The sequence below is a fragment of the Dendrobates tinctorius genome, unplaced genomic scaffold, assembly GCF_039654945.1.
Source record: "Dendrobates tinctorius isolate UK_male_01 unplaced genomic scaffold, ASM3965494v1 ptg000040l, whole genome shotgun sequence".
Classification (NCBI taxonomy): domain Eukaryota; kingdom Metazoa; phylum Chordata; class Amphibia; order Anura; family Dendrobatidae; genus Dendrobates; species Dendrobates tinctorius.
The window spans coordinates 17,482,754-17,554,842 of record NW_027361708.1 but is presented as its reverse complement, the minus strand read 5'-3'; positions in this window follow the sequence as shown (position 1 = coordinate 17,554,842).

Below are 72,089 nucleotides of genomic sequence, written 5' to 3'. Positions count from 1 at the left end.
TATACTAAGATCGGCAGAAGTAAGATGGCGTTCGGCGTGCACGCCCTTTTATACCCCCTGTGACGCCCACCAAAGCAAGCCAATCACTTGCATGCCCTTCTGAAAGATGGTGGTGACCCGTGCCTATGTCATCACGTTGCCCACAGTGTCCGTGGATCCTGATTGGCTGAAAAAGAGCGCAAAACAAACTTTTGAAACGCGACTTTGGCGCGTAAGTCGCCGACCTCGTGGCCGACCTCATCCTAGGGTCGGGTTTCGTTTCATGAAACCCGACTTTGCCAAAAGTCGGCGACTTTTGAATTTTTTCGACCCGTTTCGCTCAACTCTAGTTTCCTGTCCTCCTCTCACTGCCGACTTTTATTCCCCATTGACTTACATTGGGTTTCGTGTTTCGGGACGACCCCGACTTTTCCCTATAATCGGACGATCTTGCTCGACCCGACTTTTGGAAAAGTCGGGTTTCACGAAACGACACGCGACCCTAAAAAACTAAAAGTCGCTCAACTCTACTTGTCTATATCTGCCCGCATTAGCATTACCAGTTCATTTAATTGTGTCGATCCCAAATCATTTCCTCCTGAGTGCACTAACAAAATAATGGGAGATGACACTATTCTCGATGTTTGAACCACTTCTAACAGAACCTGCGATCACATCAAACCCCGAATCCCTCTCCAATTTACCACCACGTTGTGCAAACCCAAAGACCTCCCACCAGGCCGCAATTCAGCTCTCTGCTCTGCCCAAAAGACGTAGGAGTGTCCCAGTATCCACACACATGGCCTGGCTCGACCTGAAAAGAAAAATTAATTAGTATTACATAACAATTACTTATCTATAAAGTTAACAGCTCAGGCCTAATATAACGGAAAAAACACGATGAGCTCCATCTGCGCCTATCCTGAACGAATGCGTGCCAAATTCGCCCGGTGGAAGACCCAAAAATACTATAATGCGCTGCAGCAATGACGAAAACTGAAATCTAGTTAAGGGGGACCCATCAGCATGCACAAAAAACAAAGCACTATTAGGCCTGATCTCCAAATACCTAGTCACCAACGCATTGGGGCATAACGAACCCGGGATGGAAACCAATGAAAACCATAATCCACTACTCATGGGATCCGTTTTTGAACGACGAATACGGATGCGTACTCCTCCTTTACACAATGATATGTCATTGTGTTGTAAACCACCCATTACCCAAGAAGACGGGGACACCAATTCGCTAACCTGCAAAGCCCCGAAAAAAGCAACGCCAAAAGCTGCTGAAAAAAGTATTGATTCAAATTCAGAACTGCAAATTACCTTCATGCCGTCAATAATTCTCACTAACAGGGAAAAAGAAATAGGACACCTACTAGGATTTGATATGTTCGATTTTTTCCAAACTTTTAAAGCTTGACGTAAAATAAAACACTTAGTAACGTCTTCCCATCCCCGCAGCTTAAAATGAAAAGACAAGCCTGACAACCTATTCCTGGCGACTGTTGCCGAAAAACCCTTGTCATGCAAATGTTGCATATAGGACAAAATTGACTCCAGCCTTGCTTCGCTATGAACGCCCACAGGGAGGTTTCCCACAAATTCCCATCACTCATGCCATGCTTTACCATAAGCATTCCAGGTTGATGGAGCTACCGACGCTCGAACCAATGGCATTAAGAGGTTTCCGGAATTTTCCAAAGGTGTGCTGGGCACTGCATTCCTGTCCGTTCGGCGAATGGAGCGAGCTCCCGAAACTTCTGAAAATCAAATAGTGACAAAGAATCAGCCATTGGATTCTCAATCCCTGGCACATGCCGGGATCGGAACCAGATATTCCAATGTAAACATTTTAATACTAGGAACCGAATTAGCTTAATGACCGGAATGTAAGATGACGACAAATGATTCACAGCATGAACCACACTTTCATTGTCCGTCCAGAAACAAATGCGAGCATTCCGAAGCTGTTCACCCCATAACTCCACTGCCACCACCAATGGAAAAAGCTCCAGCAAAGTGAGATTCTTTTGTCCACTCATTTTTTCTCCATCTTTTTGGCCATCTCTCCGCACACCACTGGCTACGAAATATAACCCCGAAACCTGCTGAACCGGCGGCATCAGAAAACATTGCTATCTCCTGACATGGCTTCTCATTTTCCTGGAAGCAGGTGAAACCATTATATTTCAATAAAAAACTCCTCCAAACATTTAAATCCTCTAAGAATGGAAGACCCAGCCTGACCCTATGATGAGGCAGCTTCACACCACGAGTAGCCATAGCCAAACGACGTGAAAAAATTCTGCCCATAGGCATTACCCTACAAGCGAACGCCAACAAACCCAAAAGCGATTACAATTGAACTAGAGTTCCCTTTTTTTGCGACAAGAATCCATCAATAAGGTTTAATAATTTCTTAATCTTTTCCATCGGCAAGCGAAAAACCATTTCCACCGTGTCAATCTCAATCCCTAAAAAACATAGTCGAGTAACCGGGCCTACCGTTTTTTCCTCACTTAGAGGAACTCCAAACTTGGCCAAAACTCTGCTGCTATCACCCGACTCTCCTGGACCTACGAACAAAAAGTCATCCAAATAATGTGTTATACATCTCGAACCAGATTCCAACTTTGTAACTCATTCCAAAAAACTGCTGAATAACTCAAAATATCTACATGAAATAGCACATCCCATGGGAAGACAAGCATCATAGTAATAAGCACCATCCACCACGCAACCCAACAAATGGTAGCAATCCGGATGAACAGGAAGCAAACGAAAAGCAGACGCAATATCCGACTTGACCAACAGGGCCCCTTGCCCTGCCTTACATATTAACCCTACTGCCTGATCAAATGATGCATAAACCACTGAAGACTCCTCAGTACTAATTCCATCATTTACGGATGAACCTTTTGGGTGAGATAAATGTTGAATAAGTCTAAATTCTCCAAGATCCTTTTTGGGAACAATTCCTAACGGGGAAACCCTCATATTTGGAAAAGGAGGGGAAACAAAAGGTCCCATCATCAGGCCTAATGACACCTCCTTAGCTATCTTACTTTCCAAAACCTTCGGAAGCTCCCTAGCTGATTTCAAATTAAACGAAAACGTTGAAGTTCTGAAAACCTAAATGGTATGAAAAAACCTTGTTTGAAACCCACTCTCAATTGTGCCGCGGCCCCTTCATTGGGGTACCTGCTTAACCATGCCTCCATTGCGGTGATTTTCACCGGTGTCTTTGCTATCTTGCTGAGATGTTGCTCTGATGAGAGCCCCTTTTGTGGAACCCCGAGTGCACTTTGTGGCTGCATGCGACCCCCCGCATGAGGAGCATTCGTGTTTATATTTGCATAATCCATAAAATCTGCAATGACCATCGTTGAACAGCCAACACGTCCCTGGCCCCCGACTGAAAGGGCTGACTACCTTTTTGAGACAACATGAGCCTCAACCAAGAATCAGTGGCCTTAACCCCCCAACCCAGTTGCGGGTTAATTGATAAACGACGCCGAAACTCTTCATCATACCTCCACCATGCCGAACCCCCATGTGTCTTATACGAGTTATAAATAGTATCCATATACAGAAACAACTCCGAGCAATGCTCAGGATGTTTCCTGCCTATAACACATCCCAATACAAAAAATGCTTGCAGACAGTTATTAATTGTTTTAGCTACCTTTGGTCTCCTGTCATAAGGCCTGTCTGCCTGCCGCCGCTCACGATCAACTGTACTCTGTTCCGGAGATAACAATAGCCAAATATCTACGTATTCATTAGCCCAAATTTTTTCAACCGTCTCTTGTTCTAAATGGGAACCTAATGGAGATACGCCACAGTAAAATACATCCTTATGGATATCTGCCCTTAAAGATGGAACATGCTGCTTGTTGAACTTGGTTTCTGATAAAACCTTCAGATTCAGAACCAACTTTTTTCCTTCCAAAATACTCCTGAGATTTTCCAAAGTTACAAACCTGTCCTCCGATCCCCCCAGGGTCCCGCATAAGCAAACTCACCACTTGCCATTTCCGGAACAGGATTCGATGATTGACCTGCTACTTCTTCCACTTCGTTCGCCCTCTGCTGCTCTTGACGACTTTGCTCCTATTGCCGTGTCGATGCCCTGCGTCCTCTAGAACTCGATGACGATGATGAACGTCACCGCCATGCTCTCGACCTATGACTGCACTTGGACCTGGATCTCCTCCTCCTAGCATGTCTGTGCCTGTCATAACTTTCAAGGGACCCTTTTTCAGAATCAGATGATGAGGGGGAAGACCTCCAATATTTTCTTCTCCGTGCACCCCTTTGGCTCCATCTTTCACCTGAAATTTCTCCAGCAGAAACACCTGCCGGTACCAAACCCAAGGAAGCTTTACCCATTACTCCCTGCTGCTGTGGAAATCCCCATGCTCCCATACCGCTGACAAAAGCTGCATTGACACCTATATCCCCAGCTGTTATTCCCAATTGTGACTGATTTTGAGACGAAGCTAAGTTCGCTCCAGCTGTTTGTGAATTACTGCCAGGACCTGCCACTATGGAAGGTGCCACCTTTGCTGGTTGGCAAGTGGCGGCCTATGGGGAAATATACATATTTGGTAAAGGCTGTGACTGCACATTTTGCAGCAGTTGTGGCTGAGCAGTCTGCGCAGTCACAGAGTCCAGCAAGGGCGACACAGGGACTAATTGCTGATTATTCACCCCTTGGTTTCCAATTCCCGCCTTTTCCCTTAACTCTTCTCCCATATTTTGCTGTACTGCCCTGCTCTCTGTCTCATTCCCCCTCATAATGCTACCTTCCTCTCCATTAGAGGAATGTCTACTTTGTCTGCCACCCATTTCCTCAGTTATTATTTCTCCTCCCCTTGCTGTGGCTTGCTTTAACACTGATTCTCTTCCTTCACTATAAGCGCCCTCTACTGTGGGCTTATTTGCATCCACACGGCCCCTCAGACACCCGCCCCTAGATGCAGGGTGGCCGCGCTTTCTCCCTTTCCCGCCCTTTTTTCTTCCCTCGCAAACAGGGGGCAGGGCGACAAACAACCCTCCCATCTCCTCCCTTATCATTGAGCAGCCAGGCGCGGCTGTGCCGCGCTCACAGCTCTTCTTAGCGGGTGGCACCTCACCGCTGCCAGTGGCACATTCCGCTCTAGGAATCCTGGGTCAAAGAGGCTGAAAGACCTCCGACCCCACAATTTATAACCGCTCTGGGCCCGCCCACAGTACCGAACGGAGTTGCCAGCCAATGAAAACACCCGACCCTTTCAAGTAAGAACCTGTTAACCCTTTCTGTTTGCCCCAGGAAAAATTAGAAAGAAAAGACCCCAAGTTTCACCTAGTTGCCCAGTCAATGGCCCCCTGCATATAATGCCGGGTTCCTTCAGCAAATGAACAAGACAACAGATGGAAATTATTGGCAATTATCAATACACCCTCAATAAAGGAGTGGTTCTGCATGTGGGGACCACAGACCACATCTCAGTACCAATGCTTTCTGGCTGATGTTTTGGTTACTTTGAATGTTGGTCATGCTTTCATTCTCGTGGTAGCATGAGACAGACTCTACAACCCACACAAGTGGCTCAGGTAGTGCAGCTCATCCAGGATGGCACATCAATGCAAGCTGTGGCAAGAAGGTTTGCTGTGTCTGTCAGTGTAATGTCCAGAGGCTGGAGGCGCTACCAGGAAATAGGCCAGTACACCAGGAGACGTGGAGGGGCCGTAGGAGGGCAACAACCCAGCAGCAGGACTGCTACCTCAGCCTTTGTGCAAGGAGGAACAGGAGGAACACTGCCAGAGCCCTGAAAAATGACCTGCAGCAGGCCACAAATGTGCATGTGTCTGCACAAATAGTTAGAAACCGACTCCATGAGGATGGTCTGAGTGCCCGACATCCACAGATGGGGTTGTGCTTACAGCCCAACACTGTGCGGCCCTCCAAAGAAATGCCACCTCACACCATTACTGACCCACTGCCAAACCAGTCATGCTGAAGGACATTGCAGGCAGCAGATAGCTCTCCATGGCGTCTCCAGACTCTGTCACGGCTGTCACATGAGCTCAGTGTGAACCTGCTTTCATCTGTGAAGAGCACAGGGCGCCAGTTGCGAATTTGCCAATCCTGGTGTTCTGTGGCAAATGCCTGGCATTCTGCATGGTGTTGGGCTGTGAGCACAACCCCCTTCTGTGGACGTCGGGCCCTCAGACCATCCTCATTTAGTCAGTTTCTAACTGTTTGTGCAGATACATGCACATTTGTGGCCTGCTGGAGGTCATTTTGCAGGGCTCTGGCAGTGCTCCTCCTGTTCCTCCTTGCACAAAGGTGGAGGTAGCGGTCCTGCTGCTGGGTTGTTGCCCTCCTACGGCTGCCTCCACATCTCCTGGTGTACTGGTCTGTCTTCTGGTAGCACCTCCACCCTCTGGACACTAGGCTGACAGACACAGCAAACCTTCTTGCCACAGCTCACATTGATGTGCCATCCTGGATGAGCTGCACTACCTGAGCCACGTGTGTGGGTTGCTACCATGAGTGTGAATGCACGACCAATATTCAAAAGTGACCAAAACATCAGCCAGAAAGCATTGGTACTGAGATTATTATTATTATTATTATGCATTTATATAGCGCCATTTATTCCATGGCGCTTTACATGTGAAAAGGGGAAATATAGACAAGTACAATAAACATGTGTAAGACAAATGACACATAAGTACATAAGGAGAGGGGACCCTGCCCGCGAGGGCTCACAGTCTACAGGGATGGGTGAGGATACAGTAGGAGAGGGTAGAGCAGGTCATGCGGTGGTTCAGTAGACCGAGGATCATTGCAGGCTGTAGGCTTGTCGGAACAGGTGGGTCTTCAGGTTCTTCCTGAAGGTTTCTGTTGATGGTGAGAGTCTGATGTGTTGCGGCAGAGATTTCCAGAGTATGGGGGAAGCACGGGAGAAGTATTGTATGCGGTTGTGGGAAGAAGAGATAAGGGGGAGTAGAGAAGGAGATCTTGAGATGATCGAAGGTTGCGTGCGGGTAGGTACCTAGAGACCATGTCACAGATGTACGGAGGAGACAGGTTGTGGATGGCTTTGTATGCCATGGTTAGGGTTTTGAATTGTCTGCTGCAGGACCATTAGTATCCATACAACCTCGGGGACCGGACCCCGGCCTTGCGCTTAGAACTTGGTAAGGGATCTCCTCTAACCCTAATCCTTAGTTCTCTTCTTCTCCTCATGTTCCGTACTACTCCTCTCTTTCTTATGGAGAGTCAGGCTTTCTATCAATGTTCCTTCCCTGTGCCAGCGGACCCAGATCACTGAGGTCGGCTGCAGCACTTCCTTCATCCATCCCACTCCGGGGATCTTCTCTCTCCGACTCCCCCAATCCTACACTCTTCCCGCTCTTTTGGTGCAAAACTAAACTCCACCCACCTCCCAGCACGCTTCGTGTTCCAAGCAGGGAGCCATCAAAGGGTGCTTTGCTACACTACTATGTTGTGTGGGATGCAGATATTGGAGTGTGGTCAGGTGTCTCCACCTTACCTGGATGGTGGGGTACCACACCTCAGGAGGAGGTGCAGTACCTCTGTGGCGACTGAACCCACATACCCCCCCGTTAAACACAGCACGTCCGCGGGCTGCAAAAGAAGCAAAGATGGACAAATACCAAAACCTTTTCAACAGGGACTTCTTTCATTTCCCCATCGCAGTCAGCTTAGTGCTTTTGAATTGAGAGCACAGTCCTTCCATTTGTCCCATGTGGAGTTCGAGCATGCCGGCCGCAGTGCATGAGGACTCTGGGGCAACCTGTTGGCAGGGGTGGCGGTCATACCTGGAGCATCCCGGCACTGCATGACGTTTCTTCGGGTTACCTGGCTCAAGATCGGAGACAATGGCGGGGCAGATGGCGGCTCCGGGTCCGCAGGGGTCTCCGATGGGACCTGTGCAGCCGCGTCAAGTCCAGGTTGGGGCTCTACTTCCTCCGCTTCAGCTCCCCAGCCATCGGAGAACTCCTCTTGGCAGGCCGCTACCAGCGGGAATTGCAGCGTGGCTGTGGAAACAGGCGCTGCCGGTAACATTGCAGCAGCCATCGGTTCCACGGGTGCTGCCTGAGGGAAGTCCTGTACAGCGGCGGCAGGTACCGCAGGTGAAGGTACTGGTATGGCAGCAGGGACAGCGGGTACCAATGGGGAGGGTACCGGGAATGGAGGTGCCGATGGGGTAGGCCCCTCCCGGGCGTGCTGCCAGTTCATCATCCAGAGCGCCTCCTGCCTGGTTTGTCAGCTGGGTGATTTCGGCCTCCAGCTGCTGGCGGTCCATCTTGGAAGTCAGATCGGAGCCTTCAGCCAATGCGCCGGGGAGGTTCAGCTCAACCTCCTTGCACTCTTCGGGCCTCCCTCCTTCTTCCATCATGGTGTTCTCTCTTATTTCTTCCTGTCTGGACTCTTTTTCCACCACCGGCTCTCGCTCCTCCTTCTGAGGGCGGCGTCTTCTTCCTACTCCTCCATACCAAGCCAGTATACGAACCCCTCGGGGGGTGGGCCATGTTGCGGTTGCATAGAAGTTCAGGCAGTGGAGGCCCAGGACAGTTCGCAGTCATTTCTTAGGACCACCCATGTTGTCACACTCTTCTTCTCCTCGCCGGCGGCCATTTTTAGAGTCCATTTTACAGTCTATCAATTTGATTATTCTGCACATTGTCAGCAATCTTTATGTCCAATAAATCTTAGACACACAGAACCCGGTAGCACCGGGCTTCATCATCCTGTTCGTGATGCCAAGTTGGGTCACCCTCCCAGGGCTGTGGGGGTACTCTGTACTGGGCCCGATGAGCTTCAATGGGAGATGTCACGGCAGCTGGGACCCGGCCCGTGGCTCTGGGCGCCCATTGTAAAAGGGGGAAAAGTTCAGTGTGCTTATGTGGATTAAAGTTTATGAATTGATTCGTGACGCCACCTGTGGTGTTCAGCAATGATGATGTTAAGCCGACGCTGCAGACAGATCCTCTGGGACAGATGGTGTGGTGCAGCAATGATGTTATAGAACTCCACAGGCAGGGCTGTAGTCCTTGGGCAGTGTAGGTGAAGTGACACATAGATGGTGCTGTGTCAGGCGCAGGGGGGGTCTAGCAGTGCTGAGCAGGTTGACGCAGGAATAAGTGGAGGACACCAGGGCATGTAGTTCCAAAGCTTTACTCACAGTCTGTTGTGGTACAGGGGCCCGCATCCGTGCCGTGTCCTCCGGGTCAGGAGCTCAGCCAACCTCCAGGCAAGATGAAGTCCTCCTTTCCAACACTCTGCCAACATGTGCCTTTTCTGAACGTCTCCCTTATTGCGCCTTTAGTGAAGTACTCACAGTACTGAGTTACACTGGAGTTCCTCCTGTCAGATGTTCCTATGAACTCTACTTGTATGGCAGACAGTGGTAGCCTGCTTCGGGGACTCCTTACTACCTAGTCCCAGCTCACTCACGATGCTGTTGTGCCCCCAAGTCTGGTGTGGGAATAAAGTGGTGACAACTTCTATTCCTCCGGTGTCTGCTGCAGGACCATTAGTATCCATACAACCTCGGGGACCGGACCCCAGCCTTGTGCTTAGAACTTGGGAAGGGTTCTCCTCTAACCCTAATCCTTAGTACTCTTCTTCTCCTCACGTTCCGTACTACTCCTCTCTTTCTTATGGAGAGTCAGGCTTTCTATCAATGTTCCTTTCCTGTGCCAGCGGACCCAGATCACTGAGGTCGGCTGCAGCACTTCCTTCATCCATCCCACTCCGGGGATCTTCTCTCTCTGACTGACTTAGTCAGACTCCCCCAATACTACTCTCTTCCCGCTCTTTTGGTGCAAAACTAAACTCCACCCGCTTCCCAGCATGCTTCGTGCCTCTGGGCAATAGGAAGCCAGTGAAGGGCCTGGCATAGGGGGGAGGCTGGGGAATAGCGGGGAGACAGGTGGATTAATCGGGCAGCAGAGTGTAGGATGGACTGGAGCGAAGCCAGAGTGCTAGAGGAGAGGCCAGAGAGTAGGAGGTTGCAGTAGTCGAGGCGGGAGATGATAAGAGCATGCACTAGTGTTTTTGTGGTTTCATGGATGAGGAATGAGCGGATCCGGGAAATATTTTTGAGTTTGAGGCGGCAGGAGGAGGCGAGGGCTTGGATATGTGGTTTGAAAGAGAGCACAGAGTCGAGGATCACCCCAAGGCACCGAGCGTGCGGGACTGGGGAAAGAAAGCAGCCATTGACATTGATGGATAGGTCTGAAGGAGGGGTAGAGTGAGATGGGGGAAAGATGATGAATTCTGTTTTGTCCATGTTCAGTTTGAGAAAGCGAGCAGAGAAGAAGGCTGAGATAGCAGACAGACATTGAGGGATTTCAGTCAGTAAGGAGGCTAGGTTGGGTCCAGATAGGTAGATCTGCGTGTCATCGGCATAGAGGTGATACTGCAAACCATAGGATTCTATGAGCTGTCCCAAGCCAAAGGTGTAGATGGAGAATAGTAGGGGTCCTAGGACAGAGCCTTGAGGAACACCAACAGACAGGGGGCGAGGTGAGGAGGTGGTGTGTGAGAGGGAGACACTAAATGTTCGGTCTGTTAGGTATGATGAGATCCAGGATAGGGACAAGTCTGTGATGCCAAGAGATGAGAGAGTCTATAGCAGGAGGGAATGGTCTACAGTGTCGAAGGCAGAGGACAGGTCCAGGAGAAGGAGGACAGAGTAGTTTCGCTTGCTCTTGGCGGTTAGTAAGTCGTTAGTGATTTTAGTTAGGGCAGTTTCAGTTGAGTGATGCGGTCGGAAGCCAGATTGTAACCGATCAAAGAGGGAACAGGAGGAGAGGTGGGAGGACAGTTCAAGATATACATGCTGTTCCAGTAGTTTTGAGGCGTAAGGGAGAAGAGATATCGGGCGATAGTTAGACACAGAGGATGGATCAAGGGAGGGCTTTTTGAGGATGGGTGTGATTGAGGCATGTTTGAAGGATGAGGGAAAGACACCATTTGTAAGTGAAAGGTTGAAGTGTTCTATGTTCCCCACCTGCAGAACCACTCCGTTATTGAGGGTGTCTTGATAATTGCCAATAATTTCCATCTGTAGTCTTTTTCATTTGCACAACAGCATGTGAAATTGACTGCCAAACAATGTTGCTTCCTAAGTGGACAGTTTGATTTCACAGAAGTTTGATCTACTTGGAGTTATATTCTGTTGTTTGTGTTCCCTTTATTTTTTTGAGAAGTATATTTAATCCCACTTTGTAATCCCAAACTTAGACCGTGATTAAGATGCAAGTTGAAACGCGTTGCTTTTAATATTGCCACTATGTACTTGAGCTTACTATGTGTATATAAGCAAATGTAGTGGACAAAGTATTTGTATTTATTTTAAATGGCTCAATAAAAGCTACATTTTATTCTAAATAAGGTGCATAGCCTACATCGCTGGATCAATACCCATTCTCTTATTCAAGTAATGGCCCAGACTGTATGCCCCATAGAGGGATTAAGGGGGGGGCGCATGACTCAGGTGATCTGCTAGGCCATATTTTGTAGTGGAAAGGGGTTAAAGTGATGAATAGAGTTTGGGCATGAACTTATGGGGGAGGAGTATAGGGTCAAAGGGATAATGTGTGATTATTTGATTGGCAGGAGGCAGGAGGGTAAATCAGTCAGCTGGAGCTGACACAGAAGAGTGGCAGACGCAGCCATGCCGGGCCCATGCAGCAGCAGAGAGCAGGAAAGAAACCCTGTCAGCTGGAGCTGACCTGGATGAGTGGCTGGTGCATCCCCACAGAGTCCAGGCTTCAGGAGCAGCAGGACCTTGGCTGCAGAGATCTGGAAGACCAGTGCTAGGGGGCTAGGAGATGACCCACCCTGGATGTCGGCAGCAGCGAGGGTCAATGCGATGTCCACAGGAGAGGGTAGATTGCTGCCAGGGATGCGGGCTGCGGGCTGCAGGCATGCAGTTGAAGTCTCTCCTCCCACATAACGCGCTATTGTGGATAGGAGGTCCAGGTATAGCAGTGCTCTGACTCCGTTGCGTTTACCTGGCGATGTCCCCGAGCCTGACTTTTGCCTCTGAAGAAGAGGGCCAGATTTCATCTGGCAGTGGAGAAAGAGAGAGCGATCGCCGTGGAGGACACAAAACTGCTCTTACGAGGCTTCCTCATAGTTGACCTGGTAAGTTACATGGTTTACATGCACCTCGGGGGAATGTAAATGATGTGGATTTGAGGGAGTGGTATTTTCAGAGGGTATGATGGCTAATAATGCGGTGGGTAATGAACGTGTGAGTGATGTGGTGTTGGAATTTTTAAGTATGGTGCAGGGTTTTAGTCACCTGTGGCAGGTCCTAGCGGAGTTTGGCAGGGTGGCACCAGAGGTTCGGGGTCAGTGGCTGTTGTGGAGGGTTTCCCACACTGGTTGCAGTTACTCCAGTTGTGGCTAATGAGACGGTTGCATCATCAGTAGCTGATGCGACTCCAGTGGATACGGTACGGTTGGATGACAGAGCGAGGGGCAAAGTTTATGCTTGCTATGATGGCCACTCAGGGGCTCATTTGAAGCAGGAGGTGTGAGAAAAATTATGGAAGGATGAGTACGTGGAAATTTTTTCACTGTTACCATTAGAGAAGTTTAATCTGGACATGGACAGGGTAAACCTGATGACAGTAAGAAGGATGAGGAGGAGCATAGGCATCATCACCTTATTCCTCACACTTTTCAGAACTGGCTGCAGGTGTTTACCACGTTAATGAGTATCATTGGGGAGAAAGCTCCAAAGAACTGTTCTGCGGTGTTCTGTTATTTAGATTCAATTAGTGAAGCATACCGGGTTTATGGTGGGATGACCGGGCTGAGGTATGATGAACAGTTCAGGAAAAGCGGTCCATCCAAGTTTACAGTGGGACCGCAAGGAGATTAGTTTGTGGTTGCGGTTGATGGCAGCACTGAAGGTGGCCTCGCAGTTCTTTCCCGGGAGTACAAGGGGTGCTGCCAATTCAGCGGCATCCTCGGCAGGTTCCATAAAGGATGTGTGCTGGCAGTTTAATGAGCAGAAATGCCGTTTCGGCACATCTTGTAAGTATAAGCAATAATGTTCAGGCTGCAGAGGGTCTCACTGCCATTCCAAGTGCTTTAAGTAAGGAAAAGGAAAATCAAGTGAGTCTTCTTCAAAAAGGGAGGACACCAGTGAGAATAGATCTGATGCTTCCGTTTCTAAATAGGTATCCGGATAGGGAAGAGGCTTTGTTTATCGATGGTTTTCATTTAGGCTTCAGGAGGCCGTCTGTTGTGGTGCCACGTTCAGTGTGGCCTAAGAATTTGATTTCGGCTCGCATGCAATTGTTAAGGAGAAATTGGATAAGGAGATTACGTTGGGTCACATGGGTGGTCCGTTTTTGGAGACCCCGTTACCGTGTTTATGTGTTTTACCACTTTGCATTGTGCCCAAAAGGGAGCCTAGCAAGTTTCAGTTAATGCATCACTTGTCGTACCTCAGGGCAGTACAGTTAATGATGGTATTGATCCAGATTTGGTGTCCGTATCGTATGTTTCTTTTGACAAGGCCATGGACTGAATGTGGAGGCTGGGAAAAGGATCTAACGTGGGAAAAACAGACATTGAGTCCGCTTTTTGTCTGCTTCCTGTGCACCCTGAGAGTTTTTATTTACTCAGTTGTTTTTGGGACGGCCAGAATTACGTGGATTGCTGTTTACCGATGGGTTGTTCGATCTCATGTTCCTATTTTGAAAAATGTAGTTGTTTTATTGAATGGGTAGTGATGGAGGAATCCAGCTTGGATTCAGTCTTGCACTATTTTGAGGATTTCTTGTGTATTCGACCGGCTGGGTCCTCAAATTGTTCTTTGCTGCTTAGGACGGTTGAACAGGTAGCATCTCATTTTGGCATTCCGTTCGCCCCGGAGAAAACTGAGGGCCCTTCCACGATTTGAAGTTTTTAGGAATTTAATTGGATTCTGTCAGGATGGAATGCCGCTTTCCAGAGGATAAGTTGTTACATTTGAAGTTTTGTGTGCAGGAGGCATTGTGGGCGAAGAAACTGCACCTGCGTAAATTACAATGTCTTTTGGGTAAGTTAAATTTTGCATGTAGAATTTTACCCATGGGATGAGTTTTTTCACAGCAGGCATAAAACATCCGTTGCATTTTGTCAGATTGAATTCGGAGCAAAAGGCGGATTTTCTTCAATCTTATAATGGCAGGTAGGTATGGATGGATCGAGTCGTGTCTAAGGCCGGTTTGACACATCAGTGGCTCTGGTATGGGTATTGACAGTTTCCTCACGTACCGGAGACACTGACACACGTGGACACATTAAAATGAATGTGTCTCTGCACATGTCAGTGTGTTTTCCTGGACCGTGTGTCCATGTGCAAAACACGGAGACATGTCAGTGTTCGTGGGAGTGCACGGATCACACGGACCCATTCAAGTCAATGGGTGCGTGTAAACACGTACTGCACACAGAGCACATCCGTGTGCGGTCCGTGTGCGATCCGTGTGCATTTTAAAACTTATAGGGTTAACATTCAAACCAATTATGTCAATACCAGACAAGTGTCTAGACATTTTATGGGACAAACTTTGGCACAAGTCTAGACAGCATTTTAGGCTCTGAGGTGAAGTTGGCAACTTATCAGAGTGCTGAAATATTTCAATTCTGGTGAATTTGGACAATATTATGGCCCCCCGGGTGGACACAGAATGCTTAATCAGTCTGGTGGAGCAACATCCCGAACTTTGGGACACTAGATCCGAAGGATACCATGACAGATTGGCAATCGAACATGGTTGGTTCACTTTAGCTGAGCAGCTTTACCCCAAACCTGGTTGGTCCACATATTCTCCAGCAAAGCAGGTAAAGTTTGATAAGTTACCCCATAGATGTTCCTTTTTAATTTTTACATGGAATTAATCTTAACCTATGCAAATACTTCACATGTCATGTTACATATCTTACCATCAGAAACATTAGGCTGATGTGTTATTAACTAACGTTTGTATTTCCAAGCAACTTATCATATATACTTTACAATATTCTTAGTAGTTTAGAGTATGTTCCCTGTATTTAATATCAGAATTTCTTATGAACCATGCTTGTTAGAAACGGCCCAAAATGCAGTGTGTTTCTGTGGCAGCATTTTAGTGCTGGTGTGTATCTTTATTTCTTCAAAAACATTTTTTTGTGATTTATTTGTGCACCAATAAAATAATACCTAGGTAACTCAAGGACTACTTGTCTGCCATGTGCACAAACTCTATTGTTTCCCCACACTTCCCTGGTGTACCAAATGTGTTAGATCAGATTTTACACTGTGTACTGTATTCAAGCATATCTCTCCAGATGGCTCACATTAGTTGGTCTTAGCCTTAACTATGTTAGAATATTTTTATATGTGTTAATAGACTGATGTAATATATGCAAAAAGGTTTGAAATTAAAGTGTCTCAGACATTGTTAAATACAAAGTTTGGGAATTTTCAAATTTTAAACATGTAAGGATCATCATGTGCTGCCTGCTGTGCTTAAAGGGAATCTGTCACCCTTTTTTCGACTATTAGCTGCCGGCACCGACATCAGGGGCTTATCTACAGCATTCTGTAATGCTGTAGGTAAACCCCCGATATATCCTGAAAGATAAGAAAAAGAGTTAGATTATACTCACTGGGGGGGGCGGTCCGGTCCGATGGGTGTCGCGGTCTGGTCCGGCGCCTCCCATCTTCATACGATGCAGTCCTCTTCTTTCCTTCCTGTTGTGGCTCCTGCGCAGGTGCACTGCTCTGCCCTGTTGAGGGCAGAGCAGAGTCCTGCAGTGCGCAGGCATGGGAAGAGGTCTGGCGCCTGCGCACTGCAGTATTCTGCTCTGCCCTCAACAGGGCGGAGCAGTGCGCCTGCGCCAGAGCCATGACAGGAAGGAAGGAAAGAAGAGGACGGCCTCATATGAAGATGGGAGGCGCCAGACCGGACCACGACACCCATCGGACTGGACCGCCACCCGGGTGAGTGTAATCTAACGTGTTTCTCTTATCTTTCAGGTTACATTGGGGGCTTACCTACAGCATAACAGAATGCTGCAGATAAGCCTCTGATGGTGGTGCTAGCAGTTAATAGTCGAAAAAAAAAGGGTGACAGATTCGCTTTAATCCAACATACACAAAATATTCTAACATAGTAGCTCCTTGGAGTGTTTGCTTTTAACATTTATTGCTGGCCACACCACAGTTTGTGTGTGACTGTGGTAAATCCAATGTTTAGACTTCATTAATAACATCAGACAATATTCTTCACACAAGGCAAGCCCTTACATATGGCTAATGGTCATTGTTAATTGTGGTAATGTTTGTGTTGTTATACACAGCCAAAGTCCTGCAGGCTATATTTGTACAAATGGTTTAGAACACTGCTTATGGTGGACAATCCTTAATTTTTTGGCTCACACCATGGCTGTGGCTTTTGGTCACACACTTCTTAGACTCAATGGCAATGTCCAAACTATTTTTTGGCATACCGTATATACTCGTGTATAAGCCGAGATTTTCAGCCCATTTTTTTGGGCTGAAAGTCCCCCTCTCAGCTTATACACGGGTCATATACCTGGGGGTTGGCGGGGGAGCGGGGGTGTCAGAGATCATACTTACCTGTCCTGCCGCGGTCTCTTCAGCCTCGCTCGCTTCTCCACTGTCTCCCTTCCTGTCTTCAGAGGTCACGTGGTACCGCTCATTACCACTCATGAATATGCGCATATTCATGAGTGTAATGAGCGGCACCACGTGACCACTGAAGACAGGAAAAGACAGTGGAGAAGCGAGGCTGCAGAGGCCGCGGCAGGATGGGTGAGTATAGCGATATTCACCTGTCCCCCGGTCCATCGCTGCTCACCGCTGTCTCTGCTGCATCCTGTGTCAGTGACGTTTAGGCAGCACGGGGCGCGGTGATGTGGTTAGTGCGCGCCACCTCTCTGCTGGCTGAACAGTCACTGACACAAGAAGCGGCAGACAGCGGCAATGGACCCAGGAGAGGTGAGTATGATTTTTTTTTGCAGCATATGGGGGCATATTCTATGAAGCAGCATATGGGGGCATAAACTATGGAGCAGAGTATGGGGGCATAAACTATGGAGCAGCATATGGGGGCATAGTCTATGGATTCCACTCTCAGCTTATACACGAGTCAATAAGTTTTCCCAGTTTTTTGTGGCAAAATTAGGGGGGTCGGCTTATACACGGGTCGGCTTATACAAGTGTATGGTGTCCTTTATTTCTAGCGCAATGGTTAACAAAGACATGTCTGTCAGTTACGATTATGATCATTGTCTAACCTAATGAACTGAAAAATTACACAATAGAAAATTAACCACTTAACCTACAACGGTGGTTTGCATTTTAATGGGCAGAATATAATGTGTCACGCAAAAAAATTACCTCAAGGTTACTAGCAAACGCTCCTCAGGAGAAATGCTTAGTCACATGCAAGTGTCTTGTCTGAGAAGGTAAGGACGCAAAAACTGAAGTATGTTGTCAAATTCGGTAATGGAAAGACGACAACAAGCAACACCCTTCAACGGGTATCTGCGAAGTTCATTATACAAGTTTTTAAAATGACCATATGCCCCACGCAGCAATAGTAGAGGGTGAACCCATAGCCTCTTTTGCAGCCGTGGTTCCTCATCCATCATATGTTGGCAAACCCCAAAGCTACGTGACACAAGCCATGCCAACCACAAGAACGCCTCATTGTCAATAGACATATTTGTGACGCCAAAGGAGCCCTAACACACCCCTAAGATGATATGTCATTGTCCAAAACATTTTAGGCACTGTTTTAAGCCATAATCAATAATGAATGACACCTTTGCCAGTTTCAAGCCTTTAATTAATGCCTTAACCCCTCATTTGGACCTCAAAACCTTTGTGTGTGATACGTATTCACATGGACAGCACACAGACAGCACACGGACACCACACGGACGTGACACACGGACAGCACACGGATAAAACACGGATGGGCTACGTATCCACACGAACACACAGACATGGATAGCTCCAGGACTGTTTCCTCTGGAACTGGAATTATCTGGATGTGTGAGACCGGCCTAATGTGGATTTGGCTTTGTACACAGATGCGTCTGGTTCTTGTGGTTTTGGGGCCTATTTTGGTGGAAAATGGTGTGTTGGAGACTGGCTGGAATCTTAGAAAGCTGCAGGTTTAACAAGAAACATGGCATTGCTAGAAAATGTTTCCAATTGTGGTGGCTTTGGAGGTATGGGACACTGAACTGAGGAGCAAGAAAGTGCGTTTCTTCTGTGACAACCTGTGTCTAGTGCATTGTATTAACACCTTGTCGTTGTCAGCTGGATCATTGCTGGTTCTGTCTCTCTTGCGCCACCTAGTGCTCAGTTGTTTGGTTTTTAATGTCTGGTTTTGTGCTGATCATGTACCAGGTGTTCAGAGTTCAATAGCTGATGCATTGTCTCACTTCCAGTGGGATTGTTTTCGGAAACTGGCGCCGGATGCGGAGCGGTTGGCCGCGGTGGTTGAGGGATATAGTGTCCGTTCATTGTTGAATTTGGTGAGGTGTTCTGTTAACCCCAGTACCTGGTCTCAGTACATTTCTGCTTCACGTCTTTTGGAAGTGCATTGAGCTGTAGGTTGGGTTGCTGCTAAAGGAAAAAAAAATCTTTAAATCTTCTTCCTTAGTGAGTGTGAATGAGCGGAGTGTGACCGGAGTGTAAGTGCAAATGGAAGTAATTGTGTGACTTGTGATTCAGTGACTTTGGATTCAGGGAGTTGACAAGGGAGGAATTACTGAATTGCTGTTTGTATTTTATTAATACTTTGCTTTTCTATTTAATTAACTTTTCTGTCTAGTGTAATCCCCATTAGGAAATGAGCTCTATTATTGACAATGTCATCCAGTGTACATCTTGCCACATGTATGTATCCTTGAACAGCCGGTCGAGGGTGCATACTGCTGTGCAAGATGTGAGTACGTTGTGCATTTGGAAGCCCAGATACCGGATCTAAATGTGCAGCTGGCAACACTGAGATCCATAGACAATATGGAAAGGAGTCTCCTGCTCACTGAGCAGCATCTCACTGGGATAGATGGGGAGGATGGTAGGATGGAGAAGCAGGACAGTGAGGCAGCTAGCTGGGTGACAGTTAGAAGGCGAGGTAGAGGGAAGAGTGTCAGGGAGGCTAGCTCTGATGTGGCTCACCCCAATAAGTTTGCTAATTTGGTAAATGAGGGGGTATCAGTAAAGGGGTAGCACTGCTGCAGCAAGGCATGTCCTCTGAAAGCTGGAAGAGTGTTTGCTTCAGTAAGGGGAGAAATAAGAGAACAGGGCAGGACAGGCAGGTGCTGCTAGTGGGGGACATTGATCACAAAGACGGGGATCGTCGAACAGTGTGCTGCGCAGGCAGGGTTTCCGGCGTGTGATTTCACTCACCTGCGATGCGGTCGGTTTCTCTCTTCCTCATGCGCTGCATGCTCCCAGCAGCACTTCCAGCCATGTCTCTTAAAGGGCCAGTGTGGCGCCCCCAGGAGTATGGTCGCCACAGTGGCATTGCCTTCCTCCTAGGGAGTGTGATGTCATGCTTATTACTCTAGCAGTTAACCAGAACACACAACACAGTTTCCATTCCAGGTCAGCAGAGGGAGCTCTGAACCAAAACTGGGGGAGGAGCTACTCTCTGGGGGACAGGAGGGAAAAATGAGGAGGAGTTCGTGTGAGGAGGGCAACATGTGTGGACGTGGAGGAGAAGAGCTGGGAGATTGAGCAGAGAGTTCAGGCTCATTCCCAGCTATAGCGCATGATCTGGAGCCCGGTCTCCAAGGCTGTACGGACACTGATTGTCCTGCAACAGAAACCGGAGGAATAGGAAGTTGTAAATGCTCTATTCCCACATAAGACTTGGAGGCACAACAGCGATGTGTGAGCCAGAAGAGGAAGGCTACAGCTGTCTGCCATACGAGGGAGTTCTAAAGAGAATAAGCAAGTGGAACTTCAGTGTAACACAGTACTGCAAGTACCTAAAAATAAGCACTAGGAAGGAGACTACACAACCCATCTGCATAGAGAGATTCCTAAGTTGCTTCCAGGCTAGCCAGATCCTGTGCCATCTGTAATCTAGACCCTGAACTGCATTTGCCAAGCAAATTAAAGGTAAAGAAACTGCACCCTGGTGTGTCCTTGCCTTCTTACTGCAACCCCGTCAGCACTGCTTCATCCCTGTGAAAGACACTGCACCCTCTTCCTCAACACCTATCCTCACTGCCCTGGGATTACAGCTCTACCTGTGGGGAGCTAATACACCTTTCTGCCTTACACCATCTGTCCCAGAGGATCTGCTGGCAGCATCGGCTTAACCCCCTATTTGCCGAGCACCACAGGTGGCGTCATGAATCATTCACTCATAAACTTTATTCCATCACTTAACCCCTTTTACATGGGCGCCCAGGGCCATGGACCGGGTCACCGCTGCTGTGACATTCCCCTTTGAGAGACCGGCCCGGTATCGAGTACTCCACAGCCCTGGGAGGGCGAACCACCAGCGTGTGCACTTTCTATTTCCTCCCCAGGCAATGGTTAAGAAACATTATGTATATTTTGCTTCCTCTCCACTGGGGAGGTGCCTGAGCAACCTTCCTGTTTTGCAGTCTAAGTTGTGTAAGGTTGCATACCAGTCCCTGCTGCACTCTGGTGCAAATCCTTCCTGCTGCACTCTGGTGCAAATCCTGCCTGCTGCACTCTGATACATATCTTGCCTGCTGAACTCTGATACAATCTCTGTCTGCTACACTCTGGTGCAACCTCTGTCTGCTGCACTCTGATGCAAACTCAGTCTGCTGCATTCTAATACAAACTCTGCCAGCTGCTCCATCCAGTCTGTCCTCTGGGTCCAGCTGCTGTATGTCCATTGGTCTGTCCTGGAGAGGCACCTGGCGTTTATCGGAAGCCAAGTCTAACCTCACCATCAGAGGCCCTAGTGAACAGTCAGGTGTTCACTTAGTCACGCCCCTCCAGGCTCTCCACAGTCTGTGGCACGGTGGTTCAATAAACCATGTCCATGACACCTGGCGCTCGAGTCAGACATCCGACACATCACTGATCGGGTTGACAGATTACTTGGTGGGGCTGGTGAGGACCCAGCGGTCATGGTGCACTTTGGCACAGATGACAATGTTAGAGGTAGGTGGAAGAGAATTAGGCTGCAAGTTTAAAGCAAGGATCTCCAAGGTGGTATTTTCTGAAATACTGCCTTTACCACGTGCCACGCCAGAGAGGCAGCGGGAGATTAGGGAGATAAATAAGTGGCTCAGGAATTGGTGTAGGAAGGAGGGGTTTGGGTTCCTGGAAAACTGGGCCAACTTTTCAGTTGGCTACAGGTTCTACACTAGGGACGGGCACAGCTCAGTGGGGAGGGTGCAGCTGTGCTGGAGGAGAAAAAGGCTAAAAGGTTGGAGGAGTGTTTAAACTAGGGATTGGGGGGAGGGTATTCATTTTATAACAGGGGAAGATAATGCAGATAGTGACCTAGGCAAAAATAAAGGAATAGTTTATGTGGTCCCTCTTATGTGGCACTTGTACTGTACTCACGGACATGTAGCATTCTCTGGTCGCTACTGGGTGCGCTGCACTTTCCTCTTCATGTTGCACGCTGCCTGTTCGTACCAAGACTCAAGCGCCGACAACCACTGGAGCGCAGGTTCTCTCTGTTGGTCACAGCACCCTTCACTTTCTCTCTGTAGTCATCGGGCACACACTGCCCGTTCCTCTCCCTTTCTGGTCCCCGCTGCTGGTGGCAGAAGATGGCAGACACTGGCCTGCATGACGCTGGCGCTCCCCGGACAGAGCACTCTTCGCCCTGGCTGCTGCTGCTGGACACACAGCTCCCCTCAGCTCAGTGGTCCCTGTCCTTCTTGTCTACTCGGTGTGCATGGCTCTGCTCTGTGTGCACGGCTTGGCTCTGCTCTATGTGCACGGCTCCGCTCTGTTCTATGTGGCCTGTCGCAATGCACTCTGCACTTTGTTGGTGTCAAAACTCCTCGCTGCGCGCTCATTTTCCTCCTTTCTCCGCCCCCTCGGTCAGCAGGAACGTCCGCCTCGCCAGGGCTTTCCCCAGGCAACAGAGAAAGGTCCAGCTCACTAAAGCTTTCCACCTGGAACAGGGGATGCAGCCTCTCTAGTTCCGGACCTGGCACGCATGTGCCCGAGGTCTCGTCGTCCCCCTTACAGGTGGGCGACAAACTCACATTTAGTGGCCAGTGTCAGGCAGCTGCTGGAAAGGCAAATAAAATAATGGGATGCATTAAAAGAGGCATAGATGCTCATGAGGAGAGCATAATTTTACCTCTATACAAGTCACTAGTGTGATCACACTTAGATTACTGTGTACAGTTCTGGTCTTCCGGTGTATAAGAAAGACATAGCTGAACTGGAGCGGGTGCAGAGAAGAGCGACCAACGTTATTAGGGAACTGGGGGGTCTGCAATACCAAGACAGGTTATTACACTTGGGATCTTATTATAATGTATAAATACTGTATATGCGGGGACAGTACAAAGACCTTTCTAATGACCTTTTTACTCTCAGACCTGAGATGGGGACAAGGGGGCATCCTCTACGTCTGGCGGAAAGAAGGTTTAATCATAATCTCAGACGCAGATTCTTTTACTGTAAGAGCAGTGAGACTATGGCACTCTCTGCGTATGATGTTGTAATGAGTGATTCACTACTAAAATTTAAGGTTACTTGGACAGGTAAAATTTCCGAAGAACAAGAGTAAATATTAAAATACCTTTATTTATAATGGTAAATTGTACTATCAATACAAAGTTCTCTCATAAATAGTGTTGAGCATTCCGATACCGCAAGTATCGGTTATCGGCAGATATTAGCTGTATCGGAATTCTGATACTGACTTCCGATACTTTTTTCATATCGGATACCGGAATCGGAAGTTCCCATAATGCTATGAGCCCACTCGCTTTGATTCAGCCAATGCGAATCCTCAGAAGTGTGGGCACATCCTGTTAGGCATGTAGGCATGTTAACTATTGGCAAGGCTGTGAATGGCTGCTGAAATGATGTCATGATGCACTATAAAAGCCACTGCCGCCGCCATTTCTGGTCACTCTGCTGTGAATTCAGTTAGGGACAGGCTGCTTTTGAAGACTGTGAGGGACAGTTAGAAATAGCGATTCTCAAAACAATATTGTGCTTTACCCAGGCTACATAAACCACCACTGTAGCTTGCTATTCCCTAGCAGCAGTGTTCACAGCTGTCTGCAAGGGCTGTGTGAGTGCAGCTCACGCTGTGGAGTGGGTCCTGCAGCCACGTCTGGTTGTAGGCCGCCCAGCGTGCCTCACTGCTGCCTCATACATATTTTTCTTTTTGAGCTGCTTATTTTTCAAAAATTATATCTAGTGTGCTTCCATCCATATCCATATACGTTGGTTGCAAGCACTAGTAGTAGACAGCGGAGCCTTTCTGCAGCCTTTCAGTGCTAGTGCCCACTTAGCTGAACTGTTCACTGCTGTCTGAGAGGTCTCTGGCTGTGTGTGAGTGCAGCTCATGCTGAGTAGTGTGTCCTGCAGCTATGTCTGGTTGTAGGCCGCTCAGCGTGTCACTGCCTCACACATTTTTCTTTTATTGCAGCTCATTTTTTCTTCTCCTATTAGTGTGCATCCATCCGTATCCATATACGGTGGTTGCAAACACTCTAGGAGTAGACAGCGGAGCCTTTCTGCAGCCTTTCAGTGCTAGTGCCCACTTAGCTGCACTGTTCACAGCTGTCTGAGAGGTCTCTGACTGTGTGAGTGCAGCTCACGCTGAGTAGTGTGTCCTGCAGCTACGTCTGGTTGTAGGCCGCTCAGCATGCGTCACTGCCTCACACATATTTTTCTTTAATTGCAGCTCATTTTTCTTCTCCTATTAGTGTGCATCCATCCGTATCCATCTACATTGGTTGGTTGCAAACACTATATAGGAGTAGATAGAGGAGCCTTTTTTTCTGGCTTGTGCCCTTCATCTGCAGCCAGATTAGTATTACCCAATTTTTTTGGAGCCTCATCTTTTGCATTGTAGGTTACCTGCCTGCATTGTAATAGCTCCAAAAAGTTGGTGATCCTATCACTTTCAAATCTTTGGTCACATCCTTTTAGTTTTAAAAAAAAAAAAAAAACAATAAAGTTCACTAAACACTACATTTGAACCAGCTGTTCAGGAATAAGCACACTAAGCCCCCCCTTTGTACTTTTCTGCCTATCTTTATCTGTCTAGCAAGATGAAGAAGGCAGGGAGTAAGGCACGTGGGCGTGGAGTTTCAGCAGGGAGAGGACGTGGGGATTCTGCAGGGAGAGGACGTGGGGATTCTGCAGGGAGAGGACGCTGGGATTCTGTGCCTGCTGCGGGCACCAGTGAGTCAGCAGCCCCCAGTTTTAGCAGGCAACAGTCCTTTATGCGCAGCTTTGTAGGACCTCACCGTACCCCACTGCTGCAGGAGGAACAAATTGAAGCCGTTGTCGGATGGATGGCAGCTAACGCATCGACTTTAATGACTTCCACATCCTCTCAGGGCCAGAGCACTGAAGAGCAACCATCTGTCTCTTCACCACCTGCCAAAGTGCCCAGGCAGTCAGAGAGCCCTGGACAGGAGCCATCACAGTCTCTACTTCTGTTCTCTGAATCTGTTGCCTTGGAAAGAGGGGGCCAGCCAAGCAGCATTCCAGAATGTGAAGAAGAGGGAGTATGCAGTGAGTCGCAACTTCTTTGTCCCTCTGAATCTGAAGAGGCGGGTGGGCCAGTGCCTATGGTCAGCACACCTCAGTACGCATCAGATGATGACGAGACACAGGTGCCACTTTCTGGTGCGTACGGTGCTGGCGAGACAACCCAGGAGAAGCAGGTGTTTGAAGAGGGGGTGTAGATGATGAAGTCCTAGACCCATCATGGCGTGAGGAACAGGAAGGTGGTGGGAGCAGCTCTGAGGAAGAGATTCCCCGAACGGCCAAAACAGGAGGGAGAGGGAGGGGGCAGACTTGGTTGCCTGTAGCCTCCACTTCGGCCCCCGTTAGGAGCATTCCTCTTTCAAAAGGCAAAACGGGCGCTCCCAAGACTTGCAGTGCGTGCTCCTTTTTTGACACAGTTGCAGATGACATTTGCTTTGTCAAAAGCAAGCTGTGTCATCAGAGAGTCAAAAGAGGGAAAAATGTCAGCAACCTCAATACCACTAATATGTGGAAACATGTGCGGACCAAGCATGATGTGGAGTTACACAGACACACTGAAGACGTAGGCGAACGTACAGCACCACCTACCACCTCTTCAGCTCGTGTTGGGGCCTCTTCCTCCAGCTCACACACAGCTGGTTCGGCTTCCTCACAGGATCGCCAAGGAAGAACCTCTGGCACTGTTGTCCGGAGACCCTGTGACATTCCACCCACAGCATCACGTTCCCAGTCATCCTCACATTCCCAGGCCACTCGATAGCCATCGGTAGCACAGGCATGGGATAAAAGGTGGCCATACTCGGCAAACCATCCCCAAGCACAGGCTCTGAATGCTGGCATTGCCAAACTACTGGCACTTGAAATGCTGTCATTCAGGCTGGTGGAGACTGACATCTTCCGGGACTTCATGGCATTGGCAGTCCCACAATACACCGTGCCCAGCCGCTTTTATTTCAGCAGGCGAGCCGTCCCTGCCCTGCAGAAACATGTGGAGGGAAAAATAAAACATGCGCTACTAAACGCCTTTAGTAGCAAGGTCCACCTGACCACCGATGCATGGACCAGTAACCATAGACAGGGACGATACCTTTCCCTCACTGCCCATTGGGTCAATGTTGTGGAGCCTGGTACAGATTTGGAGAGTGACGCTGTACGTGTTCTGCCAACTCCACGGATTGCAGGAATCCAGTCTGTGCACATAGACTCCTCCTCCTACTCAAGTTCCTCAGAAACAGCGCAGCAGGAGCCTGTTACGACCGATATGAGCACAGCCGTGGCCAAACATCAACAGGCCATACTGAAATTAATTTCTTTGGGGAATCAAAGCCACACAGCGCAGGAGCTCTGGAATACCATCAAGCAGGAGAGCGACGTGTGGTTTGTGCCAGCGAATCTCCAGCCGGGCTTGGTAGTGTGTGACAATGGCCGAAATCTGGTGGCAGCTCTTGGCCTAGGCAACCTCACTCACATCCCATGTCTGGTACATGTGCTGAACTTGGTCGTGCAGAGCTTTCTGAGGGACTATCCGGATCTTGATGCACAGCTGCACAAGGTCCGCATAGAGTGCGCTCACTTGCGGCGTTCCAGCACGGCAAGATCGCGCCTTGCTGCTCTGCAGCGCCGATTACGCCTTCCGGAACATCGCATCATATGTGACCTACCCACCAGGTGGAATTCAACGTTACATATGTTGGAGCGGTAGTGTGAGCAGCAGGCAGCAGTCATGGAGTACCAGCTGCATCAGGCGCAAACAAGTCGCACTGTGGGCCGGTCACACTTCAGCACCACTGAGTGGGCCTCTATGAAGGACATCTGCCTCGTTTTGTGTGCCTTCGATGATTCCACGCGGATGGCGAGTGCAGATGATGCACTAGTCAGCATGACTGTCCCCCTTATCTGTCTGCTTCAAAAAACACTGCAAGCACTAAGGGAGGAGGTTTTGGAAGAGGTGGAGGATGAGGAGTCACAAATGCCATCTGCTTCTGGACAGTCTGCGCTACGTGGTTCCTCACAAAGGCCTAGGCAGGGGACACTTTGTGAGGAGGATGAGGAGGAGTCGATGGAGGAGGAAGACATCTCTCCAGAGAGGGAGGTACACAAAGCTCTAGTCAGTATGTACAGCGAGGGTGTGGTGATGCAGAGCAGGCAGAGATCACACCTCAAGCAGGGGACAGCGGTTCTTTGGCAGTTGGGAGTCTGCAGCACATGGTTGATTTCATGCTGCAGTGCCTGAGAAACGACCGCCGCATCGCCCACATTCTCTACACGGCTGATTATTGGGTGTACACCCTCCTAGATCCTCGCTACTAGGACAACTTACAAAGCCTCATACCAACGTTGAATCGGGAGCGTAAACTGCGGGAGTACCTAGACACACTGGTGCAGTCCATCATGTTTTCCATTCCACCCGACAGCAGTGGTGCTAATGCTTTACAAAGCAGCTCTGTGCGTAGAGGCAGTGGAGGAAACTCGGCACAAAGAGGCAGCAGAGGCAGCGCCTCAGCACAAGGCAAGACCACTATGGCCCAAATGTGGCAAAGTTTTGTGTGTCCGCCACAATTGTCTACACCATCACAGACGGCTCCAGTCAGCAGGAGGCAACGTTTCCGTCAGATGGTGACAGACTACATGTCTTGCCCTGTGAGTGTACTCCCAGATGGCTCTTCCCCCTTCAAGTTTTGGGTCTCTAAGCTGGATACATGGCCAGAGCTTAGCCAGTATGCATTGGAGGTGCTGGCTTGCCCTGCTGCCAGTGTATTATTGGAGCGCGTCTTTAGTGCCGCAGGTAGTGTACTAACAGACCGTCGCACGCGACTATCTTCCGATAACGTCGACCTGCTTACTTTTCTGAAAATGAACAAGGCCTGGATCTCTCCAAAATTTGCCAGTCATCTTCCTGACTAAATAATTGGTTGGCAACTGTATCCAGGTCTCCTGTTGTGTTCATGTTTCTACCACCTGAACTATAATCCATGGGCTTCAACACAGCCAGTTGTCGCTCAGATGTGTCGTCTGCACAGAGAAAAACACACTAGCTTCCCTGCTGTGTGGACGGCAAAGTCTCCTGCTCCATCCACATTCAAACTCCTACTGATTTTTAACCGTGCTCCACTTAGGCCTCTGGCTCCACTGTCTCTAGTATTTCCACTGGCCTCCAACCCCTCCAGTTGCTGCTCTGAAGTGGCGTCTGCACAATCCACACTTGTTCCTGAGTTACTTGGGCTCAGTCACGTCAGTTGATCCCCTGATGTGTGTCCGGCAAGGTCTCCTGCTCTGTCCACATTCCCATTACTAGTAGTGGGAATGTGGACAGAGCAGGAGACCTTGCCGGACACACATCAGGGGATCCACTGACGTGACAGAGCCCCTGTAACCCAGGAACAAGTGTGGATTGTGCTGACGCCACTTCAGAGCTGTAACTGGCGGGGTTGGAGGCAAGGGGAAATACTAGAGACAGTGGAGCCAGAGGCCTAAGTGGAGCATGGTACAATCAGTTGTAGTCTACAACCTCTATAAAACTAGCTGCAAGTTGGCCTCCGCCTGCTGCATGCCTCATCCTGGGCTCCAACAACACCAGTTGGTGTTCAGAAGTGCCGTCTTCACAGAGAAAAACACACTAGCTCCTGTGTTAGTGGGGGTCAGTAATGCCAGCTGTTCCCCTGCTGTGTAGACGGCAATGTCTCCTGCTGACTCCACATGCCCAAAACATCAGGCCTCAGCCTGCTCCATGCCTCAACCTGGGCTCCAACAATGCCAGTTGGTGTTCAGAAGTGTCATCTTCCCAGAGAACAGCACACTAGCTCCTGTGTTAGTGGGGTTCAGAAACGCCAGCTGTTCCCCTGCTGTGTAGATGGCAAAGTCTCCTGCTGCCTCCACATGCCAACAACATCAGGCCTCAGCCTGCTCCATGCCTCAACCTGGGCTCCAACAACGCTAGTTGGTGTTCAGAAGTGCCATCTTCACAGAGAAAAACACACTAGCTCCTGTGTTAGTGGGGTTCAGTAATGCCAGCTGTTCCCCTGCTGTGTAGACGGCAAAGTCTCCAGCTCCATCCACATGCCAACAACATCAGGCCTCAGCCTGCTCCATGCCTCAACCTGGGCTCCAACAAAGCTAGTTGGTGTTCAGAAGTGCAGTCTTCACAGAGAAAAACACACTAGCTTCTGTGTTAGTGGGGTTCAGTAATGCCAGCTGTTCCCCTGCTGTGTAGATGGCAAAGTCTCCAGCTCCATCCACATGCCAACAACATCAGGCCTCAGCCTGCTCCATGCCTCAACCTGGGCTCCAACAACGCTAGTTGGTGTTTAAAAGTGCCGTCTTCACAGAGAAAAACACACTAGCTCCTGTGTTAGTGGGGTTCAGTAACGCCAGCTGTTCCCCTGCTGTGTAGACGGCAAAGTCTCCTGCTGCCTCCACATGCCAACAACATCAGGCCTCAGCCTGCTCCATGCCTCAACCTGGGCTCCAACAACGCTAGTTGGTGTTCAGAAGTGCCGTCTTCACAGAGAAAAACACACTAGCTCCTGTGTTAGTGGGGTTCAGTAATGTCAACTGTTCCCCTGCTGTGTAGACGGCAAAGTCTCCAGCTCCATCCACATGCCAACAATATCAGGCCTCAGCCTGCTCCATGCCTCAACCTGGGCTCCAACAACGCTAGTTGGTGTTCAGAAGTGCCGTCTTCACAGAGAAAAACACACTAACTCCTGTGTTAGTGGGGTTCAGTAATGCCAGCTGTTCCCCTGCTGTGTAAACGGCAAAGTCTCCTGCTCCATCCACATTCAAACTTCTACTGATTTTTAACCGTGCTCCACTTAGGCCTCTGGCTCCACTGTCTCTAGTTTTTCCCCTGGCCTCCAACCCCGCCAGTTGCTGCTCTGAAGTGGCGTCTGCACAATCCACACTTGTTCCTGAGTTACAGGGGCTCAGTCATGTCAGTTGATCCCCTGATGTGTGTCCGGAAAGGTCTCCTGCTCTGTCCACATTCCCATTACTAGTAGTGGGAATGTGGACAGAGCAGGAGACCTTGCCGGACACACATCAGGGGATCCACTGACGTGACAGAGCCCATGTAACCCAGTAACAAGTGTGGATTGTGCTGACGCCACTTCAGAGCTGTAACTGGCGGGGTTGGAGGCCAGGGGAAATACTAGAGACAGTGGAGCCAGAGGCCTAAGTGGAGCAGGGTTACAATCAGTTGTAGTTTACAACCTCTATAAAACCAGCTGCAAGTTGGCCTCCGCCTGCTGCATGCCTCATCCTGGGCTCCAACAACGCCAGTTGGTGTTCAGAAGTGCCATCTTCCCAGAGAACAACACACTAGCTCCTTTGTTAGTGGGGTTCAGAAACGCCAGCTGTTCCCCTGCTGTGTAGACGGCAATGTCTCCTGCTGACTCCACATGCCCAAAACATCAGGCCTCAGCCTGCTCCATGCCTCAACCTGGGCTCCAACAGCGCCAGTTGGTGTTCAGAAGTGTCATCTTCACAGAGAAAAACACACTAGCTCCTGTGTTAGTGGGGTTCAGTAACGCCAGCTGTTCCCCAGCTGTGTAGACGGCAATGTCTCCGGCTCCATCCACATTCAAACTACTACTGATTTTTAACCGTTCTCCACTTAGGCCTCTGGCTCCACTGTCTCTAGTTTTTTCCCTGGCCTCCAACCCCGCCAGTTGCTGCTCTTTAGTGGCGTCTGCACAATCCACACTTGTTCCTGAGTTACTGGGGCTCAGTCACGTCAGTTGATCCCCTGATGTGTGTCCGGCAATGTCTCCTGCTCTGTCCACATTCCCATTACTAGTAGTGTGAATGAGGACTGAGCAGGAAACCTTGCCAGACACACATCAGGGGATCAACTGACGTGACTGAGCCCCTGTAACTCAGGAACAAGTGTGGATTGTGCAGATGCCACTTCACAGCTGTAACTGGTGGGGTTGGAGGCCAGGGGAAATACTAGAGACAGTGGAGCCGGAGGCCATAGTGGAGCAAGGTTACAATCAGTAGTAGTCTACAACCTCTATAAAACCAGCTGCAAATTGGCCTCCTCCTGCTGCATGCTTCATCCTGGGCTCCAACACAGCCAGTTGTAGCTTGGAAGTGTTGTCCGCACAGATAGAAACACTCGCTCCGGTGTCAGTGGGGTTCAGTAATGCCAGCTGTTCCCCTGCTGTGCGGATGGCAAAGTCTCCTGCTGCCTCCAAAATCACGCAACATCTTATTTTCTACTTGCCCCAAGTAGGCCTCAGCCTGCTCAGAGCATTGATCCTGGGCTCCAACACAGCCAGTTGTAGCTTGGAAGTGCCGTCCGCACAGATAGAAACACTCGCTCCGGTGTCAGTGGGGTTCAGTAACGCCAGCTGTTCCCCTGCTGTGCGGATGGCAAAGTCTCCTGCTTCCTCCAAAATCACGCAACATCTTATTTTCTACTTGCTCCATGTAGGCCTCAGCCTGCTCGGAGCATTGATCCTGGGCTCCAACACAGCCAGTTGTAGCTTGGAAGTGCCGTCTGCACAGATAGAAACACTCGCTCCTGTGTCAGTGGGGTTCAGTGACGCCAGCTATTCCCCTGCTGTGTGGATGGCAAAGTCTCCTTCTGCCTACACAGTCACACTACTACTGATTTTTAACCATGCTCCACTTAGGCCTCTGGCTCTACTGTCTCTAGTATTTCCCCTGGCCTCCAACCCCGCCAGTTGCTGCTCTGAAGTGGCGTCTGCACAATCCACACTTGTTCCTGGGTTACAGGGGCTCTGTCACGTCAGTGGATCCCCTGATGTGTGTCCGGCAAGGTCTCCTGCTCTGTCCACATTCCCATTACTAGTAGTGGGAATGTGGACAGAGCAGTTGACCTTGCCAGACACACATCAGGGGATCCACTGACGTGACAGAGCCCCTGTAACCCAGGAACAAGTGTGGATTGTGCAGACGCCACTTCAGAGCAGCAACTTGCGGGGTTGGAGGCCAGGGGAAATACTTGAGACAGTAGAGCCAGAGGCCTAAGTGGAGCACGGTTACAATCAGTTGTAGTGTACAACCGATCTAAAACTTGCTCCAAGTAGGCCTCAGCCTGCTCCGTGATTGATCCTGGGCTCCAACATTGCCAGTTGCTGCTCAGAAGTGTCTTTGGCACGGGTACTCCCTCCTGCCCAGCCTGGTTCCAGCACGCCTGCTTTTTCCGGGTAGTGTCAATGTCACTTTGCCACCAATACATTGTCCTGTCGTGTTGCGGTCGGGTTAGCCGAGTCTATGGTGCCTGCAGTTTTGGTGCTTCCTATGTGGGCTGCGGGTTCTGGTAATAAAGGTTGGTTCCGTAGTGCCAATAGGACAAGCACCCCCTGTAGGACTGTGGGTTTCGGTAACTGCGGCCGGCTCACGGCCTTGCAACTTTGTTTTTTTCAGGTGTACCTTGTGCTACCCATCTGGGTTCCAGCACTGTCAGCTGGTTCTCGGCAGTGCCTTTGGCCTAGGTGCCTCCTTCTTGGTATCCGAGTTCCAGCAACGTCTGCTGGTCCTTGGTAGTGCTTTGTAGCACAGGTACCTCCTGCTTAGTAACCGTGTTCCAGCACCGTCAGCTGTTCCACGGTTGTGCCATTGGCTGTTGTTCCTTCTGCTGCCACTCTGGGTTCCAGCACCGTCAGCTGGTTATCGGTAGTTCCATTGACTCTTGTAGCTAATGCTACCCATCCGGGTTCCAGCACCGTCAGCTGGTTCTCGGAAGTGTCTTTGGCACGGGCACTCCCTCCTGCCCAGCCTGGTTCCAGCACGCCTGCTGTTTCCGGGTAGTGTCAACGTCACTTTGCCACCAATACGTTGTCCTGTCGTGTTGCGGTCGGGTTAGCCGAGTCTATGGTGCCTGCAGTTTCGGTGCTTCCTATGTGGGCTGCGGGTTCTGGTAATAAAGGTTGGTTCCGTAGTGCCAGTAGGACAAGCACCCCCTGTAGGACTGTGGGTTTCGGTAACTGCGGCCGGCTCACGGCCTTGCAACTTTGTTTTTTTCATGGGTACCTTCTGCTACCCATCTGGTTTCCAGCACCGTCAGCTGGTTCTCGGCAGTGCCTTTGGCCTAGGTGCCTCCTTCTTGGTATCCGAGTTCCAGCAACGTCTGCTGGTCCTTGGTAGTGCTTTGTAGCACAGGTACCTCCTGCTTAGTAACCGTCTTCCAGCACCGTCAGCTGGTCCACAGTTGTGCCATTGGCTCTTGTTCCTTCTTCTGCCCCTCCAGGTTCCAGCACCGTCAGCTGGTCCTCGCTAGTTCCATTTGCTTTTGTTCCTTCTGCTACCCATCCGGGTTCCAGCACCGTCAGCTGGTTCTCGGCAGAGCCTTTGGCCTAGGTGCCTCCTTCTTGGTATCCAAGTTCCAGCAACATCTGCTGGTCCTTGGTAGTGCTTTGTAGCACAGGTACCTCCTGCTTAGTAACCGTCTTCCAGCACCGTCAGCTGGTCCACAGTTGTGCCATTGGCTCTTGTTCCTTCTGCTGCCCCTCCGGGTTCCAGCACCATCAGCTGGTCCTCGCTAGTTCCATTTGCTATTGTTCCTTCTGCTACCCATCCGGGTTCCAGTACCGTCAGCTGGTTCTCTGCAGTTCCTCAGCCTTCTTGTACCTTCTGCTACTTTTCCAAGTTCAAGCTTGTGGAAATGGGTTTTGATTCTCACTCTGGATCTCCCTGACAATGACCCTGAAGGCGACGACCCTGAAGACCACACAGAAGAATACCTAAAAGATGACCCTGAAGAAGATGACCAAGAGCACAAAGAACATGAAGACAACCACCAAGATGCAGAACAACAAGAGACAGAAGAACAAGAAGCATAAAAACCAAAAGCAGAAGAACATTAAGCATAAGACTAAAAATCTGAGCAAATGATATTATCTAATTTATAAGCAGAAGAAGACTAAGCAGTGTATGGGGGTGAGTCCGTTCCTCCTCGTGGTGCCCCTGGAAAAGGCCTACAGGAATGCCTGACACAAATAAGAATATGATGAAGAAGAAGAATAGGAAGAAGATGAAGAAGTAGACTATGAAGAAGAATAATAGTTGAATAAGAAGAATATGAAGAATGTAAAAAAAAAAAAAATAGGAGGAAGGTGAAGAAGAAGATGAATAAGGTGAAGAAGAAGTTGATGAAAAAGATGCTGCTGAGGATGATGAAGGAGAAAGTGTGGGAGAAGTAAAAAAGAAGGTGAAGAGCATGGAAGTAGTGAAACATACATATCTGACAAAATATTAAAGACTAACATAGTCAATATCTTTGTAACTACGAACGTCTTTAAAAAAAAACAAATTACTGCTATTCCTTTTGATTGGGCTAAACCTCTATGACTTTAATGTCTCCTACACCTCCCACAATACATTCTACATTATTATTAGTTGTTTTTCTTCATGTAGAAATAACCTACAGGGAAAAAAAGGTTTTTTTTTTTTAATTCCGATATTTCTGTTCCATTGACTTGAATGGGACTTCCGGGATCGGAATCGGCGATACCCGATACTTTTTTTTAGATCAGCCGATCCATTCCGATCCGATATTTTTCAGTATCGGGTGGTATCACTCAACACTACTCATAAAGCATAAAACAATAGTTAATATTAATATAAGATTATTATATAAAACACCCTGACGAAGGAGTGACCGAAACACGCGTCGGTGTTTGCTCTGCATCTCTTATTATCACCCCTCAGGTAACATATCTCGTATCACCTAATTTCAATGCCTTAAGCTGCCTCCGGTCAATACTGTTGAGCATTATTTCAATGTGTATGTACACTATTGGGGCATAAATCGTCTCCTTTTGTTTATTAGTCATTTTTCATTTTTTATTCTATTTTTTTTTTTTCATATAATTCAAGCAATGCATTATCCTGTGGTTGTGGACCAGATATTTTCATTTTTTTGCATTATTTTTTATATTGCTCTCTGTGATTGATGTGATTTACTTTGATTTACCCACCTTTAGCTAATACTATTGGGCATTATTTCAATGTGTATGTATACTATTGAGGCATAAATTGGCGATGAAAGCATTCTATCCGGTAAGCTATCTGGTAAGGGATTGGCGGCGCCCAGTATCATTTGAAATATGGGGTCAGCTTTTGCGTCGCCTTGGCGCTGTGTGTACCTCAGAATATGAATGTCGGCTATTTGGGGCAGCCTTTGTTTTGGCATTTTTGGGTGCATTTAGGGTAAGTGAACTGGTGAGCAGGAACGTTAAATGTCATGCGGGTCTGTTATCACAGGATGTAGTGTGCTCAAAGGAGGCTGTACGGTGCTATTTAAGGCGGTCAAAGACCGATACGGCTGGCAGGGGTTGTTTGGTGGAATTGTGAGGTATGGACAGTTTGTTTGAATGCCTGGTGAGATGGGTTTCTTTGTTTTTGGAGGTGAGAGGTACAACATTGGGTTCCTTTTTGCTACATCAAGATGGATCTGCGTTATCAGTATATCAGTTTATTACCATTTTCAGGCGTGGATTGGTTCGTTGTGGTTTGAATGGTTTAGAGTTTGGTTCTCATTCATTTAGGATTGGGGCAGCCACTGAGGGTTTGGGGGTTAAAGCTGAGAAAAAGATTGGTCGATGGGAGTCTGCAAGGTACCGGACTTATGTCCGGCCTCATATGTTATAAGATTCCCCCCCCCCAACAATTTTTAATAGTGTTTTATTATTGTATTAATATATATAAGGGTTTGTTGCATTCCAGGGAATTTTTGCGGACAGACGGGGTCCACTTTAATGATATTAGTATAGATATGTGGGCATTAGATGGAGTTGAAAAGGCACTTTTGGTGTGGTGGGACTCACAGGTATAAGGGGTCATGCCTGCTCACTATGAGGGAAAAGAAGGGGGGTTTTGAAAGATGTTGCTTAAACCAAAGGAGGACGGGGAAGCCCACTGCAGGGTTGGGTGACTCCCATTGGTGTTAAGCTGGTGTTAAAATTGAAAATGGGTCCTTACTGAGGGAGGTCTCAGCGGGACATATTTGGTATAGGCAACAGTCAACTGGGTCCCCCTGGGCCAGTTGCGGTACAGCTGGGGGTGGCATGGTGGAGTTGTTTGTTGTTAAAATTGAAAATGGTCCCTACTGAGAGAGTTCTCAGTGGGACCTTTTTGGTATGGGCAACAGTCAGCTAGGTCCCATACGGTGCTGTGCGGCTGGGGGTGGCATGGTGGAGCTGTTTGATGCAGTTTTCAAAATGGTTGAAACTTCAATTCCCCTCCTCCTTTTCAGAGTCAAGTTAATGTTGTTTAATGTTATTTAATGTTATGTAAGTTCATATGTAGAGTTGAGCGAAACGGGTCAGTCAAATTTAAAAATAGCCGACTTTAGCTAAAGTCGGGGTTCGCCGATCGAAACCCAACCATAGCGTGAGGTCGGCCATGAGGTCGCCGAGCGCCAAAGTCGCGTTTCAAATAATGCTTCCAGCTCCTTTTATCAGCCAATGATGGAGGACGCACACTGTGGGCAACGCGATGACATGCGCAGTGGCCACCACCATCTTAGAGAAGGGCATTGAAGTGATTGGCTGGCTTTGTGTGGCTTCACAGTGGGTATAAAAGGCCGTGACCGTCGACCGCCATCTTACTTCTGCCAATCTTAAAATAGGAAGAGGTGCTGCTGATTCTAAATAGGGAGCGCGTTAGGCAGGGAAGAAGAAAAAAAAATTGCTTCTGCTGATAGCGCTTTTCACTGTACAGTTAGTGTGCAGTGAAAGGGGAGGATTTCTGTTGTGTGCAGCAGCACTGGTGGTGATTAGGCTGCCTTTTAAGGCTACCTGCTAGCTGCATTGCTGTGTGCACACTGCTGTTCAAACTGCTTTTTTCAAAGCACTCCAACTTTTATTATTTTGTTCTGGTGAGTTACTGAGCGTTCATTTTTTCACACACCTCACACACTACCGTGTACCGGCTGGTATCACGGACAAATAGAAGCTATCTGGATGTGACTCTGGAAAAGCAAGCCAAGGAGATTTTCCATTTTTCCAGACCTACACCTTATAGAGCTGTCCGCTTTTCAAACAGTTTCGTATATCTGCTGTTTGATAACGGTCAAAACTAGACAGAGACAGCGTGTGTCAGTCCGTATACAAATAGACGGAGATTGACAATTTTCCATACAGACACTGTATAGCGGCGTATGCTCCTCACACACTACCGTGTACCACCTTGTATCACGGACAAATAGAAGCAATCTGTGTGTGACTCTGGAAAAACAAGCCAAGGAGATTTTCCATTTTTCCAGACCTACACCCTATAGAGCTGTCCGCTTTTCAAACAGCTTCGTATATCTGCTGTTTGATAATGGTCAAAACTAGACAGAGACAGCGTGTGTCAGTCCGTATAAAAATAGACGAAGATTGACAATTTTCCATACACACACCGTATAGCGGTGTACGTTCCTCACACACTACCGTGTACCGGCTGGTATCATGGACAAATAGAGTCACACCCAGATAGCTTCTAAGAAAACAAGCCGAGGAGATTTTCCATTTTTCCAGACCTACACCTTAGAGAGCTGTCCGCTTTTCAAACAGTTTCATATATCTGCTGTTTGATAGCGGTCAAAACTAGACAGAGACAACGTGTGTCAGTCCGTATAGAAATAGACGGAGATTGACAATTTTCCATACACACACCGTATAGAGCTGTCCGATTCTCAAACAGTATTGTATATCTGCCATTCGCATTACAGTCACATCTATACAGCGTGTGTGTGACACTCAGTAAATACATATACAGAGATTGTTAGTTACACAAAAAACATATACAGCTGTACACTTCTGATACAGTTCTGTATATCTGCTTGTTGGATTACGGTCAAATACATACTATGAGAGCGTCTGTGACTAACAAATATATACGTAGATTTAATTTTTTTAATACACCTTATACAGGTGGACGCTCCTCATAGAGTACCATCTCTCTGCTGGTATTTTTGGTACATTTTCCCAAACATGAGGAAGTATGGTGGAAGAGGCCGCAGATGTGGGCAGGGGGGCGCAGCTGGTACTGATGGTGGTGGTGCATTGGCTGGTTCTGGCAAAAGTACAATAGCAGCTAAGGCAGGAGGTGTTGAGCCTGCATCATCGTCTGGCCCAAGAAGGCCTGTAAGTGTCAGAGACACCGCACTGAACTTGCTCACTGAGCCAGTGCGCGTGCCCTGAGTAAAGCAAAAGCGTGCGCAAAGCTACCTGTGGAGCGGGCAGCAACCGAATAGATGCGTACTTCAGAGCCGCAGGACCGGAAGCACGTGACTGCTAGAGGCGTGGCCTAAACTCCACAGAGCTAGGAGCTGCAAGACAATTCCTAGCAGAGTAACTGCGAGACAAAGTTACCAAGGGGCATAGACAGGGAGAATAGTCAGGATGTAGCCAATGAGTCACACACAGAGATAGCTGCAAGGTACCAGAGGGGCGAGCAGAGAGTAGTCAGGTCACAGGCAATGAGTCATACACAGATAGCTGCAAGGTACAAGAGGGGCGAGCAGAGAGTAGTCAGGTCACAGGCAATGAGTCATACACAGATAATAACGCGGTACAAAAACAATAGGCAAACTCACAACGGGAAACAGAATCGGGTCAGAACCATATAAACAAGCTATAGCAACAAACAGGCACACGGGGGTCAGCACACTAGGCCAAAGGCAAAAGTATAACTGGCAGGGATTGAAGCTACCCAGAGGTTTATGAAGCTCTCCCAGAACCAGAAAGAGGCCACAATCATTAACCCCAAGTGTGCAGGTCAAGACCTGCACAGAGCTCCAGACATTAACCCCCGGTGTGCAGCTCAAAAACCTGCACTGGGATCATGACAGTAAGGTTCCCTTTTCTTGGAGTAGGAAAAGCGCTTTTAAAGCCAGAGCATCAGGAACAGGTTTTGGCGTACATTGCCGAAACAGCCACCAGCTCTATTGCCTCCTCTTCTGAACGTTCGAAACCTGCAAGCATGGAGTCGCCAGTGCAGGGTTCTGGTCAGGAAAAACACCTTTCCTTGTGTCCTTCACCCCCACCAAAAGTTAAGGATGCGGCAGCCCACACTTCAGATTAATCTATGGAGCTCTTTTCACATACCATGCCTGGGTTATCCAGTCAAATCCTGAATTCCCCAGTCCAAGATGAATCTGACATGGAATGCACTGATGCACAGCCACTGCTAGATGATTCTGCTGGTACATTGACCCAGAGCACTACATTCCCCTCACAGTCTATTGAGCCAGAATCTGACCCTGATGAAACTCAGGTGCCCCTTCCCGCATACTATACCACCTTACACGGTGACACAGAGGAAGGTAAAGAGGAAGGTGCAGATGACTTTGAAGAGGAGGTGATGGATGACCCAGTTCTTGACCCGGATTGGCATCCATTGGGGGGAGGAGGGTGGCGCTGGCAATAGTTCAGATAAGGAGAAGGATCCGCAGCAGGCATTGACATCGCAGCAGCGGTTATCAGGCAGGCCCGTAGCTGTCCAAAAACGTGGACCAAAAACAAAGAGTTGCAGGACAGCTTGGCCAGATGGTCAACTTAGCACAGCGTGCAAGGCCAGAAAATGTATAACATAGTAGGAAGAGTGCAGTGTGGCACTTCTTTGTCCAAAATCCTACTGATGAGGCAAAGGTTACCTGTAAGAAGTGCGGAAGGACCTTTAGCCGAGGTAAACAACTCAGAAATTTGAATACCAGTTGCATGCTTAGACATTTAATCAACATGCACTTGCAAGCGTGGACGGACTACAAAACCTCAGGCAGCACATGTGCACCTGCTCTAACTGAAGGTAAGCAATGCTCCATCGCCTCCCCCACTGTAAGACCACCGCCACCGTTAAGCACACCACCAGCACTGAATGTGGAGGTGTCGTCGCAAGGCCAAAGCACTCAGGGAATCAAAATGGTTTTGCAACACAACACTGAATCTAGGCCATCACCACCAATACCATCACCAACCCCCTCTCACTCTGTCCGGTCCACCGCTACTTCCCCCATATGCAGCTCTCCAGTCCAGCTCACCCTACCAGACACTCTGAGTAGGACAAGAAAGTATGAAAACCTCAAAAAGAGGAAAAAAAAATCCACCAGTTCACACGGGATGCATTCTAGTTGGCACTGGGCAGCCCCCCTATATGGTGTTACTAAGAGGTTGTGAGCCAGAAGCCCTGAATTCCCTGTGTGAACACTGCCACATGCGGATTATTTTTTCTGCACTGGTGTACCACACGGCCAATCCCTGATTGTAGGCTGGCTGTTTCATTTGGTATTTATGCACCTGTGCAGCTGCCATTTTACTTGGGTCCGCTGCACCCTGGATTAGTGCAGATGCATTTGGGCCTGTCTGGTTTGTAACTGAATTTTTTGGAGGATTTTTTTTTCCTCTTTTTGAGGTTTTCATGTTAGAGTAGGGACTGACAAGTGTAAGGAACTTTGACGCAGTTTGTCAGCTTCCGTATTAAGGCCTTAATATCAACCAATACCTTACATATATTGATATGTTTTTTGTGCACTTTTTATATTTTTTCCAGGGTGCAGTTGGGCCCAAATGGTTCTGCAAACTTGTGGCCTCTGTTCACACGGGATGCATTCTAGTTGGCACTGGGCAGCCCCCCTATATGGTGTTACTAAGAGGTTGTGAGCCAGAAGCCCTGCATTCCCTGTGTGAACACTGCCACATGCGGATTATTTTTTCTGCACTGGTGTACCACACGGCCAATCCCTGATTGTAGGCTGGCTGTTTCATTTGGTATTTATGCACCTGTGCAGCTGCCATTTTACTTGGGTCCGCTGCACCCTGGATTAGTGCAGATGCATTTAGGACAAGAAAGTACTCATCCTCTCATCCGCGTATACTGTTTTTGAACGCCTACATTGCCAAACTAATCTCATTAGAGATGATGCCCTACCATTTGTTTGAAAACTAAGCTTTCCGCGATCTCATGGTCTATGCTGTCCCATGCTATGACCTAACCAGTCGACACTTCTTTTCTCGAAAAGCCATCGCTGCCCTCCACCAGCATGTGAAAGACCACATTGTCCATGCACTAAAGCAGTCAGTGAGTGGAAAGGTGCACCTCACAACAGATGCTTGGACCATGGCCAGGGCCGTTACGTGTCCTTCACTGCGCACTGGGTTAATGTGGTGGATGCAGGCTCTACAGGTGACAACGGCGGTGGAACAGTGCTGCCTAGCCCACAGTATAGGAAACAGTTGGCTGTTGGCTTTTGACCCTCCTCTTCCATCAGTGAAAGCTCGTCCACAGAGCGCAGTCGCACGAGCACTCCATCCGCAGATGGCAGTGTTGCACACGAGGTGTCCCACTATCGAACAGCTAGTGGTAAGCGTCAGCAGGCTATGTTAAAGATAATGTCTTTGGGCGACAACAGACACACCGCGGAGGTACTGGCCGACTACTTGCAGCGACAAACTGAGTCATGGCTGGGCAGTCTACATCTTGAGGCAGGCAAGGTAGTCAGTGATAACGGCCGTAATTTTGTGGCAGCCGTAGCCCGTGCAAAACTCACACACATACCTTGCCTGGCTCACACTTTGAACCTGGTGGTGCAGTGCTTCCTTAATAATTATCCGGAGTTAACATCCCTGCTACATAAGGTGCGAAGACTGTGCTCGAACAACCATCGCTCAAATGTCCACTCCACTCGTATGCAGAAGCTGCAGCGATTGCTCCACCTCCCTAAGCATCGCCTAATCATAGACGTTGCAACAAGGTGGAACTCCACCCTGCACATGGTTGAGAGGCTATGCAAACAGAGGCAGGCTGCAATGCATTTGTGGGAGGATACATGGGCAGGCAGTTTGAGGGAAAACATGGAATTGTCGGGTGTACAGTGGTCAAAACTGAAAGACCTCTGTAAAGTCCTTCAGTGTTTTGAGGCATGCACAAGGCTGGTAAGCGCAGACGACGCCATCATAAGCATGAGCATCCCACTTATGCGTCTGCTCATGCAAAGTTTGACATTGATGTGGCGGAGGACAAAATCGTGCTCTGGCTCCGCTACATCGATGATGTATTTTTATTTTGGAAGGGTGATGAAATCAGCTTTGGAAACTTTGTAAAAGGTCTAAACGTAAATGACATTGGCCTCAGCTTCACCTGGGAGGCCAATGTGAATAGGCTCCCCTTTTTGGATATAGTCATTGAAAAGTCAGATAATGGCCGATTGGTTACCAAGAATTATAGAAAACCCACTTCTACTAACTCTCTTTTGAGATGGGAATCTAGCCACCCAGTCCCTCTTAAAAAAGGCATTCCTAAAGGGCAGTATATGCGTATGAAAAGGAACTGCACTGATCAACGAGATTTCAAAAGACAAGCGGACGATCTTAGGTCACGTTTTCATGATCGAGGGTACCATGACGATATCCTTAGGGGTGCATATAAAACAACGGTGGCTAAAGAGAGGAAAGAACTACTCGTACCATACCAGAAAAACTCTGAGGAAGGTGTTATTAGATTCATCACTAGTGTTGAGCATTACGATACCGCAAGTATCGGGTATCGGCCGATACTTGCTGTATCGGAATTCCGATACCGACTTCCGATATTTTTTCAATATCGGAATTCGGCATCGGAATCGGAAGTTCAGTTGATTGACAGCCTGACGTCATCATGATGCGCGGTGTGTGCGCATCATGATGCGCCGTCATTTCGAGCCTTCCGGGGGTCTCTGCCGGCCTGCCGGGGGGCTGTGCCGGCCTGCCGGGGGGCTGTGTGGACTGCCCGGGGTCTGTACCGGCCTGCCGGGGGGCTGTGCCGGCCTGCCGGTGGTCTGTGCACCCTGTGGGGGTCTGTACCGGCCTGCCGGGGGGCTGTGCCGGCCTGCCGGGGGGCTGTGCTGATGTCCGGGGGTCTGTGCAAGCATCGTCCGATGGGACTACAAGTCCCATCGGGCGATGCCTGCTACCATGACAGTGATTGACACATTAGCCAATGATGGGACAGTAGTAGTCCCATCATCCGGCTAATGTGTTAAATGTTAAAAAAAAAAAAAAAAAAAATACTACATACATACTACATGCTACATACATACTACATATATACTACATACATACTACATACATGCTACATACATACTACATGCATGCTACATACATACTACATATATACTACATACATACTACATACATACTACATACATACTACATGCATGCTACATATATACTACATGCTACATACATACCACATACATACTACATGCATGCTACATATATACTACATGCTACATACATACCACATACATACTACATACATGCTACATATATACTACATGCTACATACATACCACATACATACTACATACATACTACATACATACTACATGCATGCTACATACATACTACATACATACTACATACATACTACATGCATGCTACATACATACTACATATATACTACATGCATGCTACATACATACTACATGCTACATACATACTACATATATACTACATACATACTACATATATACTACATACATACTACATACATACCACATATATACTACATGCTACATACATACCACATACATACTACATACATGCTACATATATACTACATGCATGCTACATACATACTACATATATACTACATGCATGCTACATACATACTACATGCTACATGCATGCTACATACATACTACATACATACTACATGCTACATACCACATATATACTACATACATACAATACATTCATACAATACATACATAGACATACAGTACATATAACATAGAGTAACATACTTACCAATACTTGTCACATTGTTCCCCGAAGCCATTGTCTTTCCGGAATAAATATTAACATAACAAACCACAAAAATACTCACCCACGATCCGAAGTAGTCCACGAGTGTGTCCCACGACGATCTTGGGTAGAGAACTGCAGCATCAGATGATGCTGCCGTTCTCTACGGGCTGCAGGAATCCAATGACGGAAGGTAGGTATCCTTCCGCACTGTATTCCTCCGCCACTTAAAAAAAAAAAAGTCCCTAGTCTCACTTTATGCCATTGCTGTGTGGGAAATTCCCACACAGCAATGGCATAAAGTGAGACTAGGGACTTTTTTTTTTTTTAAGTGGCGGAGGAATACAGTGCGGAAGGATACCTACCTTCCGTCATTGGATTCCTGCAGCCCGTAGAGAACGGCAGCAACAGCTGATGCTGCAGTTCTCTACCCAAGATCGTCGTGGGACACACTCGTGGACTGCTTCGGATCGTGGGTGAGTATTTTTGTGGTTTGTTATGTTAATATTTATTCCGTAGACGACAATGGCTTCGGGGAACAATGTGACAAGTATTGGTAAGTATGTTACTCTATGTTATATGTACTGTATGTCTATGTATGTATTGTATGAATGTATTGTATGTATGTAGTATATATGTGGTATGTATGTAGCATGTAGTATGTATGTAGTATGTATGTAGTATGCATGTAGCATGCAGTATGTATGTAGCATGCATGTAGTATATATGTAGTATGTATGTAGCATGCATGTAGTATATATGTAGTATGTATGTGGTATGTATGTGGTATGTATGTAGCATGTAGTATGTATGTAGTATGTATGTAGTATGTATGTAGCATGCATGTAGCATGCAGTATGTATGTAGCATGCATGTAGTATATATGTAGTATGTATGTAGCATGCATGTAGTATATATGTAGCATGTATGTGGTATGTGTGTAGCATGTAGTATGTATGTAGCATGCATGTAGTATGTATGTAGCATGCATGTAGTATGTATGTAGTATGTATGTAGCATGCATGTAGCATGCAGTATGTATGTAGCATGCATGTAGTATATATGTAGTATGTATGTAGCATGCATGTAGTATATATGTAGCATGTATGTAGTATGTATGTGGTATGTATGTAGCATGTAGTATGTATGTAGCATGCATGTAGTATATATGTAGTATGTATGTAGCATGTAGTATGCAGTATGTATGTAGCATGCATGTAGTATATATGTAGTATGTATGTTGCATGTAGTATGAATGTAGCATGTATGTAGTATGTAGTATGAATGTAGCATGTATGTAGTATGTAGTATGAATGTAGCATGTATGTAGTATGCATGTTGTATGTATGTAGCATGTAATTTTTTTTTTTTTTTTTTTTTACATTTAACACATTAGCCGGATGATGGGACTACTACTGTCCCATCATTGGCTAATGTGTCAATCACTGTCATGGTAGCAGGCATCGCCCGATGGGACTTGTAGTCCCATCGGACGATGCCTGCACAGACCCCCGGAGCCTGCACAGACCACCGGCAGGCCGGCACAGCCCCCCGGCAGGCCGGCACAGCCCCCCGGAGCCTGCACAGTCCCCCGGCAGGCCGGCACAGCCCCCCGGCAGGCCGGCACAGCCCCCCGGAGCCTGCACAGACCACCGGCAGGCCGGCACAGCCCACCGGAGCCTGCACAGCCCCCCGGCAGGCCGGCACAGCCCCCCGGCAGGCCGGCACAGACCACCGGAGCCTGCACAGACCCCCTGGCAGGCCGGCACAGCCCCCCGAAAGGCCCGTACAGACCCCAGAGAGGCTGTACAAGGGCAGGAAAGGGTTTTTCTTATTCCGATACCGGAAGTCCCATAGACTTGAATGGGACTTCCGGTATCGGAATCGGCGATACCGATACTTTTTTTAAAGATCGGCCGATACCATCCGATACGATACTTTGAAGTATCGGATGGTATCGCTCAACTCTATTCATCACTAAATTTTCCAATGGGGCAGACGATCTTAGAGCTATCATGGATCGACATTGGCCAATTTTAGGCATGGATCAGGACAAAACGGATGTGATCTCAAAAAAACCTCTAATCACGTACAGAAGAGGCCATTCACTAAAAGATAGGCTTGTGCGCAGTCATTTTACCCAGAAAATCTCATGTAATTCTACATGGCTTGGTACACAATTGAAAGGCTGCTTTAGATGTGGCAATTGTAAATACTGCCACTTGGTGCCACAAAGCAGAAAATTTCGGAGTAATGTCACAGGGAGAGTATATGCCATCCATCAATTCATCAATTGTAGATCAACAGGGGTAGTATACAAGATCACCTGTAGTTGTGGCCTAGAATACGTAGGTAAAACAAAAAGGGAATTTAGAGTCAGAGTAGGAGAACACCACAGGGATATAATCAACAAATGGGATACCCCAGTAGCTAATCACATCAATGTAACTCATAAAGGGGATGTGAAGGCTGTCAGTTTCATTGGTATAGAGAAGATTTCACAAAATCAAAGAGGAGGTGACTGGGACAAACGGATCCTCCAGAGAGAAACCTACTGGATATTTTCCCTACAAACCACACATCCAGAAGGACTTAATGAAATTCTTTCCTTTTCTTCCTTCTTGTAGGGAGGGCTAAATAGGGATTTGTAACTTAGGGAGAGCTGCCGTCGAGTGGGGGCGCCGCTTGCGCAGGTTTTTAGGGTGCCAACCTCCGCGTGAGGTGAGGTTCAGTTAGAGAGGGAACAATAGGGCTAGACGCAGTGAGCACCTTTTCTTTAATTCCTATAGACAAATAGGAGGTCGGTGGTGCCCTGTTTGAAGCATGCATCATTTATTCCTAAATTAACAAAATCTGTATGTCATTATGCGTTTATACATTCTGAAAATGTCTTTTTTCAGGGCTTCTGGACCTTTGATATGGGGTAAAATAAAAACTGAACAGATAATCACTGAAAATGTCCTTAATATGGGTCAGATGGTGTTTATGACAATCTCTAACGCCGTCATAATAAGTAATCAAATATTCATTTGAAGACTCTAGATAATGTGATGATAGAATAAGGAATGCATATTTGATCATAATCTTTCAATATGGTAATCCATAATGCGGTATTGTATATAATAACGGATTAGATTGCTATGGATACCATCTGGTCACATGATCGGATCCCCGTGTGACGTGATCTAATGAAGGCATTGCTAGAAAACACCCAGGAGGGCATTAATATAAGCATTGTCTTATCCGGATATGACGCGCAGTACTCTGCAGGATACCCAGGAAGTGGGGCATACGATGTAAGTTAGCTGCAGCGTCTCACGCGATCCGGAAGTTTTACCCGGCGCAACCGGAAGCGGCGGTAAGCCGCGGTACACAACGCTTTATAAAGAGGAGGTTAGTCAGAACATTCGCGCTAAGCCTTAGGATATGTCGAGATACCCCTGATGAATGTTATATAGATGAAACGCTTTGGGTGACATCGTGGAGTCCGGGTTGTTACTGTGGGCATCTATAATGTGCTGAACCCGAGTTCCGCCATTCATCATGAGCGCAAAAAAAGCTAAGTAAATTGGTACCATTAACAAAATTGTCATGAAGGCAGAAAGATACAATGTTTGTTGGAGAAAATTTACTCTGTTACATTGTGCCTCAAGGGCAATGGGCAACCTATGATTGTTTGAAAAAGCGCACATGACCATTTTTTATTTGGTGGTTAATATATAGTCCAGATTCCATATTATAAAAAATTTTGGATAAGAGACCAAATGTTGTGGATGATCCATAGCTAATACACAGGTTCATGATTTTGTCCATATCATATCTATTAGGCCATCTTCATGGTGATTAGAAACGATACCTAGATAAGTCGTGGATTATTCTCATTTATTATATAGGTCTAACTATTTGCCTATATGGTATTCATATAGCCAATCTGAAGAAGTTATATATGGGCATTTCATTATAATCACTTTTCTGTCCTTGGACATAGGACACTAAGGCTTTATTGTACGTTCTGATTTTTAATAAGAGCACTTCACACTAGCACTATATTTCACGGTTTTTGCGCCTTGCATTTTAAGAATGTGATTTTTAAAGAATCATTAAAAGTTATATTTTATTTTATATTATTTCAACTAATTTGCTACACTACAACAGCCATTGTCTGGTCAGAGAACTGTCCTGGATGAGGTGGAGGAAGAAGAGGAAGAGGAGGAGGAGGAGGAGGAGGATGAGGGGGATGATTATTTTGGGCAGGAGGATGCTTCTCAGGGGGCAAGAGGAAAAGTTGGCGTTCCAAGGTCAGGCACAGTGTTTGTGCGTGACTGTAAGGATGTGGATTTGCCAGAAAGTGCTCCTCCACTCAGCAGTGCAGCATTGTCACCTGGAACATTGGCCCACATGTGCGATTAAGCCTTGCGGAACCTAAAAAGGGACCCCTGCATTGCCAAAATGATGAGGGATGATGACTACTGGCTGGCCAGCATCCTCGATCCACGCTACAAAGGCAAATTACACAACATCATGCCACAGGAGAACCTAGAGATAATATTGGCTAACAAACAAGCAACTCTGGTAAACCGTTTGTTTGAGGCTTTCCCAGCACCCAGCAGCAGTGCTGGTTCTCCCATGAGCCATAGTGAGCACAATGGAAGAGGTGTTCATGGTTCACACAGCCGAAATGGCGTTGGAGACAGGGGTTTAATGACCATGTTGTGGAATGATTTCTCAAGTACCGCTCACACGACTGCTAATACTGCATCAATTAAAAGTGACAGGAGACAGCAGTTGTCAACTATGGTTACAATCTACTTCTCCCATATTGATGTTCTCCCTCACAGGTCATTCCCCCAAATGTTGATGATCTAACCTTCATTAAAATGAACCATGCATGGGTTTCAAAGGATTTTGTCCCACCTTCCCCTGATGACACATAGGTTGCCAGAAAACTGCCTCACTTTTGTCCTCCTCTTCCTCGGACTTGCCCAATTCCTCCCTTTGCAGCAGCTGAATATCCAGGCAACACATCAACATATTTTTTAAACCTCCCTAAGTGGGCTGCCCACCCACCCCCCAATGGCTGGGGTCAACACCTGGCGCACTCGGGCAAGTGCCATTGCTCTGACCAGGTGGATGGGCCCACTGATGGCCGACGGCACTGGCACAGGGCCCCTCATAGTACAATACAGTGTCTCTGACGGTGGGGGGGCCCACTTGCCGTCAGACACACCAGCGTACTATGAAGGGCCCTGTGCCAGTACCGTCGACCATGAGTGTGCCCCCCCTGCTTGGTCATGGCCACAGCACTTGCAAGTTGCAATACTTACCTGTTGTGAGTTCATTCTCTGGTCCACCAGTAGTGAGTTCTCCTTCCAGACTCCCTCTGGTGGTAACAGGAGGTAGTGAGGCTGATTTAATCAGTAGAGATCTACCACCTGATAATGAGGATGACGATTGGACCTCAGGAATCTTAGACTGGATTTAAGACAGCCGACGCCCTAAGTCAGTGCTGGTGATTGCTTCTGGCTTCTCAGGTCTTGGTTTTCAGCTCTGTTCCAGCCTTCTCAAAGCTAAGTGTTTTTGCTAATGTTGATTTTGTTGGTCTATTCAGTTTTTTGTGTGTTCAGCCAGCCCCAGCTGGGGCTGTGCTGAATTTCCACTCTTATTTATCTGTATTTGCCAATTTGCTTTTTAGTCCCTTATTAGATTGGCCTCTTTTTTGCTCTGTCTCAGAATATTTCAGAGTGCTGATATAGAGGGAGAAGTCTAGTGACTTCAGGGTTAATTTTGTTATCAGAAGTGTTGGACATTATTTTTGTAGGGTTTTTGGCAGATTGCAGACAGTGTCTTTCTTTTCCTATCCTTTATAGTTAGTTTGGGCCCCATCATTTGCTCAGCCTATTTTCCTGCCTGTGTTTGTGTTTTCATTTTGTTTCACTGTCAATACATGTGTGGGGGCTGTCTATTCCTTTGGGGTCTGCTCTGGGGCAGTTAGTTTTCCCCTTTTCTTGCTTTAGGCTTATGTAGTTCTCCGGCGGTGACGAGGCATCTAGATCATCGTAGGAACGCTCCACTGCTACTGCTAGTTGTGTGGATAGGATCAGGGATCTGCAAACTGCATAATTACCAACCTCTCTGGTTTTCTGGGACTTGGCTTTTTGTTGTCCTCCTCGGTGACCCATTCATAACACTTACCTCTCCCTGCTCCACCACTGTGTAGTCTGTGCAGTTAAATCCTTCACAGGGATGGCCACTAGAAATTTGGTGTATTGATCAATGATGGTTAAGATGTAGCTATGGCCTGTCCTGCTGGCCTCTACCTTCAGATGATCAATGGCTACCATTTGTAATGGACGTCAACTTACATGGGGATGCAGTGGTGCTTTATGATCACCTTTCACAGTTGTGATAGTCACAGACGTGTGACATTCCTACCACCATTTTTCAATGTCTCCTCTCATGCCAATCCAATAGAATCGCCTACAGCCTGTGGCTTCTGTATTTTGCACTCCAAAATGACCTGACACATCATGATAGGCAGTGAAGACCATGTCTACATCTCTCCCTGTGATCACAATTTGATGGAGATGAATAATGGTGATGTGATCCACGCTACTGTGATAAAGCAATCCTTTCTTCACAAAGAACTGTTTTCGCTGTCTCCACAGACACAGTAATTGAGGGTCTGCATCGCCTCTGCAACATCTACCGGGAGGTTTTCCCGCGATGAGTAATTCCCAAATTTCTGCTAACATTCGACTTTCCGTCTGTACTTGTATCCATGTAGTTTCCAGTAGTGGAGAGTCTGGACTGGCTTACTGAGATTGAAATATATGCGAAGATTTAAAAGTACCACAACACTGTATACTGTTGTACGCTTCGACTACCTTTCCCTTTTTCTATTTTTTAAATTCTGGTGTAATACATAGTGAGCCTGTGAGTGTCTGTGTCTGACTCTGGAAGTATAGACGGAAATTTACAATTACCCCTAGACTGGTTTCGCCTGGTGTGTGTTGATACAGTACCTTTGTTCAAAATTTTGTATTACTGTATCATCCATAGTGAGTGAGCATGTGTGGTTTACGCCTTCTATATATGCGGTGAATCGGAGATACCAATTTTTACCCTATACTCAATACAGCTTGTATCTTGTTATACAGTACCTTTGTTCGACATTTAGTATTACGGTCAAATCCATACTGAGTAAGCATCAGAGTGACTATGGGACTATGTATACAGAGATTTCAATTGTACCCTATAATATATATACTTGCTATCTTGTTATCCATTCCTTTTGTTACAACATTTTTTATTATGGTCAAACCCAGACTGAGTGAGCGTCAGAAGGTGACTCCGGAAACATATACCGATATTTCAAATTTGGCCAACACTGTATACAGCTGTACGCTTCAGATACAATAACCTTTTTAGCTATTTAGATTCTGGTGTTATCCATAATGAGCCTGTGAACGTCTGTCTGTTACTCCAGCCATATATTACGAGCTTTAAGATTACCCCAACACTGTATACAGCTGTACGCTTGTGTTACATTACCCATTTACAGCTTTTCATATTCTTGTGTAATCCATACTGGATAGATATATAGCTAGAGAGGCAACCGCAATCTCATACCACAATATTACCACATCCTAAAGAGTAGCAAAATATAGCAAAATTCAAAGTGAACCAATACACTAGTGCACAAACAATCAAATAACATCATAAAACCATTTTCATCCCTGTCATCCCTGTCAGCAGGGCTAGCTGTGGACTGTCCTTGTAAGGGCAGGAGTCTTGGGGGTCAGGATCAGTCCAAAATAGGGACAATATATGGACCCCGACTCCATGATCTGGATAAAGGACGACTGGCACCACCAGAAATGGGTGAGATTGTTCCTTTAATTTTGTTTGAATTGTCTATTTGGATAGTCTCTGTGCTCCACATGATGTGTATATAATTGATGGGGCTGAGTTTGTCCAATTGGTACAGTATTGATATAGATTGTCTTCCCATACAGGGGGTCGATGTGCTTGCAGAAAAATATCCTTGACAGGGATGAAAAATGGTTTTATGATGTTATTTGATTGTTTGTGCACTAGTGTATTGGTTCACTTTGAATAATGGTGAAAGCCATTTTTTAAGAAAAAAACTTAGGAATAAAAGTGAGGTTTTAGAAATTACCAATTTTGCTAATCCATACTGGGCCTGAGAGCGTTTGTGTCTGCCTCCTGAAATGTATACGGAGATGCAGAATGTTTACACGATACTATATATACCTTGTATCTGGTGATACTGTACCCTTTTTCAACTTTTTATTTTATTGGGTAATCCATACTGAGCCTGTGAGCGTCTGTGTATGTCTCATGAAATATATACAGAGATTTACTATTATCCCTAGACTGTATAGAGCTGTACGCTTCTGATACAGTACCATATATCTGCTTTTATTTTGGGTCCATTTTCCAAAACATGAGGAAGTATGGTGGAAGAGGACGTGGGCGTGGGGGGCCACCTGGTATTGATGGTGGTGGTGGTGCATCTGCTGGTAGTGCCAAAAACACAATAGCAGCTAAGGCAGGAGTTGTTGAGCCTGCGTCATGGTGTAGCTCTGGAAGGCCAGTAAGGCTCCGTTTTCAGGGAGTAGGTAGACTGCTTTTAAAGCCGGAGCATCAAGAACTGTTTTTTGTTTAAATTGCTGAAACAGCCTCCAGCTCTATCGCCTCCTCTTCTGAAGTTTAAAAAAATGCAAGCACTGAGTCGTAAGTGCAGGCTTCTAGTCAGGAGCAACCCCTTTCCTTGTGTCCTTCACCCACACCAAAAGTGAAGGATGCGGCAGCACACACTCAGATTACTCCATTGAGCTCTTTTCACATACCATGCCTGGGTTAATTAAAAATGGGGCCCATCATATACTGGAGCATTCCAAATGGGGGACATCAGACACTGGAGCAGCATTTACGGGGCCCATTATACACTGGAGCATTAGAAATGGAGCCCATTATGTATGGAGCATTATTAGGGCCCATCATATACTGGAGCATCATCCATGAGGCCCATCATATACTGGAGCATTCCAAATGGGGCAGATCAGACACTGGAGCAGCATCTATGGGGCACATGATACACTGGAGCATTAGAAATGGGGCCCATTATATATGGAGCATTATTTGGGCCCATAACACACTGAAGCATCATCCATGGGGACCATCATATACTGTAGCATTATGTGGAGCTCATCATATACTGTATGGAACATTATATGTGACCAATTATTCTGTATGGAGAAATATATGGGGCTCATTATTCTGTATGGCGCACAATGTGGTGGCCATAATACTGTATGGAGTAATATACTGTCCTTTTTTTGAGCTATTGTACAATTGAAAATAGATCAGTCATGTCATGTAAGCAGTGAAGTATTTGTCATTGCACTATACCTATATTTCTGTGCCGTATCGGGGCATCATGAGTTGTGGTATGTGTTAAAGGGGCGCACTGATACTCTTTGGCCCAGGGCACACGAAAACCTGGAGCCAGCCCTACTCCCCCACAACTTTAGCCAAATAAGCCCCAGTTTTCAATGCGTAACTATTATTATGAAGTAAATTAAGGTTGACAAGCTTCAGTAATAAGAATTGATGTTTTTGGCATTGAAATGGGCACTGTAGGTGTGTTTACTGTCCTCCACTCCCTGCCGACTTTGCTTCCCCATTGACTTGCATTGGGTTTCGTGTTTCCGTCGGCCTCCGACTTCTCCCTATAGTCGGCCGATTTTGTTCGACCCGACTTTTGTGAAAGTCGGGTTTCATGAAACCCAACTCGACCCTAAAAAAGGCAAAGTCGCTCATCTCTATTCATATGTTATTTAATAAATGAGGCTGCTCTGGCCATTATATCCAATGTCACGAAGTGTGGTGTTTAGTGGGGCAAAGTAAAAAAAATAAAAGGACACATATTTGGTACCAATGCAGCCAGAACGACCGGACATATAAATCTGTCACACTAGTTAATTCCTTTAATAAACACCACAAAAAAAATAAAAATCTAGGCAAAAAACTATGCTTTATTATCATACCGCCGAACAAAAAGTGGGATAAAAAGCGATAAAAAAGATGAATGCAAATAAAAGTGGTATTGCTGAAAACATCATCTTACCTTATCTTACCACCATACAGCTCCATCAGTGTAAAAATAAAAAAAAGTTATAGATCTCAGAAGAAAGAGATGCAAAAATAATAATTTTTTTCTATAAAAATTTTTAATGTGTTAAAGCACCAAAACATAAAAAGGCAATATAAATATGGTATCGCTGTAATTATACTGACCAGTAGAATAAAGCTACCTTATCAACGTTACCCCAAGAGGATTGACATAAAGAAAACCCAAAAAAGCAATTCCTGAATTGCTGGTTTTTGCTCATTCTGCCTCCCAAAAATTGAAATAGAAAGAGATCAAAAAATGTCATGTGTCTGTAACACCCCTTTAGGGCTACCATGGTACACTGGGTGTTATGGGGGGTCTCACCTCTCTAGGGTGCTGTGCCTCCACCCGAATCTTGATTGGAGCTCTCTCTCTGGGACTGCAGAAAGACAGTTATCTTCTGCCAGGGGCTGATTCGGGAAACCCCTGCCACAGCTCAGTACACACACTCAGGGAACAGGATTAAAACCGTTTAACAGATTTATTGCTATGCAGCAGAATTGAGGTGGGTTTAAAGGAATAACATACAATACAATTATCGGTGCTCTATAAAAGTCATATACACATCACAGTCTACTTCTACTCCGACCCTGCAAATATAATGTAGCAGGTTCCCCCTCTTTGGTATTAACTCAGTCCAAACGTTGGGGCCCAGTTGCCGCGGATGTTGGCGCGCAAAGTAGAACCGTGGGTGCACTTAGATGAATATTACTGTCAATAGTCTGGGTTGTAATGTACTCACTGTAAATAGCACTCGTAGAAACCACAAGTCTCAGAAAGGGCACTCACTGTGAGTCTCAAACGGTCAGAGGATTCTCTGGACACCAGCTGGGGGCGGCAGGATTTAGCCTTTATGCGGTGGGAGTGTCGGCAGAACTCTCCGGACCTTTGCTCTCTTCAGCAGTGCGGGTATCTCAGTGGGGGCAGCCACACCCTGCATCATAGAGGAATGCAGATCCACACCGCTCTGTCTCTCATAGCAAGCTGCCACGATTCCTCTTCTCTCAACATTTACTTTCACTTTCTGCACAGCTACCTCCCCCAAGTCCCTCCTCCTCCAATCCTCTCTCTCTCCTTCTATCATCTGACTGAAACAAGGGTCCCTGGGAATGGTAGTCCCCTGCCAGTCAGGGGAAAAATGATTAATGTCTGTAAGTCCCTGTTTAACAGCCGCTGCAAAACTCTTCTTAGTGTCTGTAAGCTCCAGTATGCCGGTAGGTGCTCTGACAGTTCCCTGTGCAGGTGTTACATTCTCACCCTGGTGAGTCATTGAAAGTGTCCCATCACGATATGAGGACTCACCACCTGAAACATGAAGGGGGGAAAGGCATCCTGACTAACACCAAATTTACATGCACACCAACTGGACACATGGGAGATACCGGGAAATAAGGCCAAACAGAATTTGAATTACCTGAACACATGGGAGATACCGGGAAATAAGGCCAAACAGAATTTGAATTAGGGTGTATCAGCCTGGGGACCTCAGTGGTATGTCCTACTCTATCATAGGTCAGCATCATGGGTGGCCTAATGTCCCGTTTGGGATGAGTGTGTACCGAGGGGGCCCCCTCCTCAGCCCCCGACTCTTGTCTCTCCATAACGGGCTCCTCCAGATGGATCTCTTCATTCAATAAATGTCCTTCTTCTGAACTCTCCCCCAATTGTGTGCAGAGCGCATTAGCCTCCTGACTAATGTCCTTTTTCTGTGCTTCCACTTCAGGAGTCTGGTTTACAGGGCCCGAGCCTATGGGGCATGGGTCCTCGGTCCGTCTGTAGCTCCATTGACCATCGGTTTCCCATTTATCCCCAGACTCGCTGTCACTTCCTCCTTAGGCAACCTCAAGCTGGGGTGGTGGTTCACCCCTACGACTTCTCCTATTGCACGGAAGGGTGGTATGACCTCCTTGGGTTGGCAATGGTGGTAAAGGGATGTTTTTTTCCACAGGCAACAGATGGTGTCGATGATAGGTTTTGACAGCTCCGCCCCCTTTCTCGGGCTTTACTTTGTAGGCCGGGCCACCGGGCAGCTTCTCCATCACCACATAAGGGTCAGGACACCACCGATCAGCAAGCTTGTGCTTCCCAGGAAGGCCCAGAAGTTGGATAAGGACTCTATCTCCAGGCAGTAAAACTTGTTCTCGAACTCTACAGTCATAGTGAGTCTTATTGCACCTCCCTGACCAACCAGAGGCCTGCTCTGCCAATCTGTAAGCTTTTTTCAAATCTTCTTGTAGCTGGGACACATATTTTAAGTAGGTCGTCCCATTAGAACTGTCAAAGGATGTCCCAAAACTAATATCCACTGGTAGCTGGGCTTGTCTTCCAAACATGAGGAAATAAGGCGAGTATCCAGTTGTCTCATTTGTGGTGCAATTGTAGGCATGAACCAACTGACTAACATGCTTGCTCCAGTGTCCCTTCTTCCTGGGATCCAAAGTGCCTAACATGTTCAGAAGGGTACGGTTGAACCTCTCAGGTTGAGGGTCCCCTTGGGGGTGATATGGAGTGGCTCTGGATTTCTTGATCCCACAAATGGCGCATAGCTCCTTGATTAGTCTACTTTCAAAATCTCTTCCTTGATCGGTCTGGATGCGGGCTGGCAGCCCGTAATGTACGAAGAACTTCTCCCATAGTGTTTTTGCCACAGTAATTGCCCTTTGATCTTTAGTGGGGTAGGCTTGGGCATATCGGGTGAAATGGTCATTGACCACTAACACATTACTGACATTGCTTTCATCAGGCTCGATGGAGAGGAAATCAATGCACACTAGCTCAAGTGGGCCATCACTGGTAATGTTCACAAGGGGGCTGTTCTCAAAGGCAAGATTTTTCTCAACGCACACCGGGAGCATGATTTGCAGTATTCTTCAATATCCGCTTCCATCCGAGGCCAGTAAAATCTATCGGCCACAAGACCTGTGGTCTTCTCGATGCCAAGATGTCCATGCTCATCATGCAGGGACTTCATGACCATCCTCCGAAATCGGGTGGGTAACACCAGCTGTCTACGAACTCCTCCCTTCTGGCGCTTTGCCTCCCGGTATAGTAGTCCATTTCGTACTACTAGCGACTCTAGCTGCCGAGTCAGCAGGACAGACTCCTCTGTTCTTAATGCATTCTTTTCGGGCCTCCAGCCCCTCTTAACCCACCATCGGACTACCCCCACCGACCGATCCTCCTGCTGCGCCTTTCTAACTTGATTACGAGTCAGTTGAGGAAGAGAGTCTGGGGTTACATGTGTCACTTGGCAGTACAACAACGGGAGCGCTTCACTGGATGCTCCCAAGAATTTAGCACAGCACTGTATAGAGAGGGCATCAGTTTGATGTCCATGGCACAGAGTCTTCACCTCCGAGGCCGGGACCTCTATCCATCCTCCCTCTTCTTCCTCAATTGAGGGTTCCCTAGGCAGGCGAGAGAGGATGTCTGCATCAATGTTACTGATCCCTGGTCAATATTTTAAGCTGAAATCGTACAAAGAGAGTGCGGCAAGCCACCGGTGCCCCGTGGCATCCAGTTTTGCTGTGGTTCTCACGTAGGTTAATGGATTGTTGTCAGTATGAACTATGAAGTGTACCCCATAGAGGTAGTCATGTAGCGTGTCCACTACAGCCCAATTCAGAGCCAGAAACTCCAGTTTGTGAGCTGGGTAGTTGCGTTCACTGGGAGTCAATCCTCGACTAATGTAGTAAACGGGACGCAGACAGCCATCATGGTCCTGGTAGAGAATCCCTCCTAGTCCATCGAGAGAAGCATCTACATGTAACACATATGGTTTACTGGGGTCTGCTTAGGCCAACACTGGAGTTTGGGTCAAACATGACTTCAGTTTCTCAAATGCCTCATCGCATACAGGTGTCCATCTTTCCCCAAAAAGTTCATTAACTTGGAAGTAGACTCTCTTTCTTGACTTTGAGGAGTGAGCTGTCCTCCCGGAAGGGGAATATTCTTGGGTAAGGGCAGTTAACGGCTTCGCAATCCGAGAGTACTGGGGTAAAAATCTTCGGTAATATCCACAAAATCCTAAAAAGGACCTAAGCTCCTTCAGTTTGGTGGGCATAGGCCAGTTTACAACTGCCTCCACTTTGGCGGGATCAGTGGAAATTCCTTCTCTGCTGACTATGTGCCCCACATATTTCACAGTCGTATGGCAAATCCTGCACTTGTCAATGGACAACTTCAACCCAGCCTCCTTCAACCGCCCCAACACCTTGAACAACCGCTGGTTGTGTTCTTCCAGAGTCTTCCCAAAAACAATAAGATCATCTAGATAAACCAGGACCTCACGTAAGTGCATGTCCCCCACTACTTTGCCCATACATCTCTGAAAAGTGGCCGGAGCACCTGTCAGTCCTTGAGGCAGTCTCTGAAACTCAAAGAAGCCAATGGGGCAGATAAAAGCGGTCTTCTCTTGATCTTCTTATGACATGGGTATCTGATAGTAGCCACTCCAGAGATCTTACACAGAAAACCATTGGCTCCCTTGCAGACAATCCAAAGCTTCATCGATTCGGGGCACAGTGTACTGGTCAGGGACCGTACGTTTGTTCAAAGTACAATAATCCACACACATCCAAATAGCTCCATTTTTTTTCGAGTTATCACGATAGGGGAAGCATAGGTGCTACTAGACTCTATGATGACTCCTGTGTCTAACATGCTGCGTAAATGCCGCCTGACATCTTCGATATCCGCCGGGGCCAATCTTCGGCATCTCTCTCGGAAAGGCGTTTGATCCTTCAACCGAATGCGATGCTCTACTCCTTGGGCGAGGCCCATGTCCCATTCGCCCAAAGAGAAAACTGACCCCTGCATCATCATGCCGTCGATGACCAGCCTCCTTTCTTCTCCTTTCAGCTCACTTCCTTCAAAACAAGGGTCAAAGCTTTCAGGCTGTAGTTCCCTCTTCTCCTCCATTCTCACATAGGCTTCCAAACAGACTGGGTGGATGGATAGGGTCTGCGAGTAATTTTCTCCCCCAACTTCCCGACACCACTGAGCTAACGTACGAAGATGTTAGCATTTGTTCCCACTATGACGGGTGTTGGTCTCTCATCTGCCTCTGCCTCTAGGCAGATTAGCGCTATGATGGGTATCTCTTTATCCACTCCAACAACAGTCTTTGGGAATCGTAGTGTCACGGACACGTACCCTCTGTAGGGGTAGCTGTGCTCACTCAGTCCCCACACCACGAGTCCAGACAACGGTTTCAGAGGTATGTCTATATCTCTTATACCATCCTTCGAAGATGATGGACACTTGAGACCCACTATCCAGCAATACTGCACAAGGTTGACCATTGATATATGCGGGGACATGTGGGGCAGGACCCACTAAATCTTCAGGCAGTGTTTTCGATGAGGCACTATTGGATGGGGCAGTAGAGCAGGTCTTTGTTGCTGATGGGGGCGCAGTATGGGGTTCTACTGGCCCCCGTTTCCCAACTGCCTCTGAGTGTGATGGGGAAGATGTGAAGTTCTTTGAGCTCCACCTCTTCGGACACTGACGAGCCATATGGCCTGAACTCCCACAGACAAAACACCCTTCTGGTTTCCTACTGTTTACTCTACAGAGGTCATCATTCTCGCTTCCTGAAACCAGGGTTTGCTTCTCGGCTACCTCTGCAGCACTTTGTAGCTGCTGTATTGCCTTGGCCTGGGCACTTAACAATTGTGTAATCTGCTCCCCCTGTTTCTCGATCACTTTCAACAGTTCCGTCTCTCGGCAGGTGGCTGCTGGCTTCAGGGCAACAGTAGTCACCTGAGGGGATGTCTTCTCTCTTGCGGCCAAAATAACCTCCTCCTTGCGAACTTCCTTAAGCAGCTCATGAAAAGAACCAGGAATCTTCTCTCTATCACAAGACCTCATCCGCTGGGCAATTGGATCATGCGCGACAGCTCCTCTGAGTACTTGTTCCAGACGACACTGATCAACTTCTTTAGGGCTGACTCCACCTTTAGATACTATTCTATGAACCAGCTTGTCTAGTCAGTAGAGATAGTCGGACATCTTCTCATCTGGCAGTTGGTAGGTGGTACGGAGTTTATAGAGAAGATCAGTAGCGCCTTCAGGGGATCCAAAAGCATCTTCTAAAGCACTCATATAATCTTGATAAGTTGCTTGTGGCTTGCTCCGCCAAGCAGCCTGCACCACTTCCATAGCAGTACCCCTCAAATTTTCTACTATTCTCTGCTTCTTTACGGCTTCAGTGCATTGCCACTCTTCTAAGCACAGCAAAGTGATGTCCCTCCAAGTATCATATCCTTCTTCTCCAGCAGGGGTGGGGAGGGCACCCAAGAAAGTTCTTAGATGAAGGTAGTTCCCTTCTGGCTGCATCTTTGCAAACTGACTGACTAACTTTTCCATAGCTGTCATAAGCACATCAGCAGGGGCCGCTGTCTCTTCCTGACTGGCTCTAAGTGGAGTAGAGGGTGGACTTACACTAGTCTTTCTAGGCTGAGTGGTTGATTCCTGTTGCCGGGTCTCCATTTCGAACTCAGTAGGCCAAGTAATCCTCCATTGTCGACCATACTCTGGGGACACGGCTATCATGGATGGGAAATATTCTTTCCTCAAGATCTGCCCTGTTGAGATCAGGGCTGTGGGTAACTGTCCCCCCTTTTCCTTCCTGCGGTCGACCACTTTAGGGTGGGCAAGATCAGTGAGTCGGTTAACTATCTTCAGTATCTCTTCATCAGATGCATCACGGAGCTCACCACTCACTGCAAAGCTTTGTTTAGCTGTAACATCCATCTTTTCGCACCACAAATACACATCTTGCTCTGTTAAAGTCTCCATAGTAAATACTCTTGTGTTAGTTCTGGAATCTCAGCAGTGCCTCCACTGTAACACCCCTTTAGGGCTACCACGGTACACTGGGTGTTATGGGGGGGTCTCACCTCTCTAGGGCGCTGTGCCTCCACCCGAATCTTGATTGGAGCTCTCTCTCTGGGGCTGCAGAAGGACAGTTATCTTCTGCCAGGGGCTGATTCGGGAAACCCCTGCTACAGCTCAGTACACACACTCAGGAAACAGGAGTAAAACCGTTTAACAGATTTATTGCTATGCAGCAGAATTGAGGTGGGTTTAAAGGAATAACATACAATACAATTAACGGTGCTCTATAAAAGTCACATACACATCACAGTCTACTTCTACTCCGACCCTGCAAATATAATGTAGCAGGTTCCCCCTCTTTGGTATTAACTCAGTCCAAACGTTGGGGCCCAGTTGCCGCGGATGTTGGCGCGCAAAGTAGAACCGTGGGTGCACTTAGATGAATAATACAGTCAATAGTCTGGGTTGTAGTGTACTCACTGTAAATAGCGCTGGTAGAAACCACAAGTCTCAGAAAGGGCACTCACTGTGTGTCTCAAACGGTCGGAGGATTCTCTGGACACCAGCTGGGGGCGGCAGGATTTAGGCCTTTATGCGGTGGGAGTGCCGGCAGAACTCTCCGGATCTTTGCTCTCTCCAGCAGCGCGGGTATCTCAGCAGGGGCAGCCACACTCTGCAGCATAGAGGAATGCAGATCCACACCGCTTTGTCTCTCATAGCAAGCTGCCACGATTCCTCTTCTCTCAACATTTACTTTCACTTTCTGCACAGCTCCCTCCCCCAAGTCCCTCCACCTCCAATCCTCTCTCTCTCCTTCTATCATCTGACTGAAACAAGGGTCTCTGGGAATTGTAGTCACCTGCCACTCAGGGGAAAAATGATTAATGTCTGTTGGTCCCTGTTTAACAGCCGCTGCAAAACTCTTCTTAGTGTCTGTAAGCTCCAGTATGCCGGTAGATGCTCTGACTGTTCCCTGTGCAGGTGTTACATGTCCAAAAATGGCACCAATAAAAATGACAACTCACCCCGCAAAAAAAGCTCTCACATGACTCTATCGGCCGAAATATTAAAAAATTAGATCTTTCAAAATATGGTGTTGCATAAACTAGCTTTTGCAACAAAAAGCATCTTTTAGTGTGTGACAGCAAGCAAAGAGAAAAAAAAATATAATTCTGGTATTGCTGTAATCGCACCGACATGAAGGATAAAGTTGTCTAATCACTTATACCGCACAAAGAACAGTATAACAATAAATAAAGCCAATTTCACACCTGCTGTTGATTTTTTCATTCTGCTTCCCAAAGAACGCAGTATAGCATAGCGCACATTTATCATGTGCTCTACACTGAGCACATACACCGGGGTTTTGGTGTAAATCAATGAAATATGTTATTCAAATGGAACTCCTGGTGGAAGATTCCCTATTATGAGACAGATGGAGATGTTGTGGACGTAGTCTTTATTAGGGTATGTGCAGAGTCAGATGCGTACTTCTGCAGCATGCAACCTGCAGCATCCAGATGTTATAGCATAGTGGATGGGGTTTCAAGAAATCTCATATCCACTATGTGTCCACAGACGCCCACGGCTCAACCATGGAGACGAACATGTGGTGCGTCTCTCCAGACCGCAACATATCAATTTCTTTTGCAGAGACACTAGTCTCCGCAAGAGAAATTTCACCCATACAAAATACTTGACGCAGTGAGTCCACATGGTTCAGTGAACACATGTGGATTCACCTACATTCAATAGCCAGCAGCGCTTTGGACACCACAGATATGCGCTGCATCTAAAGTGCTGCCAGTTCCTCATCATGTGCACATACCCTTAGATGTGCATAGAAACGTGGTCCGCCACAGTTTTGTGCACTACTGGAAAAAAGGACACCGCTGAACAGAGATAACTCTGCTGCCTTATTATAGTGAATAGATCCTTCAGGGGTGTCATCTGAATCACGTCACTAGGAGAATCAAGTGCCCTTTCTCTTCTTAGCACCACAGTTTGCCTAAACCACATTAAGCATCCACATCTTTGGCAATTCTGCAACAATGAAAGCCTGTCTAATTCATGGGTGCATGTCTTCAGAAGCATGAGCTGGACACAACGTACTAGTCACTACAATGTACTGGTCAGTACAATGTACTGGGCACTACAACAACGTACTGGTCACTACAATGGCAGTATTCGATTGTCAGTCAGCAAAATCCACTGCTGCATGTTTCTGGAAAACACCCATGGAGTCAAAATCATAACTCTACCTGTAGATAAATTCCCAAAGGCGTATAATTTCCAAAATAAAGGCACTTGATGGAGGTTTCTGGTTTTCTAGCATTTAGAGTCTTTGTACATGGATTTTGCAAACTATTGTTGGAAAATCTGCGAACCAGGAGACAAATAGCGCTCCATCCCTCCCCAGTCTCGCCGTGTAGCTAAACAGTACTGTGCAGCTATATATGGGGTATTTCTACATTCAGAAGAAATTATGGGACGAATTGGTGCCATTTTTACCCATTTCCCAGTGTAAAAATGTAAAATCTGAGGATAAAGCTAAGTTTGATGGTAAAGATGTAATAATTTTTTTCATCACTGAACCCCTAGATGAATTCATTGAGAAGTGTAGGTGTAGCTTGTATAATGGGGACTCTTATGGAGAGTTTTGCTGTTCTGGCCCCTCAGGGGCTCTGTCAATATGACATGGCACTATCAAACCAGTCCAGAAAAATCAAAACTCCAATATGGCGTGCCTTCCCTTCTGAGCTTTGCACTGTGCCTCAAAAGTAGTTTTCAACCACATATGGGGTATCAGTACACTTAGGAGAAATTGCACAACAAATTTTGGGTTCCATTTTCTCTTGTTACCATTGTGAAAATAAAAAAATTGGGGTTAAATAATTTTTTTAGTTTTTACAGATCTATGTTATAAACTTCTGTGAAGCATCTGGGGGTTCAAGGTGCTCAACACACATCTAGATACATTCCTTGAGGGGTCTAGTTTCCAAAATGGTGTCACTTGTGGGGGTGTTTCTACTGTTCAGGCACATCAGAGCCACGCCAAATGCAACATGACACTGGCAGACCATTTCATCAAAGCCTGCATTCCAAAACGTCACTCCTTCCTTTCTGCCCAAACCTTAGTTTTCCCCCCACATATTTTGTATCTGCGATCCATCATACAACACATACCAATGGCATTCCATGCACAGGAATGAGTTACAGTGGGTTCTGTCAGGCTTTCAACATCGTGTTTGCTATTATGATGGTAACTGTGCGGTGAGATGGCCTTATTACTCATGCTAGGATCGCATAGCAATACTCGGACTGGCCGTCAGCTCTCCTGACCTGAGAGTGACAGATGTATAGAAATACATGCTATCACGCTTAGGTCAGGAGATCCAACAGCTAGTCCTAGGATTGTGATGTGACCCTCACAAGAGTAATACAGCTTTCTGACAGCACCCTAAGCATTGCACTGACCATTGGACCATCTTTGTTGTCAAATGTGACAAAACTGCCAATGGAGGCTTTACATCCACTGACAGTAGTGTGTACATATTCCTGAGTAGGCACTTCTCTAATAAAAAAAAAAGAAAATGATGTTTTCTGTAGTGATTTGATGAGTCAGTTCTGCAAATATCTACCTTAGAAGCCATATGCAAATCAGGCTAGAAGTGAACTGGGAAAAAGCAGCCTCCAGCGCATTCTCACGGTGATCTGCGGTGAACTCACTGAGCTGAAATTTGGTGAACTCAATTACTTTTTCTCATGGTGCTGAGGTCACCACAGTTGAGCCCTGCTGGGAATGCAGCCTCAGTGACCCACGGTAACCTTGATGATGTCAAACCTGCTCGGTCATGCTCCGCTTGCAGCAGTTCATTTATCTGTGGCTCTAAGCCTGGACTGTCGCATATTGGCACAATCAAGGTTGAAAACTATTTATCCCCAGACACAGATTACGGCGTGGGATAATAAATAAGGGATATTGTTGTTTTTTGCTTTTATTTTATTACAGATGATGTTGGCTTCAATGGAATCAGCGTTAGGTAAGTATAACTCGGTTATTTTTAAATAAAAATGGAAAAGTTTGTTTTGCTTTGATTTCAAATAAAGGGCCTTATTCCTGCTGTGTCTTCATTTATCATATAACTTGAGGATTAGTAATGGAGGAGTCAATATTCATGGCCCCTTATCAGCCTGATAATACCATCTCCCAGCTGTCTGCTTTAGCAAGGCTTGTTGTCAAAAATGGGGGGACTCCATGTCGTTTTTTATAAATTATTTATTTAAATAATTTTAAAAAAAAAAGAGCACGGGGACCCCTCTGTTCTTGATAACCAGCCTTGCTGAAGATGACAGCTGAGGGTTGCAGCCCGCCATTGTCAGTTATGCCTGGCTCGTTATCGAAAATACGGGTGAACCCATGACGTTTTTTAAATTTATTTATAGCACAGGCGTCGGCTGATGAATACTCCCATCAGCTGCCACCTGCTCTCGCTGTTATCAGTTGAATATAACTCTCAACATTCTTCTCTTCTTGCGCTGATCGCACCCAGTGCCGGTGAACAGCGCTAACAGTACTGCTGCTTCCCAAGTGCCGATACATGTCACACTGATGACACACGGAGATCATCCATGTGTCATCAGTGTACATGTGTGCAGGATATTTTTCAGCCCATGTTGTTAAAAAATGGACATGTCAGCGAATTTTGCTCACGGACACGGTACGTGGAAACACACTGACATTTGCACAGTCCCATTCCCGTGTAAATATCTCCGGTAAGTGGGAAAACTGTCACCACACGTAACGGTCACAGTGACTTCTGAAAGAGCCCTAACAGAAATTTTACTTGAGTAACAGAAATACACAAAATACAGATTGTTATATTCATTATTGATTTGAAATAAAATGTCTTTATCTAGAAGGCACATGATATTTTCACAAATAAAACAAGTTGCAGAATGAGAAACTCAAACAAGCATGTGAATCTAACATGAAAGGCTGTCCTTGATTCATCACGTTATATCAATATTGACCTGTCAGGGACTTAGTCGGGAAGAGAACATTATCAAGTGGCCTAGCCTGGTGGTCTGGGGGATGGGACCCCACATGGGCTTGTAGAGAACCATGAAATAGCTCGTAATTTGGTTGCCATTTTTTATTCTGTCTACTGGTTTATTCAGTCTACTTTTTTATTATGTCTACTGGTTCCATATATAGATTAGCCATATTTTTTACAAAACTAAATATAACTTTGGTCTCAGAAAGGTTATTAGAATACATAAGGAAATCTATTATCAGCTTGCCATTTTGCATGTAAAATGAAACACTGGTTCCGATCTACCCTTATTGGCTTGGATCACTACTTTTTGTGAGACCTAGACTTAAATTGTTTGCTGTCTCTTAGGACTTTTTATGTGCTGAAATAAAAGCAAAATTTGAATTCTTGCAGAGCAAAGTAAATCTATGACAGTACCAACCTTATATGGTAATTAAATGGGTGTGCTGGTCATTACTGTTTGAAAAGTTTACTATGGTTTTTTATAATTTTTAATTTTATAAATATAAAAAAGTATTACACTATAGAAATAGCAATTATGTAATCTTATTGCAAATATGCAATTCCTCGGCATGTGAATTACACCATTTAAATTCCCAAAAGGTTGGTCTGCAAAGCGACTCACAATCATAGGTAATTTTACTACCAATAATAATTTTTTTACAGTGACTTCGAAGTGGAATCATTACTGTGATGACCTGAGGCTGTGGGTTGTAATAATCACCTAGGCAGGTTAACCATGCAACTATTTTTTATTCCTTACATCCATGGTTTTACAACTCTGGGTAGATGGGCAAAATACATTGCCCCCAGTCCACAAGATTCCCTTCCTGGGGCCGGTAGTCCCACTGCCCTCGTACCAGATGATAATCACTGTCGCCCAACTTTTGGTTGCCCCACAGATTTTGTATCTCCTCCAAGTTTAGTCTGTAGTTACAGTATACACTCCTCCAGATGACAGATAACCCTACCAATACCCATGTATCCAGGGGCAACAGGCCTTAAGAAAGTTCATGAAATCCAGATAACAGATCCCTGAAACGTAGCAGGGATACGTATGCAGAAGATTTAGCCTGAATCCCTGCTCTATGTAGCACAAGTGATCGGATGATCACAGCTTCTAGTCTCCCATGGAGACTATTAATGCAAATGTAAAGTAAAAAAAAAGTTTTTAAAAATATGAAAAAAAAAAAATTATATATAAAAGTTCAAATCATCCCCCATTCGCCCCATTCAATATAAAACAAAAAATATATATACTGTATATTCATACTTGGTATTGCTACGTTCAGTATCACCCGATCTATCGAGCTATAAAAAGAATTAATCCGTTCAGTAAACAGCGCAGCAAAAAAAGCAAAACATAATTACGTTTTTTCAGTTGCCACAACATTGCATTAAAATGCAATAACAAGCGATCGATGGATCGTATCTAAACCAAAATAGTATCAATAAAAAACGTCAGCTCAGAGCACAAATAGACCCTCACCCAGCCCCAGATCCTGTAAAATGGAGATGCTAAGGGTCTTGGAAAATTACGCAATTTTTTTTTTTTTTTTTTTTAACAAATTTTGGATTTTTTTTCACCACTTAAATGAAAAACAATCTGTACATCTTTAGCAACTACAAACTAGTAATGAAGAATCATAATGGCAGGTTAGTTTTAGCATTTGGTGAACATGATAAAACCCCACCAAAAAAAGTTTCGGAATTGCATGTTTTCAGGTGCACAATATGGTAAAACCTATGGTGTCGTTCAAAAGTACAACTTGTCCCACAAAAAACAAGCCCTCACATGGCCATATTGACAGACAATTTAAAAAGTTATTGCTCTAGGAAGCAGGGGAGCAAGAGACGCAAAAACAAAAATGAGCAGCGGCATGGAGGGGTTAAGATTCAATTAATGAATCAGTGGGATGACAATCAGGTGTGAGTGTTCAACCTGTTTTTTTCAACCCCTTAACGATCACTGATACGTCTTTTAACGGCGGAAGTTAGGGGTACTTATTACTCAGCGTCGCTTTTTAACGGCCATATGAAATAAATGTATAGAGCCCCCCAACATTGGAAAATTTCTTGGGTCTCAGCTCAGCTGAGGGTAGCTGAGCCCCCTGTGAACATGATTTGGGTCGGTTTTTAACGTCCCCTGTCACGTTATCGCCACACACAAAAAAGTCCAAAAAAGTTCCCTTCATTTCTCTCTCCTCTGATATGATCTAGCATACCAGAGGAGAGAGAAATGGGGTCCCCCGAGCCCACCCTGGTACATCTACCATCCCTAGATCCTCTTGCTCCATCCCCCAGCCCTTCCTGAAAGAAAATGGCAGGTGCATGTGCAATGTGCCTGCCGAGATCTGCCAGCCGGTACCCGACAACAATAGGAGATATTTCCTATTGGTTCATTTTAGTCACTGTGATAGACCCTAGGGTTGTGTTGGGGTTAAGGTTGTGTTGGGGTTAGGGGTTACGGTTGGGGTTGTGTTGGGGTTAGGGTTGTGGTTAGGGTTAGGAGTGTGTTGGGGTTATGGTTGGGTTTAGGGCTGTATGCCAGGTGTCATTCTTTGGGAAATATGTGGTCAAATGGTATCGTTTCATCAACGACATTCTGTCTTTTTGGTCAGGCCCTATTGACAAATGCCATGAATTTATCAATGATTTGAATCATAACCCCTGGAACATTTCTCTTACTTACAGCATTTCCCCGTCAGACGTAGAATTCCTTGATTTAAAAATCCGTAACCAACATGGACACATCACTACCACCTTATTCAGGAAGACTACCTCTACAAATAACCTACTACCTTATGGCAGTTTTCATCCCAGACATGTCTGAGATGGGATTCCAAAAGGACAGTTTTTTCGGTTACGCCGAAATTGCAGTAATTCAGAGGACTTTCGCAGTGAGGCATGGGACTTGACCTCTCTCTTCAAAGCTAGAGGTTATCCACACAAAGTGATAGCATGTGCCTTTGAGGCCTCTAAACAAGTGGACCGCAAGGATCTTTTGAGACCTTGTTCTTGTCAGCAGTCGGTTAAGATCAATGTCATTACTCCATTCAACAACCACTGGAATGGCATCTACAAGATTTTACAAAAGAACTGGGGTATCCTCCTTAGTGAACCTAAAGCGACATAGCAACATAGTTATTAAGGTTGAAGGAAGACTTTAAGTCCATCTAGTTCAACCCATATCCTATCCTAACTCGCCCTAAGGCTAGTTTCACACTAGCGTATTTGCTCACAGCGCACGGCGCCCTAAGCCCCGCCCCCCGCCGTGCCCCCTCCGGTCATCTCCTCCTACTGTCGCACATCGCTGCATGCGATCTGCGCACCCTATCTTTAGCATAGGGTGCGCAGACGGTGCGCTGGCTGTGTGCTAGTAGGATTTTGCGTGCGTTGCGCCCTATTGACGGTGTGCAGATGTGCGCCAAATGCACCATGTTGCATTTTGGTGCGCTCAGCGCACCGTCAAAAGGGCGCGTCAAAATCCTACTAATGCACAGCCAGTGCACGGTCTGCGCACCCTATGCTAAAGATAGGGTGCGCAGATCGCATGCAGCGATGTGCGATAGTAGGAGGAGATGACCGGAGGGGGCGCGGCAGGAGGCGGGGCTTAGCAGCGCCGTGCGCTGCGAGCAAATACACTAGTGTGAAACTAGCCTAACATGTTGATCCAGAGGAAGGCAAAAAAAACCCATATGGCAAACAGTAAGCTTCATATTGGGGAAAAAAAATTCCTTCCCGACTCCACATACGGCAATCAGACTAGCTCCCTGGATCAACGCAATATTAAGGAAACTAGTGTATATACCCTGTAATGTTATACTTTTCAAGAAAGGCATCCAGACCCTTCTTAAATTTTAGTAGGGAATCACTCTGTTAGGCGTCAGGTTCCTGTTGCTTCCGGCGGTCTCCCATTCCTCTCCGGCCGCAGAGGAGCTTGCTCAGCAAACTCGTTGGTCCCGGCGCTCTGCCCAGACCAGCTCCGTGGGTCTGCTTGCTGCTGCCACCTCTGGCACAGCTATGGCAATACATGCTGCTTAGCAGCAAGATTCTCCAGGGACTAAGTCCCCATGTCGGGCCACTGAGCATGCCCGTGGAGTGATCTCCCATTGGAGATCGAAGGTCACGTGCTCAGGTCCTGCTCCTGTTCAGATTGGCCCATCCGAGAAGCCAGGAAGGTCCTGGACGCTCGATGCTATAAAAGGTTCACATGGCCGCTTGGCCATGCGCTAAGATAGACTGTATTTTCAGACTATATGGAGTGAGTGATGTATGCACGTATGAATGTCTCTGGTGACTGACTCACTATGAAACCCCTACCCTTGGTGCGCATGTGTTGTGCAGCCTAGCCTGCTAGCGCCCAGGCTTAGGCGTAGGTAGGTCAGAGTTTGAGTCAGGCATTTGTTATCATCAGTGACTCGGCACGCCTCAGTGCAAGTGCTCCACACTCCATAGCCAGCGTCTATAGCGGCGTTCGTGGTAGCGATGCCGCGTGCTCAGTGAGCCTAGAGAGACTCTAACCCTGTGTCCTTGGGGTAGAGTTCTGTGGCCGTTTGCTGTGCGCTCCTTGGCCGGGCTCTGTGAGCTAAACAGGCTCCGGCATCCACGTTCTGTGGTTGTGCGGCTCTGTGAATTAACAGAGTCCGCTCCTGCTCACATTGGTTGTCCTAACCCACGTGTGACAGTTTTCACGCCGCTCTATTCTTCCGCCATTGTCTAGCAGCAGTGTATCACCTCTGCACGGTGGACCCCGGGCTGCAAACGCACCTACTACTACTTTTTAAATTGGTGCATTCCGCCAGCCATAACACACTCATTACAACATTATATGGCAGAGAGTTCCATAGTCTCACTGCTTTTACAGTAAAGAATCCGCGTCTGTGAGTATGCTTAAACCTTCATTCCTCCAGACATAGAGGATGCCCCCTTGTCTCCGTCACAGGTCTAAGAGTAAAAAGATCATTAGAAAGGTCTTTGTACTGTCCCCGAATATATTTATTATCCAAACTAAATAACTCCAAGTGTAATAACCTGTCTTGGTATAGCAGACCCCCCAGTTCCCTAATAGCCTTGGTCGCTCTTCTCTGCACCCGCTCCAGTTCAGCTATGTCTTTCTTATACCCCTGAAACCAGAACTGTACACAGCATTCCAAGTGTGGTCGCACTAGTGACTTATATAGAGATAAAATTATGTTCTCCTCATGAGCATCTATGCCTCTTTTAATGCATCCCATTATTTTATTTGCCTTTGCAGCAGCTGCTTGACACTGGCCACTAAATGTGAGTTTGTCGTCCACCCATACACCCAGGTCTTATTCAATGACAGTTTTGCCCAGTGTTTTACAATTAAGCACATAATTATACATCTTGTTTGTTCTACCCAAGTGCATGGCCTTACATTTATACCCATTAAAGCTCATTTGCCATTTATCAGCCCAAGCTTCTAGTTTGCATAAATCCTCCTGTAATATAAAATTGTCCTCCTCTGTATTGATTACCCTGCAGAGTTTAGTGTCATCTGAAAATATTGAAATTCTACTCTGTATGCCCCCTACAAGGTCATTAATAAATATGTTAAAAAGAAGCGGGCCCAATACTGACCCCTGTGGTACCCCACTGCTAACTGTGACCCAGTCCGAGTGTGCTCCATTAATAACCACCCTTTATTTCCTATCCTTGAGCCAGCTCTTAACCCACTTACACATATTTTCTCCTATCCCCATTGATCTCATTTTATGTATCAACCTTTTGTGTGGCACCGTATCAAAAGCTTTTGAAAAGTCCATGTACACCACGTCTACTGCATTTCCTTGGTCCAGTCCAGAACTTACCTCTTCATAAAAGCTTATCAGATTAGTCTGACAGGAACGTTCCCTTGTAAACCCATGTTGATATTGGGTCATGAGGTTATTCTTGTTCAGATACTCCAGTATAGTATCTCTTAGAATACCCTCCAGGATTTTACCCACCATAGAGGTCAAGCTCACTGGCCTATAATTTCCAAGTTCAGTTTTTGTCCCCTTTATGAATATTGGCACCAAATTTGCCATGCGCCAGTCCTGTGGTACAGACCCTGCTATTATGGAATCTTTAAAGATTAAAAATAATGGTCTATCTATGACTGTACTTAATTCCTGCAGTACTCGGGGGTGTATCCCATCCAGGCCCGATGATTTGTCAATTTTAGTGATTTTTAGACGCCGCCGTAATTCCTGCTGGGTTAAGCAGGTGACATTTAATGGAGAATTTTTATCACTGATCATGTTATCCGTCATGGGATTTTCTTGTGTAAATACTGTTGATAAAAAGTCTTTTAGCATATTGGCTTTTTCCTCATCCTCATCCACCATTTCACCTAGACTATAAGGAGGCCAACACTATCATTTTTTAGTTTCTTACTATTTATGTAGTTAAAGAATGTTTTGGGATTATTTTTACTTTCTCTGGCAATGAGTCTCTCTGTCTCAATCTTTGCTGCCTTGATTTGCTTTTTACAGAATTTATTTAATCTTCTGTATTT